Raw genomic sequence first — 72,089 nt, 5'->3', positions numbered from 1 at the left:
ACTAACCAGCAGTGCACTAGGTCGTCCAAGTAATACCTTACGTGAGTAAGGGTCGATCCCACGGAGATTGTTGGTATGAAGCAAGCTATGGTCATCTTGTAAATCCCAGTCAGGTGGATTTAACTAATTTAAGAGATTATTGGTTTAAATAAAGATAATAAAATAAACAGAAAATAAAGATAAAGCTACTCATGTAATTCATTGGTGGGAATTTCAGATAGGTGTATGGAAGTGCTGTGTTCCTTCTGAATCTCTGCTTTCCTACTGCTTTCATCCAATTCTTCTTACTTCTTTCCATGGCAAGCTGTATGTAGGGTATCACCGTTGTCAATGGCTACATCCCATCCTCTCAGTGAAAATGGTCCAAATGCTCTGTCACAGCACGGCTAATCATCTGTCCGTTCTCAATCAGGTTGGAATAGAATCCCGTGATTCTTTTGCGTCTGTCACTAACGCCCAGCCTTCAAGAGTTTGAAGCTCGTCACAGTCATTCAATCCCAGAATCCTACTCGGAATACCACAGACAAGGTTAGACTTTCCGGATTCCCATGAATGCCGCCATCAATTCTAGCTTATACCACGAAGATTCTGATTAAGGAATCCAAGAGATATGTGCCTGGTCTAAGGTAGAACGGAACTGGTTGTCAATCACGCGCGTTCATTGATGAGAATGATGATGAGTGTCACGGATCATCACATTCATCAAGTTGAAGTGCAACGAATATCTTAGAACAGGAATAAATCGAATTGGATAGAAGATAGTAGTAATTGCATTAAAACTTGAGGTACAGCAGAGCTCCACACCCTTAATCTATGGTGTGTAGAAACTCCACCGTTGAAAATACATAAGTGATGAAGGTTCAGGCATGGCCGAATGGACAGCCCCTAAACGTGGTCAGAAGACCGAATAATACAATCCAAGACGTCTAATACAAAGGTAAAAAGTTCTATTTATACTAAACTAGCTACTAGGGTTTACAAAAGTAAGTACTTGATGCATAAATCCACTTCCGGGGCCCACTTGGTGTGTGCTTGGGCTGAGCTTGATCTATCCACGAGCTGAGGCTTCTCTTGGAGTTGAACGCCAAGTTGTAACGTGTTTTGGGCGTTCAACTCTGGTTCGTGACGTGTTTCTGGCGTTTGACTCCAGAATGCAGCATGGAACTGGTGTTGAGCGCCAGTTTACGTCATTTAATCATGAATTAAGTATGAACTATTATATATTGATGAAAAGCTCCGAATGTCTACTTTCCAACGCCATTGAGATCGCGCCATTTGGAGTTCTGTAGCTCCAGAAAATCCATTTTGAGTGCAGGAAGGTCAGATTCCAACAGCATCAGCAGTCCTTTGTCAGCTTCTTATCAGAGTTTTGCTCAGGTCCCTCAATTTCAGCCAAAAAATACCTGAATCACAGAAAAACACACAAACTCATAGTAAAGTCCAGAAATGTGAATTTAGCATAAAAACTAATGAAAACATCCCTAAAAGTAACTAGATCATGCTAAAAACTACCTAAAAACAATGCCAAAAAGCGTATAAATTATCCGCTCATCACAACACCAAACTTAAATTGTTGCTTGTCCCCAAGCAACTGAAAATCAATTAGGATAAAAAGAAGAGAATATACTATAAATCCCAAAATATCAATGAATATTAATTCTAATTAGATGAGCGGGACTTGTAGCTTTCTCACTTTTTCCTTTGAAGTTTAGAATGATTGGCTTCTCTAGGAATTTAGAATTTCGGATAGTGTTGTTGATTTTCCTAGTTAAGTATGTTGATTCTTGAACACAGCTACTTTTATGAGTCTTGGCCGTGGCCCTAAGCACTTTCTTTTCCAGTATTACCACCAGATACACAAATGCCACAGACACATGACTGGGTGAACCTTTTCAGATTGTGACTCAGCTTTGCTAGAGTCCCCAGTTAGAGGTGTCCAGAGCTCTTAAGCACACTCTTTTTGCTTTGGATCATGACTTTAACCACTCAGTCTCAAGCTTTTCACTTGAGCCTTCATGACACAAGCACATGGTTAGGGACAGCTTGATTTAGCCGCTTAAGCCTGGATTTTATTTTCTTGGGCCCTCCTATCCATTGATGCTCAAAGCCTTGGATCCTTTTTACCCTTGCCTTTTGGTTTTAAGGGCTATTGGCTTTTTCTGCTTGCTTTTTCTTTTTCTTTCTATTTTTTTTCGCCACTTTTCTTCTTTTTTTTCGCAAGGCTTGTTCTTTCACTGCTTTTTCTTGCTTCAAGAATCAATTTCATGATTTTTCAGATTATCAATAGCATTTCTCTTTTTCTTCATTCTTTCAAGAGCCAACAATTTTAACATTCATAAACAACAAGATAAAAAATATGCAGTGTTTAAGCATTCATTCAGAAAACAAAAAGTATTGTCACCACATCAATATAATTAAACTAAATTCAAGGATAATTTCGAAATTCATGTACTTCTTGTTCTTTTGAATTAGAAACATTTTTTATTTAAGAGAGATGAAGGATTCATGGAATTATTTATAGCCTTAAGACATAGTTACTAAATACTAATGATCATGTAATAAAGACACAAAACATAGATAAACATGAAGCATAAAAATCGAAAAATAGAGAATTAAGAATAAGGAAGTTAAGGAATGAGTCCACCTTAGTGAGGGTGGCGCCTTCTTGAAGGACCAATGGTGCTTTGGGCTCCTTTATGTCTCTTTCTTGCCTTTGTTGCATGATCCCTAATGATTTTGATGCTCTTATCCTTAGTTGCTCCCAATAATTGTGTGGAGGAAAATGTATTCCCTGAGGTATCTCAGGGATCTCTTGATGAGGGAATTCCTCATGCTCTCTTGATGTGTAGTCAAATGCTTCTTCTACTGAGCTATGGACCCTTGAGATGAACCTCTCCATCTCCCATGACTCGGAGGTGGAAGCTTTTTGTCTTTCCTTTTTTCTTCTTCTTTTTTTTTGAGGTTTCTCTGGCCTTAGGTGCCATCAATGGTTATGAAAAAACAAAAAGCTTATGCTTTTACCACACCAAACTTAAAATATTGCTCGCCCTCGAGCAAAAGAAGAAAGAATAGAAGAAGGAGAAGAAGATATGGGGAGAGGGAGAGATGTTTGTGTTTTGGCCACGTAGGGTGGGTTTGGGTGGGAAGGATGGATGGATGTGAGTGGTGAAGAGATGATAGGGAAGAGGGATTAAGGTGATTGGGGAAGAAGGGAGAAGGTGAGTTGAGGTAGGTGGGGATCCTGTGGGGTCCACAGATCCTGAGGTGTTAAGGATTTACATCCATGCACTAATTAGGCATGTAAAACGCCTTTGCATACAATTCTGGTGTTTAAACGCCGAGGTGATGCATGTTCTGGGCGTTCAACGCCCATGTGCAGCATGTTTCTGGCGTTGAACGCCAGTTCCATGCTTGTTTCTGGCGTTCAACGCCAGCTCTATGCTCTGTTCTGGCGTTGAACGCCAGCCAGATGCTCCTTACTGGCATTTAAACGCCAGTAAGTCCTTCCTCAAGGGTGTGATTTTTCTTCTGCTGTTTTTGATTCTGTTTTTAATTTCAGTATTTTTTTCGTGACTCCACATAATCATGAACCTAATAAAACATAAAAGAGCAATAAAAGAAAAATAAAATTAGATAAATAAAAATTGGGTTGCCTCCCAATAAGCACTTCTTTAATGTCAATAGCTTGACAGTGGGCTCTCATGGAGCCTCACAGGTGATCAGGTCAATGTTAGGACCTCCCAACACCAAACTTAGAGTTTGACTGTGGGGGCTCTGTTTGACTCTGCATTGAGAGAAGCTGTTCATGCTTCCTCTCATTACCAAATAACTTGGCATTTAGCTTCATGATGGCTCCTAGATATTGAGCAACTTGCTCTCCAGTTACATCTTCATCCTCTTCAGAGGAAGAATAGTCTTCAGAGCTCATGAATGGCAGAAGGAGGTTTAATGGAATCTCTATGGTCTCTATATGAGCCTCGGATTCCTTTGGATCCTCAATAGGGAACTCCTTCTTAGATGGGAGACGTCCCATGAGGTCTTCCTCATTGGGATTCACGTCCTCCCCTTCCTCCTTGCATTCGGCCATATTGACTATATCAATGGCCTTGCACTCTCTCTTTGGATTCTCTTATGTATTGCTTGGGAGAGTACTAGGAGGAGTTTCAGTGACTTTCTTACTCAGCTGGCCCACTTGTGCCTCCAAATTTCTAATGGAGGACCTTGTTTCACTCATGAAACTTAAAGTGGCTTTAGACAGATCAGAGACTATGTTTGATAAGTTAGAGGTGCTCTACTCAGAATTCTCTGTCTGTTGCTGAGAAGATGATGGAAAAGGCTTGCTATTGCTAAACCTATTTCTTCTACCATTATTAAAGCCTAGTTGAAGCCTTTGTTGATCCTTCCATGAGAAATTTGGGTAATTTCTCCATGATGAGTTATAGGTGTTTCCATAAGATTCACCCATGTAATTTACCTCTGTCATTGCAGGGTTCTCAGGATCATAAGCGTCTTCTTCAGAAGATGCCTCTTTAGTACTGTTGGATGCATTTTGCCATCCATTCAGACTTTGAGAAATCATGTTGACTTGCTGATTCAACACTTTGTTCTGAGCCAATATAGCATTCAGAGCATCAATTTCAAGAACTCCCTTCCTCTGAGGCGTTCCATTATTCACAGAATTCCTCTCAGAAGTGTACATGAATTGGTTATTTGCAACCATGTCAATAAGTTCTTGAGCTTCTGCAAGCGTTTTCTTTAAGTGAATGGATCCACCTGCAGAATGGTCCAATGACATTTTGGAAAACTTAGATAGACCATAATAGAATATATCTAATATGGTCCATTCTGAAAACATGTCAGAAGGACACTTTTTGGTCATCTGCTTGTATCTTTCCCAAACTTCATAGAGGGATTCACCATCTTTTTGTTTGAAGGTCTGAACATCCACTCTAAGCTTGCTCAGCTTTTGAGGAGGAAAGAATTTATCTAAGAAGGCTGTGACCAGCTTATCCCAGGAGTCCAGGCTATCTTTAGGTTGTGAGTCCAACCATGTTCTAGCTCTGTCCCTCATAACAAAAGGGAAAAGCATGAGCCTGTAGACTTCAGGATCTACTCCATTCGTCTTAACAGTCTCACAAATCTGCAAGAACTCAGTTAAAAATTGATAAGGATCTTCAGATGGAAGTCCATGAAACTTGCAGTTCTGTTGCATCAAAGCAACTAATTGAGGTTTCAGCTCAAAATTGTTTGCTCCAATGGCAGGAATTGAGATGCTTCTTCCATCAAACTTGGACGTTGGTTTAGTAAAATCATGAAGCATCCTCCTTGCATTATTGTTGTTGGGTTCGGCTGCCATCTCCTTCTCTTGTTCAAAAATTTCAGAAAGGTTGCCTCTGGATTGTTGTAATTTAGCTTCTCTTAGTTTCCTCTTCAGAGTCCTTTCAGTTCAGGATCAGCTTCAACAAGAGTGCCTTTTTTCTTATTCCTACTCATATGAAAGAGAAGAGAAAAAGAAAAGGAAGAGGAATCCTCTATATATGGACAAAGAGGATCCTTATTATTAGTAAAAGAAGAAAGGAATAAGAGTGGAGAATCCAATCACAAGGGTGAGGATAAAGGCAGTGATTGGAGATGAAGAGAGGTGAAGAGAAGTGTTAGTAAATAAATAAATATATAGAAGAAGAGAAGAGAGGGAGAATTCGAAAATAATTTTGAAAAAGTAGTTAATGATTTTCGAAAATTAAAGATAAGATATAATTAAAATTAAAATTTAAAACAATTAAAAAGAATTTTTGAAAAAGAGATGAGATATTTTCAAAAATTAAAGAGGGAAAAGTAGTTAGGTGGTTTTGAAAAAGATAAGAAACAAAGAAAAAGTCAAATAGTTAGTTGAAAAAGATTTGAAAATCAAATTTGAAAAGATAAGAAGATAAGAAGATAAGATAAGATATTTTAAAATCAAATTTTTGAAAAAGATAAAATTTTGAAAAAGATATGATAAAAAGATAAGATAAGAAGATATGATAAAAAGATAGGATTGAAAAAGATTTAATTTTTAAAATTAAAATTAATTACTTAACTAACAAGAAACTAAAAGATATGGTTCTAGAATTTAAAGATTGAACCTTTCTTAACAAGAAAGTAACAAACTTCAAATTTTTTAATCAATCATATTAATTGTTAGCATAATTTCGAAAATTAAGATAAAATTAAGAAAAAGATTTTTTTGAAAAACATTTTAAAGAATTTTCGAAAATTAATAAGAAAAATGAAAAATATTTAATTTTTGAAAAAGTTTTAAAAAGATAAGATTTTTTTAAAATTGAAAATTTGACTTGACTTGTAAGAAACAACTAATTTTAAAAATTTTTGACCAAGTCAACTCAAATTTTCAAAAATTTGGAGAGAAATAAGGAAAATATATTTTTGTATTTTTAAATTTTTAATGATGAGAGAGAAAAACACAATTATGACCCAAAACATGAAAATTTTGGATCAAAACCAATTATGCATGCAAGAACACTATGAATGTTAAGATGAATACCAAGAACACTTTGAAGATCATGATGAACATCAAGAACATATTTTTGAAAAAATTTTGATGCAAAGAAAACATGCAAGACACCAAACTTAGAATTCTTTAATGCATGGACACTAGAATGCAAAAATACATATGAAAAACAACATACAACACAAAACAAGAAAACATCAAGATCAAACAAGAAGACTTGTCAAAAACAACTTGAAGATCATGAAGAACACCATGAATGCATGAATTTTCGAAAAATGCAAGAAAATTTTTTAAAGCATGCAATTGACACCAAACTTAAAAATTGACTCAAGACTCAAACAAGAAACACAAAATATTTTTAGTTTTTATGATTTTATAATTTTTTTTTGTATTTTTATTATATTTTTCGAAAATTATTTTTTGGAAAAACGAAAAATAGAGAAAAAATTTTGAAAAATTTTTGAAAACTTTTTTGAAAAGAAAATAAAAAGAAAATTACCTAATCTGAGCAACAAGATAAACCATTAGTTGTCCAAACTCGAACAATCCCCGGCAACGGCGCCAAAAACTTGATAGGCAAAATTGTGATTCGTACTCTTTATTGTTGTATGGAATTAATTCCCCGATAATGGCTCCAAAAACTTGGTGCTCAATATCATGGTGTCTAAAATTTAATTTACAACTTCGTACAACTAACCAGCAAGTGCACTTGGTCGTCCAAGTAATACCTTACGTGAGTAAGGGTCGATCCCACGGAGATTGTTGGTATGAAGCAAGCTATGGTCATCTTGTAAATCCCAGTCAGGTGGATTTAACTAATTTAAGAGATTATTGGTTTAAATAAATATAATAAAATAAATAGAAAATAAAGATAAAGTTACTCATGTAATTCATTGGTGGAAATTTCAGATAAGTGTATGGAAGTGCTGTGTTCCTTCTGAATCTCTGCTTTCCTACTGCTTTCATCCAATTCTTCTTACTTCTTTCCATGGAAAGCTGTATGTAAGGCATCACTGTTGTCAATGGCTACATCCCATCCTCTCAGTGAAAATGGTCCAAATGCTCTGTCACAGCACGACTAATCATCTGTCGGTTCTCAATCAGGTTGGAATAGAATCCCGTGATTCTTTTGCGTCTGTCACTAACGCCCAGCCTTCAAGAGTTTGAAGCTCGTCACAGTCATTCAATCCCAGAATCCTACTCGGAATACCACAGACAAGGTTAGACTTTCCGGATTCCCATGAATGCCGCCATCAATTCTAGCTTATACCACGAAGATTCTGATTAAGGAATCCAAGAGATACGTGCCCGGTCTAAGGTAGAACGGAACTGGTTGTCAATCACGCGCGTTCATTGATGAGAATGATGATGAGTGTCACGGATCATCACATTCATCAAGTTGAAGTGCAACGAATATCTTAGAACAGGAATAAATCGAATTGGATAGAAGATAGTAGTAATTGTATTAAAACTTGAGGTACAGCAGAGCTCCACACCCTTAATCTATGGTGTGTAGAAACTCCACCGTTGAAAATACATAAGTGATGAAGGTTCAGGCATGGCCGAATGGCCAGCCCCCAAACGTGGTCAGAAGACTGAATAATACAATCCAAGACATCTAATACAAAGGTAAAAAGTTCTATTTATACTAAACTAGCTACTAGGGTTTACAAAAGTAAGTAATTGATGCATAAATCCACTTCCGGGGCCCACTTGGTGTGTGCTTGGGCTGAGCTTGATCTATCCACGAGCTGAGGCTTCTCTTGGAGTTGAACGCCAAGTTGTAACGTGTTTTGGGCGTTCAACTCTGGTTCGTGACGTGTTTCTGGCGTTTGACTCCAGAATGCAGCATGGAACTGGCGTTGAGCGCCAGTTTACGTCGTCTAATCATGAATAAAGTATGGACTATTATATATTGATGGAAAGCTCTAGATGTCTACTTTTCAACACCATTAAGAGCGCGCCATTTGGAGTTCTGTTGCTCCAGAAAATCCATTTTGAGTGCAGGAATGTCAGATTCCAACAGCATCAGCAGTCTTTTGTCAGCCTCGTATCAGAGTTTTGCTCAGGTCCCTCAATTTCAGCCAAAAAATACCTGAAATCACAAAAAAACACACAAACTCATAGTAAAGTCTAGAAATGTGAATTTAGCATAAAAACTAATGAAAACATCCCTAAAAGTAACTAGATCATGCTAAAAACTACATAAAAACAATACCAAAAAGCGTATAAATTATCCACTCATCAATAGACAATTTTACATTAGTTGCATACATTTGCTTAGATAGTTTGCATTTCATAAACCCTTTCTCACCATGATCTTTGGTCTTTTTATTTTAAGCATGAGGACATGCTTGGTTTAAGTGTGGAGAGATTTGATAAACCCCAATTTTGTGGTTTATCTTGTGCTTATTTTTGGGGTTTTTATCAATATTTCTCACACTTATTCACAAGAAATGCATGATTTTGTGTTCACTTCCCAATATTGCTCTATTGTAGAAAAAAATGCTTGTTTTACCTTAGAATTTCAGAATTAGTATGGTAGGAATGGCCTAGAAGGGAGAAGAAAAGCATGCACTAGAGGAAGGAACATGAAGAATTGGATTTTGGGAATTGCAGCATCGGCGCTCACGCGCAAATCACGCGCACGCGTGGATGAGGATAGCTGGAAGCGGCGCGCAAGGATGGACGCATCCGCGCAGGCCAAAGAATTTCCATCGACGCGCACGCGCAATTGGCGCGCTAGCGTGAATCTCAAAAGCAATCGGCGCGAGCGCGCGCATGGCGCGCACGCGCGGGAAGCTGCATGTGACCTCATTAAAAGAAATCATGCCTGGCGATTTCTGAGGCTCAATGGGCCCAAATTCAAGCTGCTTCTGCATGGAAAAGACCCAAGGATGCTGAGGGGAAAGGGGGGATCAATCATTTTTGCACTGAGACACAATTTTCTAGTTTTTCTTAGGTTCCTTGTTCTCTAGAGGAAGAAACCCTTGTTCTTCTCTAGATCTAGCTTTGATTTGATCTTCCTTGTTAATTCTGAATTGGGTTTTGTTAATTTCTATCTTTGGTTGCTTAATTTGAATTTCTTAGTATATTTTCACTCATATCTTGTGTTAGTTTATGAATTTTGTCAATTGTTACGTTATACCCAATTCATGAATGTTGTGAATCTTGACTTGTTGATGTTTGATTGATGATTTTTATGCTACATTGTGTTGCTTGAGCTATTGTAAGTTGATAATTGTTAGTGGGTAATTGTTAATTTCGATTTAATTGCAAGTTGAACATGTCTTTTGTTAATGCTTACCAAGTGTTCGATGAATTGTTTACTTTGATTATGGAGTAGTTCTTTTTACTCTTGGCTTAGGCCAAGGGAATTGGGTAAACTTGAGTCATTGGGTCTAATGGATTTGATGAATTGAAAGTCCTTAGTGGTCAATTTGATACTCATTAACACTATCCTACTACTAGATTAATTTGTAGTGAGGTGAGGCCTTATGGGTTGATGTTGACCAAACCATTTGACGTACTTCAAGTTTGGAAGTAGACTTAATGAGTTTGGCTCCTCATAATTGTCAAGATATGGTTGTTAGACAAGGATAGTTACCCCAATTCCCATGCCTAACCAAGAGTTGCTTTTATCATTCATATTTGAAAACCAATTTCTCAATTGTCTTGCTTAATTGTAGCTATTGCTTAGTTAAGAGTAAAATTAGATTGAATATTGTTTTCTTAGTTTTAAACCATTCATATCTTGCTCATTGTTGGATTAGTTCTTTACATTTTCAAGTGCTTGTTTGTTGATATGCGTAGATTATACCGACCTCAATAAGGCTTGCCCCAATGATCCATACCCTCTCCCTAGCATTGATGCTTTGGTCGACTCAGCTTCAGGTTATCAGTATTTTTCCTTCATAGACGCTTACTCGGGATACAACTAAATTCCAATGTATAAACTAGACCAAGAAAAGACCTCGTTCATAACCCCAAAGCTAACTATTGTTATATAGTGATGTCTTTCGGGTTAAAAAACGCAGATATCACGTACCAGCGGCTTATGAATAAGGTGTTCTCTTCCCACCTAGGAGAACTAATGAAATTATATGTAGACGACATGCTCGTCAAGACCAAAAAAAACTCGACACTGCTATCCGACCACTCGGGGGTGTTCTCTACGATAAGGAAGCAAAGGATGAGGCTAAACCCCTCAAAATGCACCTTTGTAGTAGAAGGGGGGAAATTTTTGTACTTCATGCTAACTCAAAGAGGCATAGAAGCGAACCCGGATAATTTTCAAGCCATACTCAACATGAAGGGTCCTACCTGTGTCAAGGAGGTCCAACAATTAAATGGAAGGCTGAGGGCTTTATCCAGGTTCTTGACAGGATCTGCCTTAAAATCACTACCCTTATATGCCATCCTCAGAAAAGGGAAGCATTTCGAGTGGACTCCAGAATTCGAGCAGGCCTTTCAAGACTTCAAAGCCTTCCTGAGCCAGCCCCCGGTACTTACCCGACCTATTAAAGGGGAAGAACTCGTACTGAACCTAGCCGTAGCAAGTGGAGCAATAGCTTCAGCACTAATTCGAAAGGATGCAAAAGGGCAACAACCTATCTACTTTATTAGCAAAGCTTTATAGGGGGCAGAGCTGAACGATCAAAAGATAGAAAAGTTTGTTTATTCCCTTATCCTCACATTTCGAAAGCTCCGATCTTATTTCCAAGCTGATACAATAAAGGTATGTACTAATCAACCAATGAAACACATTCCACAAAAGACGGACCTTGTAGGACGGATGCTACAATGGGTTGTGAAAATGTTCGAGTTCGACTTGAAGTATGAAGTTCGGATAACAATCAAATCCCAGTGTTATCCAACAAAACCGACAACGGAACAGGTGCATCCTGAAAAATGACCGAACTCGGATAGAACTCTCACTAAGATTCGACTTCCCTGCTTCTAATAACTCTAAGGTGGAAACTTTTGTTAGAAGAGTGGCACTAATCATTATATGGATAACCTATTACGATTAGTCCTTTTGGGTTGACTATACTAATCCTCAATGAGACCATGAAAATTGTGAGTTAAGTAGTTTGTTAAGAAAACAAAAAACTCGATGTGAGACTTATAACAATAAGGGAACGCTTAGTACAAGAACGAGAAAACAAAAAATTTGGCTGTCCTCGGTTCACCATCTTTTTTTGGCTGTGAACAAAATCAGAGGGTATGGGCTCATGTCTTACAAAGTTGAATGGTGATGTGGGGGTGGCCGATTCTCTTTCGTGCTTTGAAACTTAGTGTGGTAGGAGTGTGACAACTCGCAAGGAACAATAGAAAGTGTTGGTCTTGGTGTATACCGAAGGCAAGAAATAATAACATCTTCAATAGGGAGGTGTTTAGAGTGGAGTAAGTGATAAATGATATACATTGAGGTGTGGGTTAAATTGTGAAAGGTATCTAATTGTATCTAATGATGAGCAATGGTCTAGTTTGTTTGATGTCTCTTGGCGAGAAACATTCCTACTATTATAAAAAATAAAAGAAAAAAACAAACAATATTTGTGAATGCGAAAAATATATGAATGTACAAGCTGAATTATTGTTAGAGCTTGATAGACATTTTGAGTGCGCAAGTTAACTGGAATTTGACACGTATTCAAGAGTACAAAACCCAATATTTAGGAATGTGTTTTAGAAGGACATGACGAAAGAAAATATAATTATTTCTCAAAATATAAAAATGTAATTCATAATGAAAGAAATTATACATAACAAATATGCTCGTAAACCCATTCAACTACCCCACTATACCCGTTCCTGTGTACAAGATTAACGGATTTCAGTTATTTTGATTGTTTCACAATAACACAAGATCGAGATTGATCCCGCATCCATTTCCTCTAACCTTTGTGATCGGAACAGGATGAGGAATGCGGTGGTGGTAGCGGCAGCCGTGGGGACCGCGGTGGCAGTGGTGGCGGCAGGGGCATTAATTAAAAGATGGAAGCTTATGAAAGAGCAAAGATTGAAGCATGCAAGGAACATAATTCGGAGGTTCGCAAGGGAATGTGGCACCCCAGTGTCAAAGCTATGGCAAGTTGCTGATGATTTGGTCTCTCACATGAAAGCTTCTCTTGCTTCTCCTTCTTCAGATGAATCCTCATCATTGTCCACACTTAATATGATCATTTCTAATGTTACGTCCCTTCCTAATGGGTAATATTCATCAACTCATACATCTTACTTTATCCAAATTAAGAATATAATGAATGCTTTGGAAGCTGTTGGCAGAGATGAAGAAGGATTCTTTTATGGGGTGAATTTGCATGGGACAAACTTGTTGTTCTTGTGTGCGCGCCTTGGTGGAAAGAACAAACCTATATCTGATCTTCAAAGGGAAGAGGTTTCCATCCCTCCACATGTCTTGGCTGGTTCTTCCATGGTACTTTTACTATCAACTAATTATTATGACTTGAATCTTACAACTATTCTAACCTTAATATCAATACACTTATAACGAAAAGGAAAGCTTAATCAAGTGGTGCGCTTCGATTTCTTATTCCTATGAATTGAATAAATAGCATTATCTAATCAACCATGTAAAATTACTTGGGGTTTCGTACGACAAAGAGAATAATTACTACTGCTAGAGGTGGATATTATTCCGAAAACTCAAAATTACAAAAATGGTGGATATCATTCTTTCTTCTTTATGTTTTTACTCATATTACAACTCACCCACCTTATACACTCCGACACAACACTAGAAAGGGGTTTACATCCACAACTGGACTAAGCCAATCTTCAGATCTGGGTGAACTAGAAGATATGTCTTTGATACAGGTTTCATTTCCAATTGTTAGTTGTTAAGCTAGTTTTAGTTGTTAAAATAATATTTTTAAAATGAAAATTAAAAAAATAACACTCTGCTCACCCCTTTAATAAGGAATTGCAATGACTCTTCCAGCCCCATCATATTGGCTCACATTTCATGACCCTGCAAATATGAAATCAACTACCTAGCAAAATAAAATATGTGAAAATTCACTTACAATTGTACTATATGATAATTTAGTCAACATGTTAAATTAAATTATTTAACCATTTTTAACTATCAATTTCACATGAAAACAACTGCATATAACTTTCTACCAATAAAATATTACTATCACCATATAAATATCCCCCAACTGCAAATTTTAGCATATCATCACCTCTAAACAAAGTTCCTTGGCAACATTCCATTTTTTTTTTACAGCTACATCATTTCCATGCATTTTTCTCGAATATTTCCATAGTTTCCATTCATTATCATTGATAAGCATCCGTCTTTCTTTGTTGCTCTTTCCTTTTCATTTTTTAGTTTCTTAATTTGATGGATATGATTTGAGCGTACACATGATTATTATACTTTAATTACTATAATGTGGAAGTTGGTTGTTTGTGATAGGAAATAACTGACTTTGTGGTTACGGAGATAGCAAACTTTGTGTCATCTCACCCTGTGATTGATGAGGATGATAACTCAAAAAGGAAAATGAATTTGGGCTTCACTTTATCTTTTCCAGTTGATGATGCTCTTCCTTTCACCGGTACTACATTTCAAAGAAAAAACTCCAATGACCCGGTTCAGTTTCTTCACCCATCTCTCTTCTCTTTTCTTTTCTAATGCATACATATATATTTAAGGTTTAAATATAATGTGATGGGTAAAAAAATTATAATGTGATGCATTAATAATAAAACTTACTTTTAGTGTAATGATAATTATTTAAAGGATGATACTCTTATAAAGACGCGTAAAATGTCTTTGTAAAGACATTTATATGTCGCATTATTATTGTATGTACTTTATGAACCGGTTATTTTTGAATTTCTTAACAAATTATAATAAAACCGATTTTTCTTAATAATAATAAACCCAATTGTTATCTGGTAAACTGACCAATTTACATAACTCACTGGATCATGGTTTTTTTTTTGTTTTTTTTAAATAAAAATCAGGGATATATTTATCTTTTTATCAAAAAATTTAAACATAATTCGGTTTAGATTATGTAAATCAGTCGGACCAAATCGGGTCTAATAATTAGAGTGCAGACAATTAGATTTATTATTGTTGCTATAATAAATCGATTTTATTCTAATTTATTAAAAAATAAATTATTAACCAGTTTAATAAAAATGTCCAATAATATTATGACACATGTAAACGTATTTAAAAAAATGACAATTTTAGTGTATTTATCAAAGTGATCATAAAAGTTAGTTAATATTTCTTAAGAGAATCCATGCTAATTACCAACACTTGAGCATTATTCAAATTGTAAAACCAGGTTCGCAAAGGATTGATGAAAGATCTTAATAAAGCGCTAAAGAATCTTGGGACCAAAATGCATGTTTTTGCACTGGTTAGTGGCTTTGCTCTCTCTCTCTCTCAGTCAATTTTGTTTGTAAATGTACATTCTCTGTTCATCTATACACGTATATAAACAGAGAATTGGGTTACTTTATTTTTTTATTTTTGGTTTCTTCTTATATTTTAGTCTTTTTTTTAAGAAAAATCCTAAAATTTTAACCCAAAATCATTAATTATAATATTTAAAAAAATTTGTATTCACTAATATCAATGACTATTTCACAAACTAATTAAAAATGACAAAGAAACGAAGTTAGTTTGTATTAACTAATATTAACTTGTATATATATTTTATGTCCAAAAAAATTATTGGATTAAAGAAATTAATTAGCAGTGAATAGGTTGATGAAACAATTGGAGGTTTGGCCGGAGGTCGATATTACAACAGGGACAGCGTGGCTGCAATTACTCTAGCTATGAGAACCAATGCTGCTTATACAGAACCATCTGAGGATCCTAATTCTCCTGAGCTGGTTAGTCACACTATATCATAATTTATTCATAAGCTATATATATAACATCATATGTATTATTCTTACTCTCGTATAGAATAAAATTGTACAGAAATACAAAAAGAGGAATAAAGTGAAAGAAGCACTAATTTATATTATGAGAGCCTGTATCTCTGTATATCTGAATTTTCACCTATTAGTGATTCACTTATTCACTACACATATTATTGCCTGCTTTTTTTGCCGGTTGTTATTAAAAAATTGTCACACACATACACGTGCATTATACATCAATTATGAATAATTAAGCAATTTAATTAATAAAATTGGACTGTAGTATTGCAGGTAATTAGCATGGAGTGGGGAAACTTCAGATCCCCTCATCTTCCATTGACATCATTCGACACTAGATTAGATTCAGAAAGCTCAAATCCTGGTAGCGGGGTATAGTAATTAGTAGAGCTACTGAAATTTCATTTAATTAATTACTTTTTGTAATATATTTTATATGACGACCGACTCATTAATCTCTGTTTATTTTTTTTGGGACCATATATAGGTCTTTGAGAAGCTGATTTCAGGAATGTATCTGGGAGAAATTGTGAGACTGGTCTTGTTGAAGCTGGCTCACGAAACAGCTCTATTCGGTAGTAAGGTGCCTCCAAAATTGATGATTCCCTATGGACTAAGGTATACTAAAATAATAATACAGTATGTGATCCAACCAAGCTAAGTTTGGATTAATTGATTGTACTTACACCAAGTCCCCTGTGCATGTAAAAAAATTGACTGTGTTATGTTTACACCATAATTAACTACTAAAATCAGCTACTATTTGTATAAAATATATGTCGTAATATAAATATACATTAAAAATAAATTAAACTACATATGTATTTATACACACATACATTGGTGACCGATTTGATAAAAAATATATATTTAAGAGACAATAAAAAATTAATTTAAATAAATTTAAAATTATTTTATTTTCTTTATTTTTTATATTTTCAATGACCATTAAAATAACTGAATAATATTAAATATGATAAATATATAATTTTAAAAATTATATATAAAAAATTATGGATATTAAAGTAAATAATAATTTTAGGTTGATGTTTTCCTAATAACATTATTGAAGAGTGAAAATATTACTTCTTTTTCACGTTATTATTCACGTATAAATATTCATGCACATTAATGAGTTTTGGCAACCTAAAATATCTACATAACAGAGTATAAAATTAAACTAATTCTATTAATTTGGTTAAAAATGAATTAGTTTAATTATTATCATAAAAATCTATCACAAATAATTGTCTCATCTATCACAATTGATTCATGCAGTTCTCCTGATATGGCTGCTATGCATCAAGACACATCAGAAGATCGTGAAGTAGTGGGTGAGAAGCTCAATGAAATTTTTGGGGTAAGAACCTTTATCATCTAGCATTGAAATTTTATATTTAGAAGTTTAACTTTTACGCATTTGATTGCGGAATTTGCAGATAAATAACAGCAGCCTTGTAGCACGTGAACTGGTTGCTGAGGTATGTGATATAGTGACAGAACGAGGTGCCCGCCTAGCCGGAGCAGGAATCGTTGGAATAATCAAGAAGCTTGACAGGATAGAGAAACGAAAGAGTGTTGTGACTGTGGAAGGAGGTCTTTATGAACACTACCGAATCTTCAGGAACTACCTTCATAGCAGTGTGTGGCAAATGTTGGGCAAGGATTTCTCAGATAATGTAATTGTGGAACACTCACATGGCGGCACTGGAACTGGAGCTTTATTTCTTGCTGCAGCTCAAACTCATAAACCTCCTTCGTCAGATTCTTGATGAGTCTGCTATATATGTTAGTTACAAGTCCAAAAGAATATTCTTTTTAAATTCAGTTATTTTTATTTATTTATGCTAGTGAATGCTAAATTATTTCGTTGCTTAGTCTATATCATTTCCTTTTTCATTGATCAATATAAATTATGCTTAGTATGTTATACTTAGAAAAAGGTTTAGAAAGATCTGACATAAAATTAACATTTCCATTGACTTGCCGCTAACAAAGTTAGTATAGAATTTAAAGAGAGGTTAACATGATAACATCTCTTCACAAGACTAAGTACCAGAGTCAACTATAATTTTACGTTGAGTATGTTTTTTCAATATATGAAGCTATTAAAATAATATTGGAAAGTTGACATTATTAACAAAAATAATTTCACATGATATTAATAACAAATAAATCTTTAAAAAAATAAAAAATAAAACAAAAAAATAAATATTAAATATATATTCTAAAAATAATTTTAGATATTAGATTTTGATATAAATTTTGTAAGAATAAGATCTTCTCATCTTTAAATTTTGGTAATTTTATATCAAGTAAATTTTTTCAAAAAAAAATTATTGTAAATGATTACATTGTTCTGAAAAATAAAAAATTTAGAGATTAAATTTTGTTCCAAATTTTTTTGTGCATTTTTTAAATATTTATTCAAATATTGCTATAATTTATATCAAATAGATAAGTAGTTTGCTAAATATAAAAGTTTTTTTATCAATTATAAAAATATAATATTTATTAATTATTTTTATCGCATTTTCAAATCATTCAAAAGTTGTTTTGTCAATAATATCTGTAAGGTCCCACATCGGTTGGGGAGGCCGGGAACGAAGCATGCCTTATAAGGGTGTGGATACCTCTCCCTAGCATGACTCATTTTGACGAGTGAGTGTGGGGGCTTTGGCCATCATCCTTATCGTCAAAAGCAAAACCGTGAGGCCTTGTCTGCCAAAGCGGACAATATCGTGCTAGCGGGTAGTCTGGGCTGTTACATATAGTATCAGAGGCAGAACCCGGATCGATGTGCCAGCGAGGGCGCTGGGCTCCCTTATGGGGTGGATTGTAAGGTCCCAACCTCGGTTGGAGAGGGGAACGAAGCATGCCTTTATAAGGGTGTGGATACCTCTCTCTAGCATGACGCGTTTTGACGAGTGAGCGTGGGGAGTTTTGGCCATCATCCCTATCGTCAAAGACAAAACTGTGAGGCCTTGTGTGCCAAAACGGATAATATCGTGCTAGCGAGTGGTCTGGGCTGTTACAATATCGGTCAAAGATGTAACATCCTACCACATAGAACCTTATGCTTAGGTTGTAAATCAAAGGTGGTGAGGTGTCACGACCACTGAAAACAAAACTATGTACGAAAGAAGAATAGAAAAATAGTTTAACTAAGACTTTTGAAAGAAAGATGAACAAAGTAAGAAGAATAGAAAAATAGTTTAACTAAGACTTTTGAAAGAAAGATGAACAAAGTAAGACTGAAAACGCATCACACTCGAAAAGCGTTTAGATAAAAGGCTTATACACGAACCGAAAATGACATATATATAAATAGAGTTCCAAAAGATAGTTAATTACATAATCAACCTCTAAACTCCACCTGCAAAGTAAAGGCCAGCTAGAATATATATATACACACACAATCCAAAATAAACCAACAAACAAAATATGAATCCTAGTTTTCCAAAGTTAACCTCTAAGAGAGACAAAATATGTTTTTATACAAAATCGGAGAAAGTAAACACATATATATAACACTAAATACATAATATAAAAAATACCCATAATGTAACACCCTAATATTCAAATTCTTATGCTCGAGTCATAAGTCAATGATATTACGGTGGTACGACTCTCAGGTGGATTTTTAATATATGAATATAGGTAATTTTTGAAAGGAGTATTAATCGAGAAGCCTGAAAAGAGTAGAAATAAAATTGCGAAGACGTATCACTCACGTTTCGACAACGAAAAGATAAAACGTGAAGCCGAAAACGATATACGGACAAGGCATAAAGGAGATTAAGAGATAGATAACGGATAGATATATATAACATAAGTAATAGCCACTAGTCGCGACCCGCGAAGTTTAGGCCGGCTAGGGTACAGTATGAAAGTAGTTGACAACAGTATATCCTAATCTCTCTCGAAGGAAACATAAGAGCCTCTATAGGCAAGTTCCAAAAGAGTTCAATACATAATATAATCTTTTCAAAACAAAGGTGGAGAGATTCTAAGCAAAACACAAGGTAGAGAAAATAAATATCTTCGCCATCTCTCAGACAAACCGCAGCTCACTTCTGAGCACCTGAACCTGTATCTGAAAAATAAGAGATATATACGGAATGAGAACCCCGGGCCCATGGGTTCCCAGTACGGTAAAAGTGCCAAATAAATACAATGCACTGCAATAAAAACTCACTAAGCATCCTAAACTTCTTCACCAAATATCCAGCCTAGATTTTCACTAATCCATGAATAGGCAACTGTTGTAAGGGAATACTAAATCTAGTTCATGTTACACATGTTTCCCAACTCACTGACTCTTCCACGAATCAGACTCAGAATCATAAGCAAACCATCACCAGTTGTTCTGCCTCAGCAACTCTATATCAATACATCATACCCTCGCCTGGAGCTAGTGAAATCACATCACTGCGTCTACCCAGGGGGGCTCAAATTATCTCATTCAAAAATCATCATCATCATGCAATCGCATCACCAATTCATCTCATCAAGAACAGCCCCCAACATCCACCGACACCAGCATAAGGGGCCTCTCAGTTGTACAAACACAAGCAATACAAGCAAGTAATACACAAATAAGGTACAAGTAGAACAAGTAGCACATAATCAGGTAACATAGCATATATGATGTAGAAATCCAAAACAAATAGGCAAACCCAAACAATTCAAACATATGCAAATGATGTATGCCTGCCCTATGGCTGATGATATCATCTGTCGGTTATATAGCCAACCCGACATGTCCTGGTAGCTAACCATTGGACAGAAACACCCCTTGCGGAGCAAGTATGTTTGAGCTACAACCCCCTTGCTACAACCCGCTCAGCCCAGAGCCAGTGGAACAACCACTACTGCGGCTACTACCCAGGCAGGTGTTTAACAGCTCAACCTGGAGCGAGTGGATTCACCACTACTGCCGCTACTACCCAGGCGTCACAATCTCTGACCTGGAGCAAGTGGGATGAACCACAACCCTTGCTACTGCCCAGGTATCTTAAGCATTAACCCGGAGCAAGCGGGACGAACCACAACCCTTGCTACTGCCCAGGTATCTTAAGCATTAACCCGGAGCAAGCGGGACGAACCACAACCCTTGCTACTGCCCAGGTATCTTAAACATATATTCATTCAATCTCAATTCATATTATCAATCCTCATAGTTATCAAATCTCAAACATTAACCTGGAGCAAGTGGGTCGAACCCCAACCCTTACTACTGCCCAGGTATCAGAGTTACATTCATTCAAAACTCCATAATTAACTCATTTATCATAAACATCCTTTTCCGTCTCATACCCGGAGCAAGTGGACAACGCCACTGCCTACTACCCGGGGTTACACATCACATTTCAACATTTTCCATTATTATCCATTCAACACATTCATTCATTAATCATATACGCATTTATACTCAGCCATAATCAATAATGGCTTTGCCGTGACCCGGCAATAACTCAGCCATCCGGCTCATGGTTCAATCAAGAACCAGCCATTTATCAATAGATATAGCCCTTCGGCTCATGGCATACATGGTACTCCTACCGTCATCCTCCATATCTCATATAATCATCGTTGATCACCATTGATCATAACTCTTCCCCTTGCTTCACTCGCAAGTTACCACATCCCCTAGTTCCTTTCTCATTACTAAGCATATCATAATGATTTAATACATAAGGGGTGAGATCCGAGGCTTAGAAGTATGAGATTTGGCTTTTAGAACTCAAAAATCAACTTTGGGATGAAAACAGGGCCACGCGTACGCGTACTCCACGCGCACGCGTGGATGCCCACAAAGCTCATCGACGCGTATGTGTCATACAAGCGGACGCGCGGATTGAAACACAGCCAGACGACGCGTAAGCGTCAGCCACGCATACGCGTGGGTGCATTTGCGCCCCAGGCACAAAACTGGCACAACTCTGGCACAACTCTCGGGAAAAGGCTGGGCATTGGGTGCAGCGCATCGATGCGCACGCGCACACCACGCGCACGTGTGGATGGTGCCTTTTTGAAGAACGACGCGTACGCGCCAAGTGCGCCTACGCGTGGAGGGTCATTCTGCTAAAAATTTTCTAAGTTAAAAGCTACAGAATTCACAGATTCAACCCCCAATCTTCCGACGGACATAACTTCCTCATTTTAAATCGTTTTTCACCCGTTCTTCGAATGGTAGGGACATCCCGGATCCAATTTCATTTCTAAACAGATTTAGTACAAAACAGAGATCCGTAGTCCAAGTTATGTCCCGTCAAAGTATGCCCAAAAACCATATTTTTCATACAAAACCACAAGGTGCCCTTTTCAAAACAAGCCATTTTCAACCCTTTTTAAAATCAACCAAAACATGCTAGTTTCAACCCTTTTTAAAATCAATCAAAATATACCAAAATCAACATCAAGCCTCATCAACTCATACATTAACACTTTACCACGATGCACAAAACCGCCATATAACCATTTTTACCCATTTCAAACAAATGGCTAAATTACAAACACATTAACATGTCATACATCTTTCCTCATCCCAATTTCCAACAATACTATTTCCAATCAATCATCATTACACATAATCAATATTATACTCACTGTCACATGGTTTCACCCACAAATCAACCTTAATCATTTCTCAAGTATATACCACAACATGCATATCTCTTATGCATCATCATACCATCAAGGCATCAATAATCATGATCACATATATGACCACATAACATACCTCAACCAAAACCAAACATACCTCATCTATACAATTTCACCCAAAATTACCAATTTCCACACTTCAACTCCTTAAACCTCATTATTCAATAACCAACCCAATCATTCATATATTCATTATCTAAAATCCATCCAATCACTTGTGTCATCATACAATGCACACATCAACTTACCTTCCTTACCTCTTACTGGCCTCCGGCCCAAAATTTACGGCCTCTGGCCCAATTTCACAATTTAAATGCATAAACCACAAATCAATACTCATTACCCAATACATCAAATTTTCAATACACCAAACATACAAGGCCACACAATTCTCAATCCAATCATTAATTTCACATTACATACCAACTATGCATATTAGCACCAACCATTTACACAATCCAAACTTAATCCTAGGGGCATCTAGCCTAGGAATTCTCATCACACCACACGGTACTTAAATGAAACTTAAACCGTACCTCTTGTAGCCAAACCAATTGAGCCTCTTCTTTAGAAGTCTCCACCAACCTTAGTCCCAAGCCTTACTAAAGTTCCTCAAGCAACACCAATCTCCCAATTGTGCACCAAGATCATCAAATGCACTAACATAACCAATATCACATACATACATCAACCTAGGGCTCATAAAAATGACAAATTACAAGGGTTTGAGCACTTCTTACCTCAGCCCATATGAAGTAGGGATAGAATCCACTTGGAATCCATGTTGGAGTATCCCTAAACACCCAAAATCACAAGATTTCAACAATAACTACCCAAAAACGTATAACAGTGGGGAATTTCGAAAACTGGGCAGAGATGAATTGAATACTCACCACAAAACTTAGATAGAATTGTAGAGGATGAAAAGAGCGACGTGTGGCTGTAAACGGCTTGTCAATCGGAGCTCCGTAGCTCAAGTTATGGTGATTTGAAGATCAAAGAGAGTTAGGTTTTCTCTCTTCTCTTCTCTCTTCTCTATTTCAGTGCCCCAACCTCTCTTTTAGGATAAAATGAGCTGAAATGCTCATAACTAATGTTTATATATGTTGGGTCTTGGGCCCACTAAGGCCCAGTTCACTTATTTTTGTCCGTTGGCCCAATTTTGGACCAAAACCTTTAAGATTAGCGCTCTAAATCGCACTTCAAATATTTCTACCTCCCCTAATCATAATTCCTCATTTCTTAATCCTATTTACTCATAGTCAATTTTTTCAGCTGCAGTACCAGACAGGTCTCAGCCGGTACTACCGGTCAAAATTTCACTGCGCGCTTTTACGCAGAAAACTATGTCTTCTGACTCGGAAAAATTCACTGAATCCAAATATCATATTTAAATCATCAAATTCCAATTGCCAAATCTTTCAACCATATTCGCTCCTACTTAACTCATTATTTAATTAATTTCGGTTAGACCGGGTATTACATTCTACCCCCCTAACAGAAATTTTCGCCCTCGAAAATTCCATCCATCACTACGAGTACGCGCACGTAGTGTGCCTTTATGTCCAACGCATAATAGTTCCAAGGTCTTTTTACTCTGCACGTTTCCGTTGCCGCGCTCTGATTTCTCCATTCCTGAGGGTCTCGGTCATTCGTTCAACGCTGACCAACAGCCTCGTTCCTTACTTTTATCGTCTCATCAACTCACACCCTATTAAATCTCAAATCATGTCATCAATAATGTTGCCATCATCGTTAATCATAGCCATCATTCCATATTACTATAATCAATCAAAGATCATTCTCGAAACTATAACCAACACTCTCTCAAATTATTGGAAAATCTTGACAGTACCTCTTCTAAAAACTGGAGTCTAACACCCGTCACGGGTTTCCTCAAACCAATCTAAGTACCACATCAGCACTTCAATTTAATGGTTTTCACATTCGTCTTTCAAAACCGATCATTATAAACCTCAATCTAAATCCAAGGTCACCATGACCAGACATCATAGCACTCATCTCTCGAACACGACAACTTGCACTCAATCATCATCTAAATCCGATTACGCATCAATGATAATTTTCTCATCCGTTTCAGAACCATCAAGGCTCACAGCCACAATTTAACTTGACCGACATTTCAAATCAATGTTTCCAAATCCATTATTTAGGACCATCCCCTATCTATTTAGATCAAAGGAACTACAGTCACGGGTTCAATCCATTTCACCAAAAATCCAAAAGTCAACCAACTACATAACAAACGCAACGCATCATTCTCAACAGAAAATCGTTTACATCACAAGCATTTATCTATTTATATTAAGGCAAATCCTTACTCGGACCATCCGGTTTGCTTCTCAGTCTAATATTAAGCTCGACAGTCCCAGTTTTACTGTACATGCGGTATTATAAAATCACACACTGCCATTTAGGCCTGATTATTGCAATTACCTCAATCTTACTGCCGCAATCGGCCCGCATCCTGACTCTCTCCTTGTTGGCAATTTCTTGATACATGTCCTGGTAACTCGCACTTGTAACATACGCCTGACCCCAATCGGCACGGCCTATTTGGGTGATGACTTCCACACCTCTGACAGCTCGAAACATCAGAAGCAGCCGCTGCCCGTTTTCCCTTACCGTTTCTTTGGGACTCCTCACTCGTTGCAAGGTCATTTCGCCTTTGAGGAAAACGTTGTGGGTATCCTCTTCTCTTAAACTCTTGACCCCTTGTTGGGTATTCTTGATTGTGCTCCCTGCGGTGGGACTCCCGACGGTCATTCTTTGCCTCAACAGCCTTCCTCACACATTCTTTAGCAATACGGCTCTTGTTCACAAGTTCAGAGAAGACCCTAATCTCCATCGGTCCAACGGAGCTCAGGATTTCACTTCGAAGTCCTCCCTCATACTTAATACACTTCCATTCCTCAAAGTCTCCTGGAGCTCCCTGACACATGCGGGAAAACCTGAATAGCTCCTCAAATTTGTCTGTATACTCAGATACGGACATAGCGCCTTGCTTCAGCTGCAGTAACTCCAATTCCTTGGCTGTTCTGGCGGAATTCGGAAAGTACTTCTTGTAGAATTCCACCTGGAAGGCATCCCAAGTGATAGGATCATTCCCCTGTTGCAGAAGACGTCGAGCCCCTTGCCACCAATGTGATGCTTCCCCCGTGAGCAGATAGGTAGCAAATTCAACACGCTGCTCTTCAGGCACCAACTGCGCTTGCAGTGCTCACTCCATGGCCTGAAACCAAGTATCAGCTTCAGTCGGATTGGTGGTTCCCTTGAACTTAGGTGGATTAACCTTTAAGAAAGTTGCTAGTGTCATCGGGCCCTGAGCTTCCCTTCCGCCATTGCCATTATTGTTTATCTGTTGCCCAAGAGCCTCCGCAGTGGCTTGTATAGCAGCAGCCATATTCTCCAATGCTGCCATAAGGTTTACCGGGTTATTCGGGTTGACTTCCGGTTCCTGCGTGCTAGTACGATCTCTCTCACGTCCCCGACCGGGTCCACGAGGCGCCATCTGGTTCCTATACACACCAAACAATCGATATCAAGTTGATCAGTCTCAATATCGGAAGTATAGTGCTTCAAAGTACCAAAGGTACACTCATGGACTTCATGCTAGATCTATCGGTTAGATACCCTAACTAGCACAGGCACAGACTCAGAGTATGCATTGAAGCATAAGCAGTTCCATCCCTCAGGCTCACAAGGACGAACTGCTCTGATACCATAATGTAACACCCTAATATTCAAATCCTTATGCTCGAGTCATAAGTCAATGATATTACGGTGGTATGACTCTCAGGTGGATTTTTAATATATGAATATAGGTAATTTTTGAAAGGAGTATTAATCGAGAAGCCTGAAAAGAGTAGAAATAAAATTGCGAAGACGTATCACTCACGTTTCGACAACGAAAAGATAAAACGTGAAGCCAAAAACGATATACGGACAAGGCATAAAGGAGATTAAGAGATAGATAACGGATAGATATATATAACATAAGTAATAGCCACTAGTTGCGACCCGCGAGGTTTAGGCCGGCTAGGGTACAGTATGAAAGTAGTTGACAACAGTATATCCTAATCTCTCTCGAAGGAAACATAAGAGCCTCTATAGGCAAGTTCCAAAAGAGTTCAATACATAATATAATCTTTTCAAAACAAAGGTGGAGAGATTCTAAGCAAAACGCAAGGTAGAGAAAATAAATATCTTCGCCATCTCTCAGACAAACCGTAGCTCACTTCTGAGCACCTAAACCTGTATCTGAAGAACAAGAGATATATACGGAATGAGAACCCCGGGCCCATGGGTTCCCAGTATGGTAAAAGTGCCAAATAAATACAATGCACTGCAATAAAAACTCACTAAGCATCCTAAACTTCTTCACCAAATATCCAGCCTAGATTTTCACTAATCCATGAATAGGCAACTGTTGTAAGGGAATACTAAATCTAGTTCATGTTACACATGTTTCCCAACTCGCTGACTCTTCCACAAATCAGACTCAGAATCATAAGCAAACCATCACCAGTTGTTCTGCCTCAGCAACTCTATATCAATACATCATACCCTCGCCTGGAGCTAGTGAAATCACATCACTGCGTCTACCCAGGGGGGCTCAAATTATCTCATTCAAAAATCATCATCATTATGCAATCGCATCACCAATTCATCTCATCAAGAATAGCCCCCCAACATCCACCGACACCAGCATGAGGGGCCTCTCAGTTGTACAAACACAAGCAATACAGGCAAGTAATACACAAATAAGGTACAAGTAGAACAAGTACCACATAATCAGGTAACATAGCATATATGATGTAGAAATCCAAAATAAATAGGCAAACCCAAACAATTCAAACATATGCAAATGATGTATGCCTGCCCTATGGCTGATGATATCATCTGTCGGTTATATAGCCAACCCGACATGTCCTGGTAGCTAACCATTGGACAGAAACACCCCTTGCGGAGCAAGTAGGTTTGAGCTACAACCCCCTTGCTACTACCCGCTCAGTCCAGAGCCAGTGGAACAACCACTACTACGGCTACTACCCAGGCAGGTGTTTAACAGCTCAACCTGGAGCGAATGGATTCACCACTACTGCCGCTACTACCCAGGCGTCACAATCTCTGACCTGGAGCAAGTGGGATGAACCACAACCCTTGCTACTGCCCAGGTATCTTAATCATTAACCCGGAGCAAGCGGGACGAACCACAACCCTTGCTACTGCCCAGGTATCTTAAACATATATTCATTCAATCTCAATTCATATTATCAATCCTTATTGTTATCAAATCTCAAACATTAACCTGGAGCAAGTGGGACGAACCCCAACCCTTACTACTGCCCAGGTATCAGAGTTACATTCATTCAAAACTCCATAATTAACTCATTTATCATAAACATCCTTTTCCGTCTCATACCCGGAGCAAGTGGACAACGCCACTGCCTACTACCCGGGGTTACACATCACATTTCAACATTTTCCATTATTATCCATTCAACACATTCATTCATTAATCATATATGCATTTATACTCAGCCATAATCAATAATGGCTTTGCCGTGACCCGGCAATAACTCAGCCATCCGGCTCATGGTTCAATCAAGAACCAGCCATTTATCAATAGATATAGCCCTTCGGCTCATGGCATACACGGTACTCCTACCGTCATCCTCCATATCTCATATAATCATCGTTGATCACCATTGATCATAACTCTTCCCCTTGCTTCACTCGCAAGTTACCACATCCCCTAGTTCCTTTCTCATTACTAAGCATATCATAATGATTTAATACATAAGGGGTGAGATCGGAGGCTTAGAAGTATGAGATTTTGCTTTTAGAACTCAAAAATCAACTTTGGGATGAAAACAGGGCCACGCGTACGCGTACTCCACACGCACGCGTGGATGCCCACAAAGCTCATCGACGCGTATGCGTCATACACGCGGACGCACGAATTGAAACACAGCCAGACGACGCGTAAGCGTCAGCCACGCGTACGCGTGGGTGCATTTGCGCCCCAGGCACAAAACTGGCACAACTCTGGCACAACTCTCGGGAAAATGGCTGGGCATTGGGTGCAGCGCATCAACGCGCACGCGCACACCACGCGCACGCGTGGATGGTGCCTTTTTGAAGAACGACGCGTACGCGCCAAGTGCGCCTACGCGTGGAGGGACATTCTGCTAAAAATTTTCTAAGTTAAAAGCTGCAGAATTCACAGATTCAACCCCCAATCTTCTGACGGACATAACTTCCTCATTTTAAATCGTTTTTCACCCGTTCTTCAAACGGCAGGGACATCCCGGATCCAATTTCATTTCTAAACAGATTTGGTACAAAACAGAGATTCGTAGTCCAAGTTATGTCCCGTCAAAGTATGCCCAAAAACCATGTTTTTCATACAAAACCACAAGGTGCCCTTTTCAAAACAAGCCATTTTCAACCCTTTTTAAAATCAACCAAAACATGCTAGTTTCAACCCTTTTTGAAATCAATCAAAATATACCAAAATCAACATCAAGCCTTCTCAACTCATACATTAACACTTTACCACGATGCACAAAACCGCCATATAACCATTTTTACCCATTTCAAACAAATGGCTAAATTACAAACACATTAACATGTCATACATCTTTCCTCATCCCAATTTCCAACAATACTATTTCCAATCAATCATCATTACACATAATCAATATTATACTCACTGTCACATGGTTTCACCCACAAATCAACCTTAATAATTTCTCAAGTATATACCACAACATGCATATCTCTTATGCATCATCATACCATCAAGGCATCAATAATCATGATCACATATATGACCACATAACATACCTCAACCAAAACCAAACATACCTCATCTATACAATTTCACCCAAAATTACCAATTTCCACACTTCAACTCCTCAAACCTCATTATTCAATAACCAACCCAATCATTCATATATTCATTATCTAAAATCCATCCAATCACTTGTGTCATCATACAATGCACACATCAACTTACCTTCCTTACCTCTTACCGGCCTCTGGCCCAAAATTTACGGCCTCTGGCCCAATTTCACAATTTAAATGCATAAACCACAAATCAATACTCATTACCCAATACATCAAATTTTCAATACACCAAACATACAAGGCCACACAATTCTCAATCCAATCATTAATTTCACATTACATACCAACTATGCATATTAGCACCAACCATTTACACAATCCAAACTTAATCCTAGGGGCATCTAGCCTAGGAATTCTCATCACACCACACGGTACTTAAATGAAACTTAAACCGTACCTCTTGTAGCCAAACCAATTGAGCCTCTTCTTTAGAAGTCTCTACCAACCTTAGTCCCAAGCCTCACTAAAGTTCCTCAAGCAACACCAATCTCCCAATTGTGCACCAAGATCATCAAATGCACTAACATAACCAATATCACATACATACATCAACCTAGGGCTCATAAAAATGACAAATTACAAGGGTTTGAGCACTTCTTACCTCAGCCCATATGAAGTAGGGATAGAACCCACTTGGAATCCATGTTGGAGTATCCCTAAACACCCAAAATCACAAGATTTCAACACTAACTACCCAAAAACGTATAACAGTGGGGAATTTCGAAAACTGGGCAGAGATGAATTGAATACTCACCACAAAACTTAGATAGAATTGTAGAGGATGAAAAGAGCGATGCGTGGCCGCAAACGGCTCGTCAATCGGAGCTTCGTAGCTCAAGTTATCGTGATTTGAAGATCAAAGAGAGTTAGGTTTTCTCTCTTCTCTTCTCTCTTCTCTATTTCAGCGCCCCAACCTCTCTTTTAGGGTAAAATGAGCTGAAATGCTCATAACTAATGTTTATATATGTTGGGTCTTGGGCCCACTTAGGCCCAGTTCACTTATTTTTGTCCGTTGGCCCAATTTTGGACCAAAACCTTTAAGATTGGCGCTCTAAATCGCACTTCAAATATTTCTACCTCCCCTAATCATAATTACTCATTTCTTAATCCTATTTACTCATAGTCAATTTTTTCAGCTGCAATACCAGACAGGTCTCAGCCGGTACTACCGGTCAAGGTTCCACTGCGCGCTTTTACGCAGAAAACTATGTCTTCTGACTCGGAAAAATTCACTGAATCCAGATATTATATTTAAATCATCAAATTCCAATTGCCAAATCTTTCAACCATATTCGCTCCTACTTAACTTATTATTTAATTAATTTCGGTTAAACCGGGTATTACACAAAATGTATATCTTCACTCCTAAAGAGTCTTCAGCATGCTGAGTAGGGTATCTCACGTCCTGCATCTGAAAAACAACAAATACGTATGGAATGAGAATCTGGGTTTCTCAGCATGGTAAAAGTGCCCACGTAGATAATATATAAAGTCCTGAAAAAGCCAAAAATATTCTTAGAACTCTGACACTCAGATTCAAGGTTAAAATTAATTCTGAACCAGAAATCTTGGTAATCTAACTAAGAGATTCTAGCTCTAATCTAACTTTTCACCTTCTATCTTCTTCAAATCTCTAAATCACTAGGTAGAACAACCCTCATCACACCTCCCCAATATAAGAGGTCTCTCAAGGTCAAACACATACAAAGCATATATAAGTAATACACAATTAAAGAAATAGAAACAACATTTAACTCTTGTAGCATATAGACATATATAAACAATTAGGCAAACCAAAGTATGCATACTCAAACAAATCATACAAATGCACATGATGCATGTCTGTCCTATGGCCGATGATGTAGCACCCTATTATCCTAAGACTTATCCCTAACCATAAAGTGAAGGATAATAAAATGTCACGACAGTTCTAAAACTCATATAATAATATATATGGAAGGAAATAATAATACTAGGAGCCCGATGAATGAATAAAAGTTCAAAGTTGCATAAAGCAAAAATTACAAAGCGCGAAACGTTCACGCAAGATAACTAAACGCGTAGGCAAGATAAGAACATAACATATAAATATACAACCTTGCATTAAAGCCTCACGATACAAGGGAGTAGCTAATAAATAAACAAAATAAAATATATACAATATACAAAAGAAACTAGTCACAGCCTGCAGAATTTAGGCTGATTAGTCAAGAAATACATCAAAGTTTTATAGAAGGCTTACTCCTATCTCTCAAAATTTAAAACAAAAGCCTCTAAAACAACAAAGTTATATATATACAAAAGATGAGAGAACAACTATAATAAAAATAAAGAAGAATAAAACAGAAGAGAAGTCATCTTCCACTCTATCATTATGTCCGCAAATTCACTAAGGTGGATTGTAACTTACTTCTAAAAAATAACAAAATATAGTATGAAAATCGAAAATTCTCAATATGGTAATAGTACCTAATAAATAAGATATAAGATTACGAAACGACAAAAGATAATTCTAAAATTTCACACCATATAATTATTCAAGTTTAATGAAAAATATAAATTAAACTATAAATAAAGTAATCTAACTTAAAAAAAATTTTAACTAATACTACTGTCCTACCGTAAATCTGTCCTCCATGCAATCATATCACTACCGTTTATCAAATCTGTTCAATCCTAACAAAAAGCACAATTAATACAAGGGGAATGCTCCCACAAAGTTAGAAAAAACGTCTTTTTATAAAGACGCCTACGTGTTGTCATATAATTGGATGTTTTTAGTGAACCGATTTTTTATAAATTTTTTAATTAACCAAAATAAAACTAATTTCAATATATTAAAATTCGGTCAGACCGACCGGTCTAACCGGTTCAATCAAAAACCGACTTAAAAAATGGTCAGATTCACTTTCCAAACCCACCCCTTCCCCCTTACACCCACCCATTTCCCCTAGCACCCACCCCACCCCCCAAGACGTGAATCATATATCACTATCACCTGAAGTCTGAACCCATAGCACCTTCCAAACTCACCCTACCAAAACCCTAAGTTCTCCCTGCAACGGGTCTGCCGCGGTGCCGCCGCCGTCCGTACTGTCGGCGCCTCTACTTCCTCTATCGTAGTTCGGCGTCCTCCTTCCCCCTGTCGCCGTCCTCTCTGGATTCTCTCGAACTTGGAGCAGCTCGCCGCTGTGTCACCACTCGCTGTCGTCTCGCCGGGCGCCGTCCATGTCGCCGTCGAAGGTTAGCGGCACTGCCTTCACTTCTTCGGTTCTTCTCTTCCTTTTATGTCCTGTTGTTGATTTTTGAATGTGACCTTGTTGATTTTTGAATGTGAAACTGTGACTGGGTTAATGTGAAACTGTGACTGTGACTGGGTTAATGTGGCCTTGTTGATTTTCGCCCAGCTCCTCCTCTTTGGCGTTATTGTCACCGCACCTCCAGCGGTGGCAATAACATAGTACCACTGCTTTCTTTTCCCGTTTCTCTGCTTCAGGAACCCTAGTCATCACCTCAGGTTCTCTCTTTACTCTGCTTTCTAGTCTATTTTCTTTAATTAGTTAGTTACTTAGAATTTGCATGTTGTTAGTGGATTTAAGCGGTTAAGATAGGTTAGGATTAGTTTAGTAGATCTTTGTTAAGTTGCAAGTGTTGGATTATGGCCATTATGGATTGAATTCCGCTGAAATCTGCTTGATTATGCTGAATTTATGCATTGCACACCACATGCTTGGTTGAATGCCTATGTAATGTTTTGCATTTTATTTATGTGTTGTATCTACTATAAAGATTAAATTGCGAAAATGTTAGGCACACTGTTCTTGGATGAGGCACTTTTGGCTATATTTTGATGCTTGTTCAACTTACAATTCATTAGCACATTGATTTTGTTTTGTTTTGTCAACACCTATAGGATTTCTATGTTCATGATTCTTGAATTTTGGGTGAATCCTCAATTTGTGTGCATTTAATTTGTTGTTTTCTGCAAGTAAAGAATCTTCACCGAGAGAATGTTATCTACTAAAAAAATGAAAATATATTACAACTTTGAGTATGTTTTATATTTTGTTCTGGAAAAGAAGGATGGTATTTCAAAATTTATATAGGTTCCAATGAATAACATGTTCTAATAGATAAAGTATATAATTAAATAAGTTCTTAATAAATTTGGTTTAGAATGATTTTGTTTCAAAAATATTTAATTACATCAAAATTATTGAATTTTATAAAAGTAAGAGATAGATTTATTTAACCTTTTTTGTTTTGTTAAACTATGTTGTTTATTTCATTCATATGTTTATTTTTTACTTGGTGAGTTGAATCATTAGGAATTACTCATGTATTGGTCTTATTTTACTAATGAGACCATAATTATATCCCTTTTTTATTTATCGCGTATAAAATTGTCCACTATATATTGCTAGTAACACTTGATAAAATTTTGTTTTATTAATGAAGCTCGACTAAGCTTGGAAGATCTACAGACGGCTATAACTTTTGGAAAAAGAGGAAGGTAACTCTTGAGTCAAATCCTCTGTTTAATTAAATTGTATAAATAACATTTGTGTGTTGATGATGCATATAGGATCGGTTTAGGTGCAAATGTGCAATATGGAAATTTGCGATTGGGTAAAAAATAAAGTGTTGAAGTACAAAAATGGAAGAAACAGTATTACCCAACTAAGTTTCGATGTTAGTGATGTGTCTATTATTCCTATTGTATGTGTCTATTATACCAAATTGTTTGAACCATTTGAGTGCCATGATAGATAAAACTAGTGCAAGTTCATCCATCCAAAAAGACATGATGTATGGAAGTGATATTATAAGCATGACCCTATGGGTGAAAGGAAAAGATGCTGAGTACAACAACATTCTCGGCTTAGTAAAAAACATTGATCTTTCATCTAATAAATTGTTGGGGGAAATACTAATGGAAATCACAAACCTATCTGCTCTGATTTATTTGAACTTGTCCAAGAATGAGTTAAGTGGTCACAAAGTATTGGCAATATGGAGTCATTGGAATCCATTGATTTCTCTGGCAACCAACTCACAGGGGAGATCCCTCAAAGCATCACAAACTTGAACTTCCTGAACAAGCTAGACTTGTCCTACAATCACTTGGAGGGCAAAATCCCAACGGGCACTCAGTTGCAAAGCTTTGAAGCATCCGATTTCGTCGGCAACAAGCTATGTGGTCCACCATTGCTGCTCAACTGTACCATGGATGGGGAAGTTCCTGATGATGATGCTAATGACAATGAAAAAGAGAGAAAGAATCATGGAGTGAAGTGGCTGTTTGTGAGTGTGGCTTTTCGATTTATAGTAGGATTTTGGGGATTTGTGGGTCCACTATTCATATTCAAATCATGGATGTATGCCTTATTACCATTTCCTTGACGATGTGTGGTACAAACTTCAATCATGTATGTGACTTTATGATGTTTTTCTGGTGCTTGGTTTTTCCTTTGTGTGCATGGAGTTTGTAATGTTTTCTTTTCATTCCTTTTTTTGTAATAGTGGAAATAAAAATAATATGCACTTGTCCTGCTTAGCTTGTTTAAATGTAATCCAGTTAGTATTGTTGTCCCTATAATAATAACACTTAATGCGAGTCAGATTTGGAAAAATCCAAGTACCATCTGGAAAGATGCACTTACGATCAAGGCACTTTGAATCCCTCTTTGTCTGAGTGAATATCTGAGTTATAGAAAATATTTTAGTTTTTTTTTAAGAGAAAAAAAGAGAACTCAACCATTTAAGCCAAAATCAGCACAATGGGTAGCATCTAAAGAAAGAAAAATGACATTAACCTCATAAGGATCTGTATATAAATCATATCTTTTAGCTTGAACTATTGAAATGATTGGTATTATGTAACTGTATGAACCAGCAATAACTGTTGGCAATCTAGTGGCTAAGACTTCAAGTGAATACAAGTCATAAAACTTTGGGCAGAAATATAATTCCATATGATCCTATGCAACACTGTATATCAGAGAGTAAAATCACAGTGAATACCGCTTGAATGAACAGAGATTACCCAAAGAAAACAAGTTGTCGATTAACAAGAGTAATTGGAATTAATAAGATACATTCAATACTCAGCAATATATTCCAGATTTCCAATGTTACTTTTCTCCCAAACTTGACTACAATTAAATCCGAGCGTAACCAACCACAGTAACACAACCATCCAGGTTTCTGCACTCAATCAAAGTAAGACAACTTTATTTGTATATCTGACATGTAAAACTGTCCCATGGTTGCCACTTACCCAGCTTGAGTGAAAGTGGAGATTCAGCATTTGAACTCACATAACTTGCCATATTAACAGTGACCTCTCCAAGGATACTAGACCTTCATGGTCCCTGTTAAGCCACATCATAATTCAAACAAACTTCTAACTAATAAAGAAACATCTTAACTACAAAGTAGAGTATACACAATAGGAACAGCAAACAGCAATAGTATCAGCACCATGGCAACAATAAGCTTGAGGAGACATTCATCAATCTCCTTGGAAGAATTATCTCCTGGAAACAATACAAATTTTGAAAAAGAATCTGACCACTGACAACTCCCATTTTGCACCAGCACCTTGCTTGACTTTGCAATAGCTTTACCACTTTCTACCGAAACAACAGAAACAAGCAGCTTCCCATCCCTTGGGTACCTACAAACAAGAGAATCAGTATTTGTTATTATTAACAGAACCATCTATTTCCTTTATTTCCCTGCACACTGAATTACTATTGAAAACAATTCTAAAATCAACATACAACTTTTTCAGCATTAAAATTTGGATAAAAAGAGTATAATTTTGGTGATTTAAACATTTCCCCCCTTGATTACAACTACTTTAGAACTTAAAGATAAGTCATCTTTGCTTACTTTTAACATGTCACTCCAGTCATTCAATATTATGATTTGTCCCACTGCTTAGTATTAAGTTATTAATAATGTGAACAAAAATATGTATGAACACTTGTTATTCATATCAAACCAACAACCCGATCTGCTACTTGCATTTGATAAAACATTCAAGTCTCAAGGATTCTATATTATACCTCAACAGAACAACTTCACTTTAGTTCACCTTAATTAATTATCATCCATTTCCAAAATACTAAACTTCTTCACATAATAAATTTCATCTTCTTTGATAAAATTCAACAAATAAAGCACTAGTTTTCGCTGTTTCTAAATTAGAAATAGGATCTAAGATTCTGAGGCTTGCATTGTAAATTCCGCACCAAACGCATAATCAGTTCATCACCGCGGATCAACAATTGCGAACATACGAAGCGTATTAAGATAACGTGAAAAAAAAACACAACAAATTTTCACAAACTATTGCATTAGCATTTATCAACGTAAATGGAAGAATAAGGGAAAAATAAAAATTAAATTAAATTACCTGAAGAGCCTTAAAATGAGAGAATCAGAACTCAAATCTTGTATCAGCTGCAGATTTCGAAGAAGCCTTGTTCTTACTCAACCGAAACATCCTCTCGTCTCTCTTCTGAATCACACTCGCGTTCATAATTGATAACTGGTAAGGTTTCATGTGATTAATCGTAATGAATGGAATACAATACTTACCATTCCACGTTTCTTGCTGACTGCTTGTGCTTCGGTTCAAGGGTGTCGGAAGAGTATATGATCATTTATGTTCAACAACTACATGGATACGCAATATCATCAATTCACTTGCTAACTCTGTATGCACTTAACATATAACACCAAACAAGGAATGAATTCTAAAATTTCAGTTCAATTTGGTGTTAAGCAAGAACATTCACCAAGTGCATAACCAAAATTCAATCTCAATCATCATAAAAACTTATAGAAAACTGCACAATATGAGTTACAATGCCTAATGAAAACAAAATTTGAAGCCTATGATGATCAGACATAAGATTTAACTTTCAGGCAATTTATCGAACAGGTTGTATGCCAGATTCATAAACAGCAATTTCAGTTTAATGTAAGCATCAATCAACCCAAAAATTTCAACCAGCCAATACACATTCAGTCCAGAAACACAAATAATCAACTATCCTAAGTCTAACAAGATCAGTAAAAGCAGAATCAAAAGGCACTGAAATAAAAAAAATAATTAGAAAAAAAAGAAACAGACACAGAGGATAGAATGGAACCTGCGTTGAGGAGTGAAAAAAGAAGATAGCGTAAGGAGCGGAGGTAGTGTCGTAGCGGCACAGAGTTTCGCCGCCGCTGGTGGTTTTCACCGGAACTGGAAGGTGCAGACAGAGGTGGCGCCACGAACAGGGGTGTTGCGTACAGGAGGAAAGAAATGGAGAAATAGGGAAGAAAGAAAAGAAAGAAGGGAGGAGGGAGGGTTAGCGACGGTGGTCGCCGGCGGTGGGAACGGACGGACGGACGGAAGGTTGGTGTGGAGGTCTGCGGGCTGGGCTGGGTTTCAGAGAAGAAGAGAAGAAAGAAAGAAGGTTGGGCGGGCGTGGCTTCTCAGGGTCACAGGGTTTAACTCGCAGCAAATTATTTCACCATTTCACTGTTAAGCTTGAATTTGGGCTTGGACAGATCAGGAGTTAGGGTTAGAATTATTTTTTTATAGGGATTTAATTGTGTTTTTAAATTATTAGAGATAAATGTCTGTAAAATAAAAAATTAAGGATATATTTGTCTTTTTATAAAAAATTCAAATATAATTCGGTTTATATTGTGTAAATTGATCGGAACAAACCGAATCTAATAATTATAATACGGACAATTAGGTTTATTATCTTTTTTTAATAAACCGATTTTATTTTAAATTATTAAAAAATAGCTTATTAACCGGTTTAATAGAGATGTCCAATCATACTATGACACGTATGAACGTCTTTAATAAAAGATGTTTTTTGTGTCTTTATGTAAGTGGCCTCCTTAATACAAATAATTAAAGTACAAACAATATACGTATATAGCAAGTCGATATAAAACATCCATGCATACATACATTTATGGGTTATTAAAATAAGTGACACGTGGATAGCTTTTCCATCCATGCTACTCAAGAATTCCATTATAATAATAGAAGATAATAGATGAAGTACACAATCGATTTGAACTTCATATTATATAGTACAAGATGAAATAAACAAATTAATTTGTAATTTTATTAATATTTAAATAGACAGAAATATAAATTTAGAGTACTAGGATTGCTTGCCTTTAAAACTTTGGGTATATAGGCAGATCTTTTTAATATAAACAGTTATGTCTATTTTTTTAAAATATAGGTGTATTTTGCTAAATTTTAAAAATATGGGATTTGTTATCAGAAAAAACAAATTGTTAGTGCCATTTTAAAAAAATAATAGAAAAGGAAATTGTGAAAAAACAAATTATTAGTAGCAATGAAAATTAAAAAACAAATTGTCGTAAATTTAAAATACTAAAATCGTAATAGACAATTTCATAAGAAAAAATAAATCAGCTCGCTGATTTCTTTTTTTCAAATTGTGACAAATGATCACTGCATACAAATGTAAAAATAGATATCGCTAATAAAATTATTCACTACTATAGATAATTTTTTTGTTGGTGACATACTATAAATAATTTACGACAACTTATATTCCTATGAGAGAAATTGGTTATCACGTTCAACAATGGATATTATGAAAAAGAAAAATTAAAAGAAAAAATATCATAATTTCGGTTCTTCCCCGGTGAACCCCCCCAACCAACTCTTTGAAAGAGCCTAACAGTAGAAACAACACAAATATCCAACACAAGAATAATATGAAAGCACTCACAATATAATATGATAGCAACTATGAATAAATAAATATAATAAGTAAAGCAATAACAAGAATACACCAAGATTTTAACGTGGAAAATCCACTCAATTTGAGAGGTAAAAATCACGGATCGTCCAAACCAATGAAATAGTTCTACTATAATCAAATGAAGTACAAGAGAGTCTCAAACAAAGCACAAAAACGTGCATATAACCAGCCAAAATATTAAAGCACCAAAGCTTACAAATGAGAAGGAAGAAGATGAAATATACCCAAAAAAACAGAGCTGCTGTCGAAGCCAATTTCTCCCTCTGCAGATCTTCAACTAAAATCTCCACCGTTCAGAATGAAGAAAAAGATAAAAAAAAAAAAATACGCAGTTCAAATTTCACATCGATCCAACGGTGAAAGAATGAGAAATTGCTGTTCCAAGATTGTTGTTCTGTGTAAAAACGGGAAACCTATTTTCTCTCTTGCGAAGTCAATTTCTTCCACTACAAATTTCCAATCAACATCTCCACCAACCAGAATGAAGAACAAGATGAGAGAAACATTCAGTTCAAATTTCATGCCAATCCAACGGTGAATGAATGAGAAACTGCCATTTGAATTTTATTACTTTAGATAAAAACGGATATTCTGTTTTTCCTCTCCTCTCTCACTTGGTGGCTACTCTCTCACATTCTCAAAAGACCCTAAAAATTTTATTAGGGTTTTGGCACAATGGGTGCAAAGAGACACCCTCAAAAAGTTGGGTTTGGGCCTTACAAAGAAGAGAAAAAACCCCACAAATCTCCCCCTTCTCGACCAGGTGGAGGCCCTCGCCATTCCGGTGATCAAACAACATGTTTAAAGCTTATATCTTGACAATGTTTTTGTCATCATATAAGCACCATTGTCATCAATGTGAACTTTCTCAAGTTCCAACAACTTGGAATCTAACACATCCCGTATCCAGTGATACCTAACATCAATATATTTAGATATTGCATAAAAAGTAGAATTTTTGGCAAGATGAATAGCACTTTGACTATCACACAACAACACATAACGGTATTGCTTGAAACCAAGTGCTACAAGAAACTTCTTTATCCACAACACTCTTTACATGCTTCAGTTGCTGCAATAAACTCTGCCTCTGTGGTAGAAAGTGCAACACACTTCTGTAACCTTGACTGCCATGAAATAGCTCCCCCTGCAAACTTGACCAAATAACCTAAAATAACTTTTGAGAATCAATATCTCCTACCATGTTCGCATCAGTAAAGCCAACTAGCAAAGGTTTCTCACTACCAAAACTCAAACTCAAGTTAGGTGTACCTTTGAGATATCTGATAATCCATTTAACAGCATTCAAATGTTCTTTACCTGGACTAGAGAGAAAACGACTCACAGTACCAACCGCATGAGCAATGTCTGGTCTAGTACACACCATAGCATACATCAAGCTTCCAACAGCTGAGGCATAAGGAATTTCATCCATTACTTGTTTTTTTCATCAGTGGTTGGACACTACTTGCTGCTCAACTTAAAATGAGGAGCAAAAGAACTAGCAACACATTTGGCATCATTCATGCCAAACCTTTGAAGCACCTTCTTTATGTACTTCTCCTGTGACAAATAAAGTTTCTTGGAATCTCTATAACGAGTAAGAGTCATGCCCAAAATCTATTTGGTAGGACCCATGTCCTTCATAGCAAAGAACTTGCTCAACTGTTTCTTCAACTCATTAATCCTCAAAGCATTCTTGCCCACAATCAAAATATCATCCACATAAAGCAAAAGAACGATAAAATCACCATCAGAAAATTTTTGCACAAATACACAATGATCTGAAGTTGTCTTACGATGACCATGCTCTCCCATAACAGATTCAAACTTCTTGTGCCACTGTCTTGGAGCTTGCTTTAACCCATAAAGACTCTTCTTAAGCATGCACACAAAATCTTCCTTTTCTTTAACAACAAATCCCTCCGATTGCTCCATGTAGATCTCTTTGTCTAAATCCATTTTGCTCAATCTCCAAATCAAGAGATGTTGTTAATCCAAGCACAGCACAAATGGATGACATTCTCATAATAGGAGAAAAGATCTCATAATCAACACTTTTTCTCTGGCTAAAGCCTCTAACAACCAATCTAGCTTTATACCGAGGCTTAGAATTGTGTTCTTCATTCTTGATTCTGAATACCCATTTGTTCTTCAAAACTCGCAAACCCTTCGGTAGCTTCACCAACTCATAGGTATCATTCTCAAGTAAGGACTTCATTTCTTCTTGCATAGCTTCAAGCCATTGAGCTTTGCTTTCATCTTCAACAACCTCTCCAAAGCATTCAGATTCTCCCCCATCAGTCAATAAAATAAACTCATGTGGAGAATACCTTGAGGAAGGCTTCCTCTCTCTTGTAGACCTTCTGAGTGCATTTGCAGGAATTTCCAAAGCTGGGTGTTCATCTAGATCATCATCACCAAATTCATCAAGTATCGGATCAACTGTTCCATCTTCACCTGCACTTGTATCATGCTCATTATTTTGAACTTCAACTCTACCATCTTCTACCATAGGTATAGAGGGAGTAATATCCAAGTTAGAAAAATCAACACTAGGCTGAACCATTGGCTTCTCTGCATTATCAATATCCTTTAATGTTTGATCTTCAACAAAGACAACATCTCTACTCCGAATCACCTTCTTGCTAACAAGATCATAAAACCTATAACCAAACTCATCCATGCCATAGCTAATAAAAATAAATTGCCTAGTCTTTACATCAATCTTTGATCTCTCATCTTTGGGAATATGAACAAAAACTTTACATCCAAAGACTCTTAAATGATCATAAGAAACATCTTTACCTGACCATACATTCTCTGGAACTTCAAATTGCAAGGGAATTAACACATGGTGTCCAGTTTAAGACATGAACAATAGTGCTTAAAGCTTCACCCTAAAAGGATTTTGTCAATCCAGACTGTGACAATAAACACCTAACTCTTTCAACCAATGTTCTGCTCATCCTTTCAGCCAAGCCATTCAACTGAGAAATATTCGGAGGAGTCTTCTTATGTCTTATACCATGATCTTTACAATAAGCATCAAATGGACCCGAGTACTCACCACCATTGTCAGTACGAATGCATTTCAACTTCTTTCCAGTTTCTTTTTCAACAGAAGCTTGAAATTGCTTGAACACATTCAAAACTTGATCTTTAGTTTTCAAAGTGTAAACCCATAATTTTCTAGAATAATCATCAATAAAGGTTATAAAATAGATAGATCCTCCAAATGTTCTTGTTTTCATCAACCACACACATCAGAATGCACAAAGTCAAGTATCTCTGGCTTTCTTGAAGGTAGATGACTCTTGAAAGAAACCCTGTTTTGTTTCCCAGCAAAGCAATGGTTGCACTTTTTCCAAGCAACCTTACAACCAGATAAAAGATTCCTCTTGGATAACATATTCATGCCTTTCTCACTCATATGACATAATCTCTTATGTCATAAATCAGTTTCATCAACAAACTCAGCAGCATTAACAACATCTTTCATAATCATTGCTTGAGTTAAATAAAGTGTAGAGTGTCGTGTACCTCTAGCAACAACCATGGAACCCTTAGTGAGCTTTCAACTATCACAAGAAAATGAGTTATCCAATTCTTCATCACATAACTTACCAACAGAAAGTAAGTTCAACCGAATATCTGGAACATGCTTCACACGCTTCAAAGTCAAGTTGGTACTGTTGGAGGTTTTTAAGCAAATTTTTCCAATATCGGTACATTTTGAAACACCTTGATGAGCCATTTTCACATCACCAAAATCACTAGGAGTATAAGACGTAAACAGATCCCTCCTAGATGTAACATGAATAGAAGCACCACTATCAATCACCGAACTAGTGCTGTTATCAACAAGGTTAACAGACTCAAACTCCTCAATAAGAAGAAAATCATCATGAGTTACATTAACCTTGTCTTCATTGCTACCATCATCTTTATTTTTGCTCTTGTTTTTACTTGCCTTGGCTTTCTTCTTCTTTAGATGCCAACAAAATTTCTTCACATGTCCCTTTTGACCACAATGATGTCACTCAATATTTTTATACTTTCCTCGAGACTTGCTTCTGCTTTGATATCTACTTTTAGGACCTCGACTTTTGTTTCTCCCTCTAGACTCAGAAACAGGAACATTTAAATGTGTAATCGATATACCTTGTGACTTTCTTCTCATTTCTTTATTTAAAACACTACTCTTTGCAGGATCCATAGAGATTACACCATCAGGAGCAGAATTGGACAATGACATTCTAAGAATTTTCCACGAGTCTGGTAAGGAACCAAGAAGTAACAATCCTTGAACCTCTTCATCAAACTTGATACCCATGGAAGATAATTGTTCATGCCCTGGGTCGAGTTGTACGACCCGGGCGGATCAATGACGAATCGACCGACCTGATCAGATCAGGACTACCCGACCTCTTTATGAAAGAGGTCGGCCAAATCGCCATAAGAGGCCCATGTAGGCCCAAATGAAGGGACACAACCCAAATCTAAAGGCAGCCAAGGCCTAGAAGGATAAAGGCGGTTCCCCTTAAAGATAAGATGACTTCACTCAAAGATAAGATAAGATAACTATCTTATCTCCAGAAAGATCATTTCACACTATTATAAATACACTGGAGCACCCACCACCCTTGCAGGTACCACCACCCTCCGGTGACGAAGGATCAGCACCACCACCAAGTCCAACAAGCCGGACACGACAGCTCCAGCCACCATCATTAAGTCAAACACATCAACTCCGACCAGTACAGAAGATCTCGTCTGAGATCGGCCTACAGTTTCAGGTAACCCTCGGAACATTAGCATCGTTGTCGGGGAATCTGGAAGTCATCCCATCGTCATGGCTGACAACCTTAACATCAACCACGACTCTGATCTAGAGGACAGGACGCCGCACAAGAATGCGGATGTCACACCAAAGGATACTCCTCAACAAAACAAGGATAAGAGCCCACCAAACGTAGAAATCCTAGAGGCACTTCAGGCTCAACAAGAACGTCTCAAACAGCTCGAAAAAGAGGCCAAGTATCAACGAGAAGCTGAGAAGGACCTCAGAAGGGAAACTAGGCGACACAAAGAGCTGGAAGAGAAACTATTACAGCTTGAAGCAGATCTAAAAAAGACTACTCAATCCAATCACGAGGGTAATTCCCACAAGGATCAAGACCCATTCATCAAAGAAATTATGAAAGCCAAAGTTCCAAAAGACTTCAAAGCCCCAGATATGACCCCGTACGATAGCACATCGGATCCAAGCCATCATCTCAGTAATTTCAGAAGCAGAATGTATCTCACCGATGCCTCGAATGCAACTCGGTGCAAAGCCTTTCCAACTACCTTAACTAAAACAGCAATCAAGTGGTTTGACAGCCTACCCCCGAGGTCCATCTCAAGCTTTGACGACTTAGCGGGAAAGTTCCTTGCTAGATTCTCTATCCAGAAGGACAAAGCCAAGCACGCCCCAAGTTTATTAGGGATCAAGCAAGGAGATCAGGAAAGTCTTCACAGCTACATGGAAAGATTCAACAAATCATGTCTGGACATACAAAGTCTATCGGCCGAAGCAGCCATTATGGGTCTCATTAATGTCCTCCGAAAGGGACCTTTTAGTCATTCCATATCAAAGAAACATCCTACATCCCTGAACAAAGTACAAGAACGAGCAGAAAAGTACATCAACATAGAGAAAAACTCTCAAGTAGGAAAGACCTCCAAATCTGTCCCATTTACTCCTCCCGGGATAAGGATAAAGTGTCGAAGAAAAAAGAAGATCAGCATGGAGAGAAGATCAAGAAATACCACAACTACACCCCTCTCCGGGTATCTCTAGTAGAAGTATATCGAGAAGTATGCCATACTGAAAAAATCCCACCACCTTGCCCACTTAAAAGTAAAAAGAGATGAGGAAATCGGACGGAATACTGTGAATACCATCGAATCTATGTACATCCCACCAACGAATGCTTCGATTTGAAGAATGTCATAGAGAAATTGGTAAGAGAAGGGAGACTGGATCGGTACCTAGCCAGTAAGACAGATGAGCCCAGAAAAAGAAGAAGAGATGAAGAGGGCGGGTGAACAGAACGGCCACTTCGTACCCCAGAGAGACATGTTCACATGATACAAGGAGGATTTGCGGGAGAAGGAATCTCCAAATCATCTCACAAAAGACACATCAAAGACGTATATCACGTCGAGGGAGGAGAAGGAGCACCCAACCTCCCTACTATTAGTTTCACTAAAGAGGACGCAACTGGCATCATCTCGGGACATGACGATCCCATGGTCATCACTATTATATTGGCCAACGCTAACCTCCACCGCACACTGGTGGATCAAGGAAGCTCAACTGACATCTTATTCAGAATCGCATTCGACAAACTCATCCTGGAAGAAAAAGAGCTCCGAGCATATCCAAACAGCCTATTCGGATTAGGAGACACTCCAATCCAACCACTTGGATACGCTACACACAACCTTTGGAAAGGAAAATCGGTCAAAGACACTCAACATAGACTACATTGTGGTCGACGTAAGCTCAGCCAACAATGCCTTAATAGGTTGGACAACGCTAAATCAGCTCGGGATAGTAGTCTCAACTCCACATCTATGCATGAAATTCCCGACTACAAAAGGGATCGCTACAATAAAAGGAGACCAGAAAATAGCACGTCGCTGTTACAATGAAAGCCTAAACCTTCGAGGCAACGGAGAAGAAATCAACACCATCGAACTCGGGGGAATTCGAGGTCGGGAAGAACTCCGTCCAAAACCTGAGGGCGAGACAGAAAAAGTCCAGATCGGAGACGTCCCAGATAAAATGACCAATATCAGCGTAAATCTAAAGGGAGAAGTAAAAAAGTCCCTCATACAGTTCTTAAAGGATAATAACGACCTCTTCGCATGGAAAGCCGCAGACATGCCGGGCATAGACCCCAAGCTAATGTGCCACAAGCTGGCAGTATATCCAGGATCTCGACCAGTATAGCAGAGGCATAGAAAGCTTGGAGTAGAAAGATCCCAAGCTGTGGAAGAGCAGGTACAAGCTCTACTGGAGGCAGGGTTCATTAGGGAAGTCAAGTACCCACTACGGTTAGCCAATGTTGTCTTGTTGAAAAAAAATCAAGTGGAAAGTGGCGGATGTGCACTGATTACACTGACCTCAACAAAGCCTGCCCAAAAGATCCCTACCCACTCCCAAACATCGACACTCTAGTGGACGCCTCCTCCGGATACAAGTACCTCTCATTTATGGACGCTTATTCAGGGTATAATCAAATCCCAATGTACCCACCTGATCAAGAAAAAACCTCATTCTTAATACCCAAAGCGAACTATTGCTACGTCGTCATGCCATTCGGACTCAAAAATGCAGGAGCTACCTACCAAAGGTTAATGAACAAAGTCTTCGCAGATCACATTGGAAAACTAATGCAGGTATACGTGGATGACATGTTAGTAAAGACACAACGTGGGGAATCATTACTGTCCGACCTCGCCCAAGTATTCAATACCATAAGAAAGCATGGCATGCGACTTAACCCTACGAAATGCACCTTCGCAGTAGAAGCTGGTAAGTTCCTAGGATTCATGCTCACACAAAGAGAAATCGAAGCAAACCCGGAAAAATGCCAGGCCATATTCAACATGAAAAGCCCGACCTGTGTCAAAGAAGTGCAACAACTCAACTCGACGACTTTGTCCATACTTCCAAGCTCACACCATCAAGGTTCAGACCAACCAGCCCATAAAAGGCATTCTGCAGAAAACAGATTTAGCAGGGAGAATCCTATAGTGGACAGTCGAGTTGTCTAAATTCGACCTCCAATATGAAGCTCGGACAGTGATCAAATCACAGTATTTGGCCAACTTTATTGCAGAGTACACTGACACCCTGGAAATCCCTATAAAGTGGAATCTCTACGTGGACGGCTCTTCCAATAAAATCGGGAGCGGAGCAGGCGTGATAATAGAAAGTAATCAGGGAACCCAAATCGAACTCTCACTAAAGTTTGAGTTCCCTGCTTCCAATAACCAGGCTGAGTATGTGGCATTATTGGCTGGTTTGAAGCTGGCTAAAGAAGTCGGAGCCCAAAAACTTGTCATCTTTAGCAATTCACAGGTTGTTACCTCGTAAATAGTAGAGACTTACCAAGCCAAAGATTCGGCTATAAAGAAGTACCTGGACAAAATCAGGGAACAACTCGGGCAATTCCAGGAATATGAGATCCAACATATACCTCGGGAACAAAATGCTCGAGCTGACGCACTCTCAAAATTAGCCAGCACCAAACCAGGGGGCAATAATAGGAGCCTCATCCAGGAAGTACTGCAGAACCCATTGGTGCACGAAATCACAATCACACTTTTTCAATTTCTCACAACTAACCAGCAAGTGCACTGAGTCGTCCAAGTAATACCTTACGTGAGTAAGGGTCGATCCCATGGAGATTGTCGGCTTGAAGCAAGCTATGGTTATCTTGTAACTCTTAGTCAGGATATCAATAATTCTCAGATTTAATTGTAAAAAGTAAAAGAACATGAAATAAATACTTGTTTTGCAGTAATGGAGAACAGGTTGAGGTTTTGGAGATGCTATATCTTTTGAATCTCTACTTTCCTACTGTCTTCTTCTTCATGCACGCAAGGCTCCTTCCATGGCAAGCTGTATGTTGGGTTTCACCGTTGTCAATGGCTACCTCGCATCCTCTCAATGAAAATGTTCAACGCACGCTATCACCGCACGGCTAATCATCTGTCGGTTCTCGATCATGTCGGAATAGAATCCAGTGATTCTTTTGCGTCTGTCACTAACACCCAACACTCGCGAGTTTGAAGCTCATCACAGTCATTCCATCCTCGAATCCTACTCGGAATACCACAGACAAGGTTTAGACTTTCCGGATTCTCAAGAATGGCCGCCAATGGGTTCTAGCATATACCACGAAGATTCTGCTTAAGGAATCCAAGAGATACACACTCAAACGAAGGTAGAACGGAGGTGGTTGTTAGATACACGTTCATCGGTGAGAATGGTGATGAGTGTCACGGATCATCACATTCATCAGGTTGAAGAACAAGTGGTATCTTAGAATAGAAGCAAGCGTGATTGAATGATAAACAGTAGTAATTGCATTAATCCATCAAGACACAGCAGAGTTCCTCACCCCCAACCATGGAATTTAGAGACTCATGCCGTAGAAGATACAATATGAAACGTGTAATGTGTCATGAGATGAAGATACAATAGCAAAAAGTCCTATTTATAGTGAACTAGTGACCTAGGGTTTACAAGAATGAGTAAATGACGTAAAAATCTACTTCCGGGGTCCACTTGGTGTGTGCTTGGGCTGAGCATTGAAGCTTTCATGTGTAGAGACTTTTTCTGGAGTTAAACGCCAGCTTTTGTGCCAGTTTGGGCGTTTAACTCTAACTTTTGTGCCAGTTCCGGCGTTAAACGCTGGGAATTCTGAAGCTGATTTGGAACGCCAGTTTGGGCCATCAATTCTTGAACAAAGTATGGAGTATTATATATTGCTGAAAATTCCAGGATTTCTACTTTCCAACGCAATTGAGAGCGCGCTAATTGGGCTTCTGTAGCTCCAGAAAATCCACTTCGAGTGCAGGGAGGTCAGAATCCAACAGCATCTGCAGTCCTTTTTCAGCCTCTGAATCAGATTTTTGCTCTGGTCCCTCAATTTCAGCCAGAAAATACCTGAAATCACAGAAAAACACACAAACTCATAGTAAAGTCTAGAAAAGTGAATTTTAATTAAAAACTAAAAAAAATATAATAAAAACTAACTAAAATGTACTAAAAACAGTGCCAAAAAACGTATAAATTATCCACTCATCACAACACCAAACTTAAATTGTTGCTTGTCCCCAAGCAACTGAAAATCAAATAGGATAAAAAGAAGAGAACATACTATAGACTCCAAAATATCAATGAAACTTAGCTCCAATTAGATGAGCGGGACTAGTAGCTTTTTGCCTCTGAACAGTTTTGGCATCTCACTTTATCCTTTGAAGTTTAGAATGATTGGCATCTATAGGAACTCAGAATTCAGATAGTGTTATTGATTCTCCTAGTTAAGTATGTTGATTCTTGAACACAGCTACTTTATGAGTCTTGGCCGTGGCCCAAAGCACTCTGTTTTCCAGTATTATCACCAGATAAATACATGCCACAGACACATAACTGGGTGAACCTTTTCAGATTGTGACTCAGCTTTGCTAGAGTCCCCAATTAGAGGTGTCCAGGGTTCTTAAGCACACTCTTTCTGCTTTGGATCATGACTTTAACCGCTCAGTCTCAAGCTTTTCACTTGACACCTTCACCCCACAAGCACATGGTTAGGGACAGCTTGGTTTAGCCGCTTAGGCCAGGATTTAATTCCTTTAGGCCCTCCTATCCACTTATGCTCAAAGCCTTGGATCCTTTTTAGTATCCTTGCCTTTTGGTTTTAAGGGCTATTGGCTTTTTCTGCTTGCTCTTTTTTTTATTTTTCTTTCTTTTTTTTTGTATTCACTACTTTTTCTTGCTTCAAGAAATTAATTTGATGATTTTTCAGATCCTCAATAACATTTCTCCTTTTCCATCATTCTTTCAAGAGCCAACAAATTTAACATTATTTAAACAACAAATTCAAAAGACATATGCACTGTTCAAGCATTCATTCAGAAAACAAAAAGTATTGTCACCACATCAAACTAATTCAACTAGTTTCAAAGATGAATTCGAAATCCTATACTTCTTGTTCTTTTGAGATTAAAGCATTTTTCATTTAAGAGAGGTGATGGATTCATAGGACATTCATAGCTTTAAGACATGAAATTTAAATTTTATTAATCATGGAATAAGAACAAGACTAAAAAATAAATATAAGATAAGACCAATAGTAATAGAAAACAGAAAATTAAAAACAGAAATTTAAATGACTCTAAAATAGATTCCTAATGATAAAGGTTATCACATAGTTAGGACTCAACAACCTTGATTTTGAGAAGTGGAGGCTCCCTCAACTTGTGGGGTGTTTGACCCTTCAAGGGAGAGCTTCTGGCGCTTCAGCTCCATTAGCTCACGCCCCTGCTTCTCTTATTCCTTCAGCAATTTGCAGAGCATGCAGTTTTGATTCTGCTGTTCTTCCTTAATTTGTTCCATAGCTTCTTGCAGCTTGGCAACAGATGCTTCTAGGCGGGCCCAGTAGTCAAATTCAGGAAGTTCAGGGAGGAATTCCTGCGCCCTCCTTTTGATAGAGTTATCTTGCATTTGTCCTTCCATTGACTTCTTGGTGATTGGATGTTCAATTGGGATGAATTCATCTACTCTCATCCTGACCCCAGCATCCTTACATAGCAAAGAGATTAAGCTTGGGTAAGCCAGTTTGGCTTCAGTGGAGTTCTTGTTTGCAATTGTGTAAATCTCACAAGAAATCAGATGATGAATCTCCACTTCTTTTCCCAGCATAATGCAATGAATCATCACTGCTCTCTTTACAGTGACCTCAGAACGGTTACTAGTGGACAATATAGAACGCCCAATGAAGTCTAGCCAACCTCTTGCAACTGGTTTGAGATCTCCTCTCTTGAGTTGGTTTGGGACACCTTTGAATTAGTTATCCACTTAGTTCCAGGGAGGCATATGTCCTCTAGAACTTGATCCAACCCCTTATCTGCTCTCACCATTCTCCTATTAAAGGATTCAGGATCATCTTGTAGTTGAGGCAGTTTGAAGACCTCTCTTATTTTGTCCAGATGGAAGTAAATAGTTCTCCCTCTGACCATGGTTCTGTAGGTATGGAAAGCAGTTCCAGTCATTCTCTGCTTATCTGTCAGCCACATATTTGAGTAGAATTCCTGAACCATGTTTCTTCCAACCTTTGTCTCAGGATTGGCTAGAATTTCCCATCCTCTATTTCGAATTTGCTCTTGGACCTCCGGATATTCGTCTTCTTTCAGATCGAATTTAACTTCCGGTATCACTGACCTTAGACCCATTATTTTGTGGTAATGGTCTGCATGTTCTTTGGTTAAGAACCTCTCTTGACTCCAAAGATTCTTTGGAGTATTCTCTTTATTGCCTCTTGAATTGGTTTGTTTTCCTTTGGGAGCCATGGTCTTGATGAGCCTTAACTTAGTGATCACGGAAAAGCACACCAAACTTAGAGATTTGCTTGCCCTCAAGCAAAAGAAAGGAAAGGGGAGAGAGAGGAGGAGAAGCAAATTCGAATGGTAAAGAGAGGGGGATGGCCGAATGTGTATTTATAAGGGAGGAGGAGGGATTTCGAAAGTTTTGAAAGAGATTTGAGAAGATATGGAAAGAATTTGAGAAAATACTTGAGTTTTTGAAGAAGATTTGGAAAGGATTTGAAAGAGATTTGAGAAATAATTTAGAAAATTGTTGGATTTTTGAAATCTGAGGGTGAATGATGAAAATTTGTAACATGTTTATGTAGAAAATTATGGGTCAAAACATGAAAGTGTGAAAAAAATTTGAAGTGGAAAGTAAAATCTCCTTCCCCTGCCTTTCTGGCGTTAAACGCCCAGAATGGTATCCATTCTGGCGTTTAACGCCCAATTGTTGGCCATTATGGGCGTTTAATGCCCAGCCAGGCACCCTGGCTGGCGTTAAACACTAGAAACCCCTTTATCACTGGGCGTTTTGCTGAACGCCCAGGATGCTGCAATTCTAGCGTTAAACGCCCAGAATGGTGCCCATTCTGGCGTTTAACGCCCAAAATGGTGCCTTTACTGGCGTTAAACGCGCAGAAAGAGTGCCCTTTACTGGCGTTTTCTTGCCAGCAAGCTCCTTTTCTCTGCTTTTTTCACTGAATCCTTCTGTAACTCTGTGAATTCCTTCAATTTTGATTATCAACCTTGAAGAATATATATCAAACTTTTATTAAGTAAAACAAATAACCTGCTAATGACTGGGTTGCCTCCCAGCAAGCGCTTCTTTATTGTCTTTAGCTGGACCTTTACTGAGACTCATTCAAGCCTCAGTTTTGAGCATTCCTGCTCAAAATTGCTTTCAAGATAATGTTTGATCCTCTGTCCATTAACAATGAACTTTTTGTCAGAATCAATATCCTGAAGCTCAACATATCCACATGGTGACACTCCTGTAATCACATACGGGCCCCTCCATCGGGATTTCAGTTTTCCTGGGAATAGTCTGAGCCTAGAGTTGAAGAGCAGAACTTTTTGTCTTGGCTCAAAGACTCTGGATGACAACTTCTTGTCATGCCACTTTTTTTCCTTTTCCTTATAAATTTTTGCATTTTCAAAGGCACTGAGTCTGGATTCCTCAAGCTCATTTAGTTGGAGCAATCTTTTTTCACCAGCTAACTTAGCATCCAAGTTTAGGAATCTGGTTGCCCAGTAGGCTTTATGTTCCAGTTCCACGGGCAGATGACAGGCCTTGCCATACACAAGTTGATATGGAGAGGTTCCTATAGGAGTCTTGAATGCTGTTCCGTATGCCCACAGAGCATCATCCAAGCTCTTTGCCCAATCCTTTCTACGGGCAATTACAATCCGTTCCAGGATTCTTTTTAGCTCTCTATTAGAGACTTCATCTTGCCCATTTGTCTGTGGATGATACGGAGTTGCTACTTTGTGGCTAATTCCATATCGGACCATAGCAGAGTACAGCTGTTTATTGCAGAAATAAGTGCCCCCATCACTGATTAGTACTCTGGGAATACCAAACCTGCTGAAGATGTATTTCTGGAGGAATTTCAGCACGGCCTTGGTATCATTATTGGGTGTGGCAATTGCTTCTACCCATTTAGATACATAGTCTACTGCCACCAGAATATAAGTGTTTGAGTATGATGGTGGGAAGGGACCCATGAAGTCTATACCCCATACATCAAACAATTCAATCTCTAAGATCCCTTGTTGAGGCATGGCATAACCATGAGGCAAGTTACCAACTCTTTGGCAACTATCACAGTTACGCACAAACTCTCGAGCATCCCTATAGAGAGTAGGCCAGTAGACGCCACATTGGAGGACCTTAGTGGCTGTTCGCTCACTTCCGAAATGTCCCCCATACTGTGATCCATGGCAATGCCATAGGATCCTTTGTGCTTCCTCTCTAGGTACACATCTGCGGATCATTCCGTCTGCACATCTCTTAAAGAGATATGGCTCATCCCATAGGTAGTACTTGGCATCTGAAATTAATTTTTTTCTTTGCACATTGCTGTACTCCTAGGGTATGAACCTCACAGCTTTATAGTTTGCAATGTCTGCAAATCATGGTGCTTCCTGAATGGCAAAAAGTTGCCCATCCGGAAAGGTCTCAGAGATCTCAGTAGAGGGGAGGGACGCCCCAGTTACTGGTTCTATCCAGGACAAGTGATCAGCTACCTGGTTCTCTGTCCCTTTTCTGTCTCTTATTTCTATATCAAACTCTTTGGTGGACGAAATTGTGATTGCCCTCTTTGTATTTGCATGAGATTTATTTAATGGCTCTTTGGCATATGTGATCACAACTACGTTCAACTTAACCAGCAAGTGTACTGGGTCATCCAAGTAATACCTTACGTGAGTAAGGGTCGATCCCACAGAGATTGTTGGTATGAAGCAAGCTATGGTCACCTTGTAAATCTCAATTAGGCAGATTATTGGTTTAAATTTGATTAATGGAATAAATAGAAAATAAAAGGGATAGAAATACTTATGTAAATCAATAGTGGGAATTTCAGATAAGTGTGTGAAGATGCTGTGCTCCTCTCGTATCTCTATTTTCTTATTACATTCATCCAATCCTTCCTATTCCTTTCCATGGCAAGCTGTATGTAGGGCATCACCGTTGTCAATGGCTACATCCTATCCTCTCAGTGAAAACGTTCCTATGCTCTGTCACAGCATGGCTAATCATCTGTCGGTTCTCAATTAGGTTGGAATAGAATCCCTTGATTCTTTTGCGCTTGTCATCACGCCCAGCCTTCAGGAGTTTGAAGCTCGTCACAGTCATCCAATCCTAGAATCCTACTCGGAATACCATAGACAAGGTTTAGACTTTCCGGATCCTCATGAATGCCGCCATCTATCTAGCTTATACCACGAAGATTCTGTTGGGGAATCTAAGAGATATGCGCCCGGTCTAAAGTAGAACGGAAGTGGTTGTCAGTCACGTACGTTCATAGGTGAGAATGATGATGAGTGTCACGGATCATCACAGTCATCAAAGTTAAGTATAATGTATATCTTGGAATAAGAATAAAAGAGAATCGAATAGAAAGTAATAATAATTGTATTGAAACTTGAGGTACAGCAGAGCTCCACACCCTTAATCTATGGTGTGCAGAAACTCCACTGTTGAAAATACATAAGTAAAAGGTTCAGGCATGGCCGAATGGCCAGCCCCCTGAGTGATCAAAAGACCGAATGATCAAAGACTACAAAGTCAAAAGATTAAACTGTCAAAAGATCCCTAATACAATAGTAACTTATCCTATTTATACTAGATTAGCTACTAGGGTTTACATGAGTAAGTAATTGATGCATAAATCCACCTCCGGGGACCACTTGGTGTATGCTTGGGCTGAGCTTGATCTATCCACGAGCTGAGGCTTCTCTTGGAGTTGACTCCGAGTTATAACGTGTTTTGGGCGTTCAACTCCGGATCATGACGTTTTTCTGGCGTTTAACTCCAGACAGCAGCATGTACTTGGCGTTTAACGCCAAGTTACATCATCAATTTCCGAATGAAGTATGGACTATTATATATTAATGAAAAGCTCTGGATGTCTACTTTCCAACGCCGTTGAGAGCGCGCCAATTGGAGTTTTGTAGCTCCAGAATATCCATTTCGAGTGCAGGGAGGTCAGATTCCAACAGCATCAGCAGTCCTTTTGTCAGCTTTTTTCAGAGTTTTGCTCAAGTCCCTCAATTTCAGCCAGAAATTACTTGAAATCACAGAAAAACACACAAACTCATAGTAAAGTCCAGAAATGTGAATTTAACATAAAAACTAATGAAAACATCCCTAAAAGTAGCTTGAACTTACTAAAAACTACCTAAAAACAATGCCAAAAAGCGTATAAATTATCCGCTCATCACAACACCAAACTTAAATTGTTGCTTGTCCCCAAGCAACTGAAAATCAATTAGGATAAAAAGAAGAGAATATACTATAAATTCCAAAATATCAATGAATATTAATTATAACTAGATGAGTGGGACTTGTAGCTTTTTGCTTCTGAACAGTTTTGGCATCTCACTTTTTCCTTTGAAGTTTAGAATGTTTGGCTTCTCTAGGAACTTAGAATTTCAGATAGTGTTATTAACTTTCCTAGTTAAGCATGTTGATTCTTGAACACAGCTACTTATGAGTCTTGGCCGTGGCCCTAAGCATTTTGTTTTCCAGTATTACCACCGGATACACAAATGCCACAGACACATGATTGGGTGAACCTTTTCAGATTGTGACTCAGCTTTGCTAGAGTCCCCAGTTAGAGGTGTCCAGAGCTCTTAAGCACACTCTTTTTGCTTTGGATCACGACGTTAACCACTCAGTCTCAAGCTTTTCACTTGGACCTTCATGACACAAGCACATGGTTAGGGACATCTTGGTTTAGCCGCTTAGGCCTGGATTTTATTTCCTTGGGCCCTCCTATCCATTGATGCTCAAAGCCTTGGATCCTTTTTACCCTTGCCTTTTGGGTTTAAGGGCTATTGGCTTTTTCTGCTTGCTTTTTCTTTTTCTTTCTATTTTTTCGCCATTTTTTTTTTGCAAGCTTTCTTTTTCACTGCTTTTTCTTGCTTCAAGAATCAATTTCATGATTTTTCATATCATCAATAACATTTCTCTTTGTTCATCATTCTTTCAAGAGCCAACAGTTTTAACATTCATAAACAACAAGATCAAAAATATGCACTGTTCAATCATTCATTCAGAAAACAAAAAGTATTGTCACCACATCAATATAATTAAATTAAATTCAAGGATAAATTCGAAATTCATGTACTTCTTGTTCTATTGAATTAAAACATTTTTCATTTAAGAGAGGTGAAGGATTAATGGATTTTATTCATAGCTTTAAGACATGGTTACTACATACTAATGATCATGAAGTAGAGACACAAAACATAGATAAACACAACATTAAAAACCGAAAAACAAAAAGAAATAAGAACAAGGAATGAGTCCACCTTAGTGGCGTCTTCTTCTTGAAGGACCAACAATGTCCTTAAGCTCTTCTATGTCCCTTCCTTGCCTTTGTTGCTCCTCCCTCATTGCTCTTTGATCTTCTCTTATTTCATGGAGAATGATGGAGTGCTCATGATGTTCCACCCTTAATTGTTCCACATTGTGGCTCAAATCTTCTAAGGAAGTGTTGAGTTGTTCCCAATAGTTGTTGGGAGGAAAGTGCATCCCTTGAGGCATCTCAGGGATTTCTTGATGATGAGCTTCCTCATGCATCTCTTGAGAACCGTGAAGGGTTTCTCTTGCTTGCTCCATCCTCTTCTTGGTGATGGGCTTATCCTCTTCAATGGAGATGTCGCCTTCTATGATAACTCCAGCTGAGTAACATAGATGGCAAATAAGGTGAGGAAAAGCTAGCCTTGCCATGGTGGAGGACTTGTCGGCCATTTTGTAGATTTCATTGGAGATGACCTCATGAACTTCTACTTCCTCTCCAATCATGATGCTATGAATCATGATGGCCCGATCCGCAGTAACTTCAGATCGGTTGCTAGTAGGAATGATGGAGCGTTGAATGAATTCCAACCATCCTCTAGCCACAGGCTTGAGGTCCAGTCTTCTTAGTTGAACTGGTTTGCCTTTGGAGTCTATTCTCCATTGAGCTCCTTCCACACATATGTCCATTAGGACTTGGTCCAACCTTTGATTAAAGTTGACCCTTCTAGTGTAGGGGCGTACATCTCCTTGCATCATGGGCAAGTGGAACGCCAACCTCACACTTTTCGGACTAAAATCTAAGTATTTCCCCCGAACCATTGTGAAATAATTCTTTGGATTCGGGTTCATACTTTGATCATGGTTCCTAGTGATCCATGCATTGGCATAGAACTCTTGAACCATTAAGATTTCGACTTGTTGCATGGGGTTGGTTATGACTTCCCAACCTCTTCTTCGGATCTCATGTCGGATCTCCGGATACTCATTCTTCTTGAGCTTGAAAGGGACCTCAGGGATCACCTTCTTCTTTGCCATAACATCATAGAAGTGGTCTTGGTGGCTTTTGGAGATGAATCTTTCCATCTCCCATGACTCGGAGGTGGAAGCTTTTTTCTTCCCTTTTTCTTTTCTAGAGGATTCTCCGGCCTTAGGTGCCATTGATGGTAATGGAAAAACAAAAAAAGCTTATGCTTTTACCACACCAAACTTAAAATATTGCTCGTCCTCGAGCAATAGAAGAAAGAAGAGAAGAAGAAGAAGAAGAAAATATGGAGGAGAGGGAGAGATGTAGGTTCGGCCAAGGGGAAGAAGAGGGGGTTGTGTTGTGTGAAAATGAAGTAGAATGGAAGGGTATATATAGGGAGAGGGGGGAGTGTTTATTCAGCCATTTAGGGTGGGAAAATGGTTTTGAATTTTTGAAGGTAGGTGGGGTTTATGGGGAAGAGTGGATGGATGTGAGTGGTGAAAGGGGTGATTGGGAAGAGGAATTGAGGTGATTGGTGAAAAGTGTTGGGAAGTGTGACAAGAGGAATAGTCATCACAAAAATAGGATTAGGAGGTAAGGTAGGAATATAGTAGGTGGGGATCCTGTGGGGTCCACAGATCCTGAGGTGTCAAAGAATTCCATCCCTGCACCAACTAGGCATGTAAATTGCCTTTGCACACCATTCTGGCATTCAAACGCCGTGTGGTGCACATTCTGGGCGTTCAACGCCCATGTAAAGCATGTTTCTGGCGTTGAACGCCAGTTTCATGCTTGTTACTGGCGTTCAGCACCAGCATTTCTTCTCTAGGCACATTCCTGGCGTTCAGCACCAGAATGTTGCTTGTTTCTGGCGTTCAGCGCCAGAATGATGCTCTGTTCTGGCGTTGAACGCCGGCCAGATGCATCTTACTGGCGTTGAACGCCAGCCTGTGCTTCCTCCAGGGTGTGAATTTTTTCTTCTGCTGTTTTTGATTCTGTTTTTAATTTTTATGATTTTTTCGTGACGTCTCATGATCATGTACCTAATAAAACACAAAATAACAATGAAATAAAAATTAGATAAATAAAATTGGGTTGCCTCCCAACAAGCGCTTCTTTAATGTCAATAGCTTGACATTGGTTCTCATGGAGCCACAAGGTGATCAGGTCAATGTTGTATAGTCCCAACACCAAACTTAGAGTTTGGTTGTGGCCTCCCAACACCAAACTTAGAGTTTGACTGTGGGGGCTCTTCTTGACTCTGAACTGAGAGAAGCTCTTCATGCTTACTCTCTTTTGTCACAGAGAGATGGCCATGTGCTTTAAACACAAGGTAGTCCCCATTCAATTGAAGGACTAATTCACCTCTATTGACATCTATCACAGCTTCTGTTGTGGCTAGGAAAGGTCTTCCAAGGATGATGCATTCATCCTCTTCCTTCCTAGTGTCTAAGATTATGAAATCAGCAGGGATGTAAAAGCCTTCAACCTTTACTAACACATCCTCCACTATTCCATAAGCTTGTCTCAATGACTTGTCTGCCAATTGTAATGAGAACAAGGCAGGTTGTACCTCAATGATCCCCAGCTTCTCCATTACAGAGAGTGGCATAAGATTTATCCCTGACCCCAGATCACATAGAGCCTTTTCAAAGGTCATGGTGCCTATGGTACAAGGTATTAAGAACTTGCCAGGATCTTGTTTCTTTTGAGGTAGAGTTTTCTGAATCCAGGTATCTAGTTCATTAATGAGCAAGGGAGGTTCACTTTCCCAAGTCTCATTACCAAACAACTTGGCATTCAGCTTCATGATAGCTCCTAAATATTGAGCAACTTGCTCTCCAGTCACATCTTCATCCTCTTCAGAGGAAGAATAGGCTTCAGAGCTCATGAATGGCAGAAGGAGATTTAATGGAATCTCTATGGTCTCTGTATGAGCCCCAGATTCCTTTGGATCCTTAACAGGAAACTCCTTCTTGCTTGAAGGACGTCCCAGGAGGTCTTCCTCACTAGGATTTTCGTCCTCCTCCTCCCTTGTGCATTCGGCCACATTGATCACATCAATGGCCTTGCACTCTCCTTTTAGATTCTCTTCTGTATTGCTTGGGAGAATACTGGGAGGAGTTTCAATAACTTTCTTACTCAGCTGGCCCACTTGTGCCTCCAGATTTCTGATGGAGGATCTTGTTTCATTCATGAAACTGAAAGTGGCCTTTGACAGATCAGAGACTAAATTGGCTAAATTAGAAGTGTTTTGTTCAGAATTCTTTGTCTGTTGCTGAGAAGATGATGGATATGGCTTGCTATTGCTTAGCCTAGTGCGTCCACCATTGTTAAAGCCTTGTTGAGGCTTTTGTTGATCCTTCCATGAGAAATTTGGATGATTTCTCCATGATGAGTTATAGGTGTTTCCATAAGGTTCACCCATGTAATTAACCTCTGCCATGGCAGGGTTCTCAGGATCATAAGCTTCTTCAGAAGCTGCCTCTTTAGTACTGTTGGATGCATTTTGCCATCCATTCAGACTTTGAGAGATCATGTTGACCTGTTGAGTCAACACTTTGTTTTGAGCCAGTATGGCATTCAGAGCATCAATTTCAAGAACTCCTTTCTTCTGAGGTATCCCATTATTCACGGAATTCCTCTCAGAAGTGTACATGAATTGGTTGTTTGCAACCATGTCAATGAGTTCTTGAGCCTCTTCAGGCGTTTTCTTTAGGTGAATAGATCCACCTGCAGAATGGTCCAATGACATTTTTGAAAATTCAGATAGACCATAATAGAATATATCTAATATGGTCCATTCTGAAAACATGTCAGATGGACATCTTTTAGTCAGCTGCTTGTATCTTTCCCAAGCTTCATAGAGGAATTCACCATCTTTTTGTTTGAAGGTTTGAACATCCACTCTCAGCTTGCTCAGCTTTTGAGGAGGGAAGAATTTATCCAAGAAGGCAGTGACCAGCTTATCCCAGGAGTCCAGGCTATCCTTAGGTTGTGAATCCAACCATATTCTAGCTCTGTCTCTTACAGCAAAAGGGAAAAGCATGAGTCTGTAGACTTCAGGATCAATTCCATTTGTCTTTACAGTCTCACAGATCTGCAAGAACTCAGTTAAAAACTGGTAGGGATCTTCAGATGGAAGTCCATAAAACTTGCAGTTTTGTTGCATTAAGGCAACTAGCTGAGGTTTCAGCTCAAAGTTGTTGGCTCCAATGGCAGGAATGGAGATGCTTCTTCCATCAAACTTGGACGTTGGCTTTGTGAAGTCACCAAGCATTCTCCTTGCATTATTATTATTTTCGGCTGCCATCTCCTTCTCTTGTTCGAAATTTTCTGAAAGGTTACCTTTAGATTGTTGTAATTTAGCTTCTCTTAATTTTCTCTTCAGAGTCCTTTCAGGTTCTGGATCAATGTCAACAAGAGTGCCTTTTTCCTTGTTCCTGCTCATATGAAAGAGAAGAAAACAAGAAAAGAAAGAGGAATCCTCTATGTCACAGTATAGAGATTCCATTATGTTAGTAGAAGAAGAAAGGGGAGAAGAGTGAAGGAGAATAGGTTCGGATTTTTAGATGAAGAGAGGTGAAGAGAAGTGTTAGTAAATAATTAATTAAATAGAATAAGAAAAGAGATAGAGAATTTCGAAAATAGTTTTGAAAAAGTGGTTAGTGATTTTCGAAAATCAGAGATAAGATAAGATTAAAATTAAAATTTAAAACAAAAAAAAATTTTGAAAAAGAGAGAAGTATTTTCAAAAATTAGAGAGGGAAGAGTAGTTAGTTGGTTTTGAAAAAGATAGGAAACAAACAAAAAGTTAGTTAGTTGATTAAAAAATATATTAAAATCAAATTTGAAAAAGATAAGAAGATAAGAAGTTAGATAAGATATTTTGAAATCAAATTTTGAAAAAGATAAAATTTTTGAAAAAGATATGATAAAAGATAAAAAGATTTAATTTTTAAATTTACAATTACTTACTTCACTAACAAGAAACTTCAAGATAAGATTCTAGAACTTAAAGATTGAACCTTTCTTAACAAGAAAGTAACAAACTTCAAATTTTTGAATCAATCACATTAATTATTAGTGAATTTTTGAAAATATGATATAAAGATAAGAAAAATATTTTGAAAATATTTTGAAAAAGATTTTTGAAATTTTCGAAAAAAAAATGAAAAAATGGAAAAGATATGATTTTTGAAAAAGATTTTGAAAAGATAATATTTTTAAAATTGAAAATTATACTTGACTTGTAAGAAACAACTAATTTTAAAAATTTTTGACCAAGTCAACCCAAAATTTCGAAAGTTTGGAGAGAAAAAAGGAAAAGATATTTTTTTTGATTTTTTAATGATGAGAGAGAAAAACACAAACATGACCCAAAACATGCAAATTTTGGATCAAAACACAAGATGCATGCAAGAACACTATGAATGTCAAGATGAACACCAAGAACACTTTGAAGATCATGATGAACATCAAGAACATAATTTTGAAAAAATTTTTATGCAAAGAAAACATGAAAGACACCAAACTTAGAAATCTTTAATGCATGGACTCTAACAAACGAAAAATGCATATGAAAAACAACAAACAACACAAAACAAGAAATCATCAAGATCAAATAAGAAGACTTGTCAAGAACAACTTGAAGATCATGAAGAACACCATGAATGCATGAATTTTTTCGAAAAATGCAAGAAAAAATTTTTAAAGCATGCAATTGACACCAAACTTAAAATTTGACTCAAGACTCAAACAAGAACACAAAATATTTTTGGTTTTTATGATTTTATGATTTTTTTTGGATTTTTATTAAATTTTTTTCGAAATTTTTTTGGAAAAACGAAAAAGAAGAATTTTGAAAAAGTTTTTGAAAAGAAAATTACCTAATCTGAGCAACAAGATGAACCGTCAGTTGTCCATACTCGAACAATCCCCGGCAACGGCGCCAAAAACTTGGTGGACAAAATTGTGATTGCCCTCTTTGTATTTGCATGAGATTTATTTAATGGCTCTTTGGCATATGTGATCACAACTACGTTCAACTTAACCAGCAAGTGTACTGGGTCATCCAAGTAATACCTTACGTGAGTAAGGGTCGATCCCACAGAGATTGTTGGTATGAAGCAAGCTATGGTCACCTTGTAAATCTCAGTTAGGCAGATTATTAGTTTAAATTTGATTAATGGAATAAATAGAAAATAAAAGGGATAGAAATACTTATGTAAATCAATAGTGGGAATTTCAGATAAGTGTGTGAAGATGCTGTGCTCCTCTCGTATCTCTATTTTCTTATTACATTCATCCAATCCTTCCTATTCCTTTCCATGGCAAGCTGTATGTAGGGCATCACCGTTGTCAATGGCTACATCCCATCCTCTCAGTGAAAACGTTCCTATGCTCTGTCACAGCACGGCTAATCATCTGTCGGTTCTCAATCAGGTTGGAATAGAATCCATTGATTCTTTTGCGCTTGTCATCACGCCCAGCCTTCAGGAGTTTGAAGCTCGTCACAGTCATCCAATCCCAGAATCCTACTCGGAATACCATAGACAAGGTTTAGACTTTTCGGATCCTCATGAATGCCGCCATCTATCTAGCTTATACCACGAAGATTCTGTTGGGAAATCTAAGAGATACGCGCCCGGTCTAAAGTAGAACGGAAGTGATTGTCAGTCACGTACGTTCATAGGTGAGAATGATGATGAGTGTCACGGATCATCACATTTATCAAAGTTAAGTATAACGTATATCTTGGAATAAGAATAAAAGAGAATCGAATAGAAAGTAATAATAATTGTATTGAAACTTGAGGTACAGCAGAGCTCCACACCCTTAATCTATGGTGTGCAGAAACTCCACTGTTGAAAATACATAAGTAAAAGGTTCAGGCATGGCCGAATGGCCAGCCCCCTGAGTGATCAAAAGACCGAATGATCAAAGACTACAAAGTCAGAAGATTAAACTGTCAAAAGATCCCTAATACAATAGTAACTTATCCTATTTATACTAGATTAGCTACTAGGGTTTACATGAGTAAGTAATTGATGCATAAATCCACTTCCGGGGCCCACTTGGTGTATGCTTGGGCTGAGCTTGATCTATCCACGAGCTGAGGCTTCTCTTGGAGTTGAACTCCGAGTTATAACGTGTTTTGGGCGTTCAACTCCGGATCATGACGTTTTTCTGGCGTTTAACTCCAGACAGCAGCATGTACTTGCCGTTTAACGCCAAGTTACGTCGTCAATTTCCGAATGAAGTATGAACTATTATATATTGCTGGAAAGCTCTAGATGTCTACTTTCCAACGCCGTTAAGAGCGCGCCAATTGGAGTTTTGTAGCTCCAGAAAATCCATTTCGAGTGCATGGAGGTCAGATTCTAACAGCATCAGCAGTCCTTTTGTCAGCTTTTTTCAGAGTTTTGCTCAAGTCCCTCAATTTCAGCCAGAAATTACCTGAAATCACAGAAAAACACACAAACTCATAGTAAAGTCCAGAAATGTGAATTTAACATAAAAACTAATGAAAACATCCCTAAAAGTAGCTTGAACTTACTAAAAACTACCTAAAAACAATGCCAAAAAGCGTATAAATTATCCGCTCATCACTCTTGCAGAAGCAACACCCATCTTATGAGCCTGGGTTTTGAATCCTGCTTTGTGAGTAAGTATTTAAGAGCAGCATGGTCAGTGTACACAATCACTTTTGATCCTTCTAAATAGGATCTAAACTTGTCAATGGCATAAACCACTTCAAGTAACTCTTTTTCTGTGGTTGTGTAATTCTTTTGTGCATCATTTAGAACATGGCTAGCATAATAAATGACGTGCAGAAGCTTGTTGTGCCTCTGTCCCAACACTGTACTAATAGCATGGTCACTGGCATCACACATTAGTTCGAATGGTAATGTCCAGTCTGGTGCAGAGATGACTGGTGCTGTGACCAGCTTGGCTTTCAGGGTCTCAAACGTCTGCAGACACTCTGTGTCAAACACAAATGGTGTGTCAGCAGCTAGCAGGTTGCTTAGATGTTTTGCAATTTTTAAAAAATCCTTTATAAACCTTCTGTAGAATCCTGCATGCCCCAGAAAGCTTCTGATTGCCTTAACATTGGCAGGTGGTGGTAATTTTTCAATTACTTCTACCTTTGCTTGATCCACCTTTATTCCCTTGCTTGAAATTTTGTGCCCAAGGACAATTCCTTCAGTCACCATAAAGTGACATTTCTCCCAGTTTAAGACTAGGTTAGTCTCTTGGCACCTTTTCATGACAAGTGCTAGATGATCAAGACAGGAGCTGAATGAGTCTCCAAATACTGAGAAGTCATCCATAAAGACTTCCAGGAACTTCTCTACCATATCAGAGAAGATGGATAGCATGCACCTCTGAAAAGTTGCAGGTGCATTGCATAGACCAAAAGGCATTCTTCTATAAGCAAATACGCCAGAAGGGCAGGTGAATGCTGTTTTCTCTTTATCTTGAGGGTCCACTGCAATTTGATTGTAGCCTGAATAGCCATCCAAAAAGCAGTAATAATCATGACCCGCTAGTCTTTCTAGCATCTGGTCTATGAATGGTAAAGGAAAATGATCCTTTCTGGTGGCTGTATTGAGCCTTCTGTAGTCAATACACATACGCCACCCTGTAACTGTTCTTATAGGAACCAATTCATTCTTTTCATTATGAACCACTGTCATGCCTCCCTTCTTGGGGACAACTTGAACAGGGCTCACCCAGGAGCTATCAGAAATAGGATAAATAATCCCAACCTCTAGTAACTTAGTGACCTCTTTCTGCACTACCTCGTTCATGGCTGGATTTAGCCGCCTTTGTGGTTGAACCACTGGCTTGGCATTATCCTCCAATAGGATCTTGTGCATGCATCTTGCTAGGCTAATGCCCTTAAGATCACTTATGGACCATCCAAGAGCTGTCTTGTGTGTCTTTAGCACTTGAATTAGTGCTTCCTCTTCCTGTGAATTTAAACCAGAGCTTATGATCATTGGAAAAGTGTCACCTTCTCCCAGAAATGCATACTTCAGGGATGGTGGTAGTGGTTTGAGCTCAGGTTTGGGAGGCTTATCCTCTTCCTAAGGAATTTTCAGAGGTTCTTTTATTTCCTCTGGTTCCTCCTGATCAGGCTGAACATCTTTAAAGATGTCCTCTAGCTCTAATTCGAGACTCTTAGTCATATTGATCTCTTCCACCAAAGAGTCAATAACATCAGCACTCATGCAGTTATTTGATGTGTCTGGATGCTGCATAGCTTTGACAGCATTCAACTTGAACTCATCCTCATTGACTCTCAGGGTCACTTCCCCTTTTTGTACATCAATAAGAGTGCGTCCAGTTGCTAGGAAAGGTCTTCCTAGGATGAGAGTTGCACTCTTGTGCTCCTCCATTTCCAGCACTACAAAGTCAGTGGAAAAGGCAAAGGGCCCAACCTTGACAATCATGTCTTCAATTATGCCTGATGGATATTTAATGGAGCCATCAGCAAGTTAGAGACATATCCGGGTTGGTTTGACTTCTTCAGTTAACCCAAGCTTTCTGATAGTGGTTGTAGGTATCAGGTTGATACTTGCTCCAAGGTCACATAGGGCTGTCTTGGTACAAGCACCTTCTAATGTGCATGGTATCATAAAGCTTCGTGGATCTTGAAGCTTCTCTGGTAAGCTTTTTAGAATGACTGCACTGCATTCTTCAGTGAGAAACACCTTTTCAGTTTCTCTCCAATCCTTCTTATGACTTAAGATCTCTTTCATGAACTTAGCATAAGAGGGTATTTGCTCAAGTGCCTCTGCAAACGGAATCTTTATTTCAAGAGTCCTGAGATAGTCTGCAAAGCGGGCAAATTGTTTATCCTGTTTTGCTTGGTGGAGTTTCTGAGGATAAGGCATCTTGGCTTTATATTCTTCAACCTTAGTTGCTGCAGGTTTATTCCCTACAGAGATGGTTGGAGAAGCCTTCTTAGAGGGGTTACTATCAGCACTCTCAGGTGTCTGATTCCTCATTGGCGTTTGAACGCCAGGATTGGGTGCAGGATGGGCGTTTAACGCCAACTTTCCATCCTTTTCTGGCGTTTGAACACCAGAATTGGGCAAGGAATGGGCGTTTAACGCCAACTTTTCCCCCTTTTCTGGCGTTTGAACGCCAAAAGTATTCCTCTCTGGGCTCTTACTATCCTCAGAGGGATTTTGGGCAGTGGTTTGGTGATCCTCTGTCAGTTGTTCCTTTCTTGGCTTTCTGCTGCTTTGAGTTGATACATTCAATGTCTTCCCACTCCTTAATTTAACAGCTTGGCATTCTTCTGTTATCTGTTTAGATAGCTACTGTCTTGTCTGATTCAATTGTGCTTCCATATTCTGGTTAGCATTTTTAGTTTCTTGGAGCATCTCTTCAAACTCTGCTAATTGTTTTGTCATCAGGAGTAATTGTTGATTAAGTTCAACAATCTGTTCTTGAGGATTAGGATCAGTAGTTACTGCCATAGCTTCTTCTTTTATAAAGGACTCACTGCTTGAGTATAGATGTTGATTTCTAGCAACCGTATCTATGAGCTCTTGAGCCTCTTCGATCGTCTTCCTCATGTGTATAGATCCACCAGCTGAGTGGTCTAAAGACATTTGATCTTTTTCTGTAAGCCCATGGTAGAAGATGTCTAACTGTACCCACTCTGAAAACATTTCAGAGGGGCATTTCCTTAGCATACCTCTATACCTCTCCCAAGCATTATAAAGGGATTCATTATCCTCTTGTTTAAAGCCTTGGATGTCCAGTCTTAGCTGTGTCATCCTTTTTGGAGGGTAAAATTGATTTAGGAATTTGTCTGATAACTGTCTCCATGTTTTTATGCTTGCTGTGGGTTGGTTATTCAACCACCTCTTAGCTTGATCTTTTACAGCAAATGGAAACAGTAACAATCTGTAGACATCCTGATCCACTTCTTTATCACGTACTGTGTCAGCAATTTGTAAGAACTGTGCCAAAAACTCAGTAGGTTCTTCCTGTGGAAGACCAGAATACTAGCAATTTTGTTGCACCATGATAATGAGTTGAGGATTTAGCTCAAAGCTGCTTGCTTTAATGGGAGGTATACAGATGCTACTCCCATATGCAGCTGTAATGGGGCTAGCATATGACCCCAGAGTCCTTCTGGACTGCTCAATTCCACTTAGGTCCATGATGGAGAACGGGAGATGATGTGGATATTATTTTATTTTATTATTATATTTTTTTATTTTAATTAAAAGTAACCGAAAATAATAAAATAAAATAAATAGAAAATAAAATAAAAATTCGAAAACCAAAATAGAATAAAATCAAAGCAAATTGAAAACTAAATTAATTAATTAATTAAAAAGATTTTGGAATTAGCAATTAAAAAGATATGATTGAAAATTATTTTTGAAAAAGATTTGAAAAAAATTAATTTTTGAAATTAGAATTTTGACTTGACTAAAAAACAGATATGATTTTGAAAATTAATGCAAAATTTCGAAAATTATGAGTAAAACAAGGAAAGGATATTTTTTGATTTTTTGAATTTTAATGAGGAAAGAGAAAAACAACAAAATGACACTAAACTTAGAAATTTTAGATCAAAACAAAGAGAACAAACAAGAAAACTTTGAATGTCAAGATGAAGACCAAGAACACTTTGAAGTTCAAGATGAACACCAAGAAAAAAAAAATTTTTTAAAAAAATTTTAAGTAAACAAAAGCACAAAAGACACCAAACTTAAAATTTTTAGAAAATCAAACACAAAATTTCGAAAATTTAAAGAAAAACACAAAGAAGACACCAAACTTAGAAATTTTTAAAATAAAGAAAGAACTAAGGACATGCAATTTCGAAAATTTTAAAGAAAATAAAAGCATGCAATTGACACCAAACTTAAAATATAAAACTAAACTCAAATAAAAGACTCTAAACCACAAAAATAAAATATTCCTAATCTAAGCAACAAAATAAACCGTCAGTTGTCCAAACTCGAACAATCCCCGACAACGGCGCCAAAAACTTGGTGCACGAAATCACAATCACACTTTTGCAATTCCGCACAACTAACCAGCAAGTGCACTGGGTCGTCCAAGTAATACCTTATGTGAGTAAGGATCGATCCCACGAAGATTGTCGGCTTGAAGCAAGCTATGGTTATCTTGTAACTCTTAGTCAGGATATCAATAATTCTCAGATTTAATTGTAAAAAGTAAAAGAACATGAAATAAATACTTATTTTGCAGTAATGGAGAACAGGTTGAGGTTTTGGAGATGCTATATATTTTGAATCTCTACTTTCCTACTGTCTTCTTCTTCATGCACGCAAGGCTCCTTCTATGGCAAGCTGTATGTTGGGTTTCACCGTTGTCAATTGCTACCTCCCATCCTCTCAGTGAAAATGTTCAACGCACGCTGTCACCGCACGGCTAATCATCTGTCGATTCTCGATCATGTCGGAATAGAATCCAGTGATTCTTTTGCGTCTGTCACTAACGCCCAACACTCGCGAGTTTGAAGCTCGTCATAGTCATTCAATCCTCGAATCCTACTCGGAATACCACAGACAAGGTTTAGACTTTCCGGATTCTCAAGAATGGCCGCCAATGGGTTCTAGCTTATACCACGAAGATTCTACTTAAGGAATCCAAGAGATACACACTCAAATGAAGGTAAAACGGAGGTGGTTGTAAGACACATGTTCATCGGTGAGAATGGTGATGAGTGTCACGGATCATCACGTTCATCAGGTTGAAGAACAAGTGGTATCTTAGAATAGAAGCAAGCGTGATTGAATGAAAAATACTAGTAATTGCATTAATCCATCAAGACACAGCAGAGCTCCTCACCCGCAACCATGGGGTTTAGAGACTCATGCCGTAGAAGATACAATATGAAACGTGTAATGTGTCATGAGATGAAGATACAATAGCAAAAAGTCCTATTTATAGTGAACTAGTGACCTAGGGTTTACAAGAATGAGTAAATGACGTAAAAATCCACTTTCGGGGGTCCACTTGGTATGTGCTTAGGCTGAGCATTGAAGCTTTCATGTGTAGAGACATTTTCTGGAGTTAAATGCCAGCTTTTGTGCCAGTTTGGGCATTTAACTCCAACTTTTGTGCCAGTTCCGGCGTTAAACGCCGGGAATTCTGAAGCTGATTTGGAACGCCAGTTTGGGCCATCAATTCTTGGGAAACATATGAACTATTATATATTTCTGAAAAGCCCAGGATGTCTACTTTCCAACGCAATTGAGAGCGCGCCAATTGGGCTTCTGTAGCTCCAGAAAATCCACTTCGAGTGCTGGGAGGTCAGAATCCAACAGCATCTGCAGTCCTTTTTCAGCCTCTGAATCAGATTTTTGCTCAGGTCCCTCAATTTCAGCCAGAAAATACCTGAAATCATAGAAAAATACACAAACTCATAGTAAAGTCTAGAAAAGTGAATTTTAATTAAAAACTAAAAAAATATAATAAAAACTAACTAAAATGTACTAAAAACATACTAAAAATAGTGCCAAAAAGCGTATAAGTTATCCGCTCATCACTCATCAATCTCAGAAGAAGAAATCTTAGCCATATCAAGCCAAGATCAAGGATGGATGACTCCCATAATTAACTACCTCAGATCAGAGATACTTCCTACAGATAAGTAGGAGGCAAAGAGGTTAAAACGGGAGGCACAATATTATACCATCATAAATAACATCCTATACAAGAGAGGAATTTCAACACCTCTACTAAAATGTGTACCAACCTCTAATACAAAAGAGGTATTGGAAGAGATACATAGTGGCTCCTGTGGGAACCATCTCAGAGCACGAGCCCTCGTTAAAAAGGTACTCCGAGCCGGATTCTTTTTGCCGATTCTGCAAAAAGAAGCCACCGAGTACGTTAAGACGTGTCCACTATGTTAGAAACATGCTAACTTCCATGTCACCCCACCAGAGGAGCTCATCAGCGTGACATCATCATGGCCATTTGCAAAGTGGGGACTCGACCTTCTCGGGCCCTTCCCCCAAAGGTCAGGACAGGTTAAGTTCCTCATTGTAGGGGTAGATTATTTCACAAAATGGATAGAGGCAGAGCCCCTAGCCAATGCCACGACCCAAAGAAGTCGGAAATTCCTATATAGGAACATTGTCACGAGGTTTGGGGTTCCTTACTCCATCACCACGGATAATGGCACTCAGTTCACAGACGCAGGCTTTAGAAAATTGGTAGCCGACTTGAAGATAAAGCACCAATTCACATCCGTGGAACACCCGCAGGCTAATGGACAAGCAGAAGCTGCCAATAAAGTCATACTAGCCGGGTTAAAATGGAGGCTGCAGGACGCAAAGGGAGCCTGGACCGAAGAGCTCCCACAAGTCCTATAGGCATATCAGACAACCCCACACTCTACCACAAAGGAATTACCCTTCCGATTGGCTTATGGAACAGAGGCAATGATACCAGTAGAAGTTGAAGAAGGATCTCCCAGAACAATCCTCTACAGTGAAGAAGCTAACTCCCGACTCCAAAGGGAAGAGCTCGACCTACTCTCAGAAGTCCGAGAAAGAGCTCGGATCAGAGAAGAAGCACTAAAACACCGCATGGCCTTAAGATACAATCAAAAGGTAGTACAGCGAAGCTTCGCCAAAAATGACCTCATCCTAATCCGAAATGATATCGGAACAAGTCGACCCGGAGAGGGAAAGCTAGCAGCTAATTGGAAAGGACCCTACCAAATCACAGAGGTACTGGGAAAAGGTTACTACAAAGTATCCGAACTTGAGGGCCGAGAGCTACCAAGATCATGGCACGCCTGCAACCTAAGAAGGTATTATAGTTAAAAGGTAATAAAAGATCTTAGGATAAAGGTACACTCTTTTTCCTAAAAAAGGTTTTTTAATGAGGCACCAAGCCAAGATCTACAAAATTACCTAGGGTAAACACCCACATGTATATATTTCACATATTTTCTATTTTGAATAAAGTTTTTCAGATTTCCTACAAAATCTCCTTATCAAGACGCATTATTCTGAAAAAATGCAAAATTTATCGCCCGATTATAAAGCTACAGATCGATAACAGTGAAAACCAAATTCACTACCCGACGTGATCGACAAAGAATGAAAACCGAATTCATCAAAGATCAACCAACCGAAGATCAAACTCTACAAAATTGGCAAAAGATGAAAAAGCGATAAAAACATAATAATGCAAGAAGTTATAAAAAGCAATCCATGAATAGAGGCCTAACGAGGTCTGAAACAAAAATGGATTACTAAGAAATAACTTGAGATGGACTGACGCAAAAGAAGTCGGACCAAGATCAAAGCGACAAAAAGTTATAAAAAGTAATACCTAAAAAGAGGCCTGGCCAGCCCTAAAAAGCGGATTACTAGAAATAACTTCCAAAGAGACCGACATGAAGAAGTCGGACTAAAGCTACAAAAAGTTATAAAAAGTAATCCGTAAAAAGACACCTGACAAGGTCCAAATAAAACGGATTACTAGAAATAACTTCGAAGGGACTGATACGACGAAGTCGGCCCAAAAAGCTACAAAAGTTATATAAAGTAATCCATAAAGAAAGAGACCGGACAAGGTCCAAATAAAATGGATTACTCAAAATAACTTGGGGCAGACTGACATGAAGAAGTCAGCCCGAGGCGATCAAAAGTGACAGAATTATAAAAAGTAAACCCAAGGGATTACTAGAAATAACTCAAGAGAAGATCAACTAAGAGAATCAACCAATAGAAGGCGCATGTCAAAAGGGAGACAAACTCGACCCGAAAGACCAGGACTTCGCCAAAATAAATTTACAAAGTATTCTATTAAAGAGATACTCAAATAGACAACTAGCCTTAAAAAGGACACTTTAACTAAGGCAGGCAATAAACACTCTAAGCGCTAAAGAAAGCTGCAGGCAAGCATATCACAAAGAAGCAGTGCAGTTACCATAAAATAAGACTCAAGAGGCTGCTTGAAGCCGACCCCAAGAGCAAGAGAAACTATTTTGTTTTTCAAAACAAAGTTGCTAAAGTAGCAACTAAAGTATCCAAAGTCAGAGAT

General features: G+C 38.2%; 2 protein-coding genes and 1 long non-coding RNA gene across 3 annotated transcripts; 2 read left to right on the top strand and 1 right to left on the bottom strand.

The window, feature by feature from the left end:
- Positions 1-12,401: 12,401 nt before the first annotated feature.
- Positions 12,402-17,241, top strand: LOC112757127 (probable hexokinase-like 2 protein). Its single transcript, XM_025805975.3, has 9 exons — positions 12,402-12,727; positions 12,803-12,953; positions 13,962-14,138; positions 14,848-14,922; positions 15,272-15,403; positions 15,728-15,826; positions 15,942-16,072; positions 16,733-16,814; positions 16,894-17,241. The coding sequence occupies exons 1-9, from the start codon at positions 12,435-12,437 to the stop codon at positions 17,224-17,226; spliced, it is 1,473 nt and encodes a 490-aa protein (XP_025661760.1). The 5' UTR covers positions 12,402-12,434; the 3' UTR covers positions 17,227-17,241.
- Positions 17,242-34,072: 16,831 nt separating this feature from the next.
- LOC140181134 (polygalacturonase inhibitor 1-like) lies at positions 34,073-34,462 on the top strand. The gene has a single exon (XM_072223845.1). The coding sequence runs from the start codon at positions 34,073-34,075 to the stop codon at positions 34,460-34,462; it is 390 nt and encodes a 129-aa protein (XP_072079946.1).
- Positions 34,463-35,101: 639 nt separating this feature from the next.
- On the bottom strand, positions 35,102-36,607 carry LOC112756136 (uncharacterized). Its single transcript, XR_003179311.3, has 3 exons — positions 36,483-36,607; positions 35,634-35,738; positions 35,102-35,433 (listed from the first exon to the last, which is right to left on the bottom strand). It is a non-coding gene; the product is annotated as an uncharacterized lncRNA (long non-coding RNA).
- Positions 36,608-72,089: the final 35,482 nt, after the last annotated feature.

This window comes from Arachis hypogaea, chromosome 1, assembly GCF_003086295.3.
Source record: "Arachis hypogaea cultivar Tifrunner chromosome 1, arahy.Tifrunner.gnm2.J5K5, whole genome shotgun sequence".
NCBI lineage: Eukaryota > Viridiplantae > Streptophyta > Magnoliopsida > Fabales > Fabaceae > Arachis > Arachis hypogaea.
The sequence above is the reverse complement of the archived record's forward strand: the minus strand, read 5'-3'. Positions and strand labels throughout refer to the sequence as shown.

Excerpts from the sequence above, each read along its gene's own strand:
- LOC112757127 (XM_025805975.3), top strand. The coding sequence starts at position 12,435 with ATGAGGAATGCGGTGGTGGTAGCGGCAGCCGTGGGGACCGCGGTGGCA. Across the intron at positions 14,923-15,271 it reads AAATGCATGTTTTTGCACTG|GTTGATGAAACAATTGGAGG; the intron begins GTTAGTGGCTTT and ends AGCAGTGAATAG. Across the intron at positions 15,404-15,727 it reads ATCCTAATTCTCCTGAGCTG|GTAATTAGCATGGAGTGGGG; the intron begins GTTAGTCACACT and ends GTAGTATTGCAG.
- LOC140181134 (XM_072223845.1), top strand. The coding sequence starts at position 34,073 with ATGGAGTCATTGGAATCCATTGATTTCTCTGGCAACCAACTCACAGGG.